The sequence below is a fragment of the Miniopterus schreibersii genome, assembly GCF_964146895.1.
Source record: "Miniopterus schreibersii genome assembly, chromosome: 1".
Lineage (NCBI taxonomy): Eukaryota > Metazoa > Chordata > Mammalia > Chiroptera > Miniopteridae > Miniopterus > Miniopterus schreibersii.
This window is the reverse complement of record NC_138101.1, coordinates 113784670-113856758: the sequence shown is the minus strand read 5'-3', so window position 1 is coordinate 113856758 and position 72089 is coordinate 113784670. Positions and strand designations below refer to the sequence as shown.

Genomic DNA, 72089 nt, shown 5'->3' with positions numbered 1-72089 from the left:
AAATTATTCAAGTGCCAATGCTCTTGCAGTCATGATGAGAAATAAAATCAATTTCTATAATCAGAAAGTCTATTTATAAATCATAATATAAAATCTAAAAATTGACCATTTTTCAGCCTCAAAAACATGTCAGGGAAAAAAGTCATGTATACATATAAAAACAGATTTTGTTTATATAAGATTTGTTTTTTAAAAAAAATCTCATTGTATAAGACACTTCTGGAACAGAAATATGTAATTCAATTCTATTGATTATGCCTAAGGCATAAGAAAATGAGCTGAGCTAAGTGAGATTGTGGATAGTGGGAAATAAAATAGAGTAATAAATTAACAAGATAATTTTTGTCATGGAACTTACAAACTAGTAAAAATATAAAATTCTCGCCCGGCCGGGCTTGGCTCAGTGGTTGAGCGTCGACCTTGGATCCAGGCAATTGAGGTTCGATTCCCGGTCAGGGCACATGCCCGGGTTGCGGGCTAGCCGATCAGTGACTCTCATCATTGATGTTTCTATCTCTGTCTCTCCCTCTCCTATCCTCTCTCTGAAATCAATAAAGATATATTTAAAAATATATATATATATATAAAATTCTCAGATTAAACAGTTCCAGTGGTAGGAAGAGAAGCTTCCATGACTTCTGGCTGTAAAAACCAGCAGGGATTGTAGCTGAGTGAGATGGAAGGCTGCTGGAGTTCCAGGCAGTTCCTCTTAAAGGGTCATGCAAGGACTTAGAGGGACTCACTGAGGAAGCAGCTCAAAAGGCACCAGGGACATACGGAGAGGTGAACTGTGTGGCTTCAAGGCAAGTGCTGGAGGGGCAGCTTTCTCCCAGACAGAAGTTTTGTAGAGGCCATTGTTCCCTTGCTGAGCCCTCTCCACACAGAGCCACGAGGAAGGAGCTATATCTGAGTCTCCATCATCCTGGCTAATATTGTTTACCCTGATGATTCCCTGAGATCCCTCCCTACCCAAGTTGTGGGCCTAACCAAGCCCTTTTCAGTGGCTTTCTCATACAAATGGCTTCTCTTGGCTCATGCTGCTCACTTTCCTACAATTTCCCACATAAGCATAAGCAGGCTCAGCGTGCCCTGTACTTCTTGCTCAGTGGCACTGAACCAGGCACTAGCAGTATCCAGCTTTGGTTCACATCTTGGCCTTTACCTGATGTGTTCAATCCCAGTACAAGTAATGGCCATCTGCAAATCACTTTGTTGTCCCAGGAAGATTACTGGTGGTGGCTGACCTTGGCCTGCACCTTGCAAAAGGCCCCAGAGCCAGTGCACCCAATGGACAACTTCAGACCACACCAAATCACCAGGCAACCACATCCACAAGTGACACTCAAGGAATGGACTCAGAAAGTACCTAACCACCAATGAAGCAAGTCCTGCTCTGTGGGGTTGGCCCCTTCACAGCTGACCCTCCAAGATGTTTTTCATGGCCAATCCTCACAGCCAATGGGGGCAAAACCCTACCATTGACATGCCAAAGGAAATTAAGGCTCAACTACAATAGGAGAGTATACACAGCCCACATAGCCTGGGATTAGGTGGTGATAGAGTGGAGGAAGGTGGGTGGGGTGGGAAAGAGCACCTGAAATGCCCAGCTCAGGTGACCCGGAGGCTTCGCCACTGGGCCCTACAAGGCACCTCTTCATAAAGTTATGATACCAAGACTGGGAGATGTAGCAGCTCTACATATACACAGAAACAAACACAGGGAAACACCCAGAATGAGGATACAAAGAAAGAAACACGACCAAAATAAAAGAACAAAACAAAGCTCCAGATAAGGAACTCAACAAAATGGAGACAAAAAATCTACCAGATGGAGAGTTCAAAACACTGGTTACAAGGATGTTCAATAAAATTATGGAAGAGTAGAGGAACTTAGGGAAAACTTCAGAAAAGTGATAAGAAACATAAAAATGGAGATAGAAAACATTTTAAAAAGTAACAAATGAATACAATAACTGAAATGAAGATTACAGGGAATCAACAGTAGAGTATGTGAAGCAGAGGATCAGATCAGTGATTTGGAAGACAAGGAAGCAGAAAACAGCCAATCAACAGCAAAAGGAAAACAGAATCCAAAAAAAATGAGGATAGTGTAAGGAGCCTCTGGGACAACTTCAAGGGTACCAACATGTGCATTATGAGAGTGCTGGAAGGAAACGAGATAGAGCAAAAATTGAAAACCTCTTTGAAAAAATGACAAGAAACTTCTCTAACCTGATTAGGAAATAGACTTACAAGTCCAGGAAGAGCAGAGAGACCAAAACAAGATGAACCCAAAGAAGCCACACCAAGAAACATCATAATTAAAGTGGCAAAGTTTAAAGACAAAGAGACTCTTAAAAGCAGTAAGAGAAATACAGTTAGTTACCTACAATGGAGCTCCCATAAGACTGTCAGCTTATTTCTTAAAAGAACCTTTACTGGCTATAAGAGCTTGGTATGAAATACTCCAAGTGCTGAAAAGTAAGGACCTACAACCAAGATTACTCTATCCAGCAAATCTTTCCTTTAGAATCAAAGGAGAGATAAAGAGCTTCCCAGACAAGAAAAACACCAAATAATAAATCAATACCAAAACAGTATTACTAGAAATGTTAGTCTTCTTTAAGAAGAAGAAAAAAAAAAAGATAAAACGTATGAATAATAAAATGGCAATAAATACATATTTATCAACAATTACTTTAAATGCAAATGGATTATGTGCTCCAATCAAAGATATATAGTGGTTGAATGGATAACAAGACCCTTACATATGTGACCAATAACAGACTCACTTTAGATCAAAAGACACACACAGAATAAAAGACATGGAAAAAATACTTCATGAAAATGGTAATAAAAAAAAGTAATAGCGAAGATGGTGGCACTGTGAGAAGTAGAGCACCCTTGCTCCCAGACACAGGCTCGATTTACTGATAAAATACTACGTAATCAGCTTGGAAAAACTAGAGAAATATACCTGAGTGGACATATTTTGAATAGAGAGCACTGGAGAAATATGAGTCTGGCAAGAAGGGGGGCAAAGAAAGGGGAAGTCCCCACTAAAGCCTGTGCTGGGCTCCAAGCCCCGAGGCTTAGAGGCTGCAAAGCTCCCTCCCCTTGAAAGTGTGGAATGGCATTCAAAAGCTGGGATCTCAAACCTGGAGCAGAGGAGAAAGGAAGGAGTGCCCCACCATGGAGGGCATAGAAACCCAGGGGAACAGTGTGACTGCAAGGAGGGAACCGCACCTTCTTAGAGAAACAAAGCTTCTAATGGAGGCTGCAATAGGCATCTTACACACAGGGTCCTAACCATAACAAAAGCAGTCCCACAGTGTGGGTCCCCCGAATAGAAAGGGATCAGAGGTCTCCACTGATCAGCCACATACAGGGACAATTATCTTCTTGTAAGGCATTGTGTAGAACCCCAGAAAGCATTTGATCTGAGTGGTGTGGGAAAGGGAAAAGAGCCCTCCTATCAACAGAGACTGGAGCTACCTGTGGGGCAGATTTTCTTCCAGCCCTCTGAGAGAACAGCTCATTGGAGGACATTCTGGAATTTTTGACTCACCCTGAGGGGAGCCAGGATAATGGGCAAGGAGCTGCCCAAGCTTTGCTGAGACCAGCAGTGCAGGGGAGCTGCATGGGGCTTTGTGACCCCTCCTAATTGCTTCTGAGGCATGGGGATGGTGGGACATTGCAGGGCGGGTTCTCTGCTTGTGTATTGCTTTGTGGTTTTTTGAGCTTTTCATTGCTGAACTGGCTCCCACCTTCCTGGCTTGCACTGGGCAAACAGACCAGTGAAAACTGGAATTTGTCTGCAGTGTGGAGAGTTTGAAATTTGCACACTCCATGGAAACAGCCAACCAGATCTGGGAAGGGGCAGAGCATGCCTACCTCTCCAGCAGGCTAGGAGCACCACCCCCAAAAGGAAAGGGGCTGGTTCAGCTCACTGAAGCCCAAGATATCTCCTACAGAGCACAGTCCTAAGGGGGCTGGGAGAACAGCTCATCGGAGGACATTACAATAATAAGATTCTCAGAGACTATTTTTGGGAACTGGAGGAAAAAATTTAAAACCCCTGCTGGGGGCTGAGCAAGCAAAGTGCTCACTGGAATGTTGTTGTTTTTTCTAGGTATAGTATATTTATTCTTTAGGAAAAACTTTTTAAAAATGTGTAAAACACAGTTTGTAGAATTTAACAAATCTTGTCTGTAGACATAAGCCATGTAACCATATTGTATAGCAAAATAAGCACAAATGAGATCCAGAAGCCACACTACTGCACTAGAATGGTCCCTTGAGCTTATCATCACTAATATCTCCGAGAGGTATACATCAATTAAAAAATAATGGAATGTTTTTTTAATTGAACCCACTGAGCCCAGGCTACTGAAACTGCCCATACAGAAAGGGCAACAGACTGAAGTCAGTCTGAAACTCCAGCAGGCCACTGTATGGGGAACTAGAATCAGAGGATGGGGCAGAGACTGAGGAGCTGGCTGTGAAGCAGACTAACTTCCTCACAGTCAGTGCCTGACAGTGAAACCTCTAAGTAAGGGGAGCGATATCATGAGCTACACTAGCCATCCTGCACCCTAAAGACTCTTCAGAAGACTCTGAGTAAGACTAGGCAACCACAAGGGTGAGGAAAAATAGCTGACAAGTGGAGGTGATACACAGACAGCCTCAGATCAACTAACTACCTAAGGACAACAAAGTCAAACGTAGATAGTTCCTGAAATCAGCACACAACACAGTGAGCTGCAGATAACATGAGCTTCCCAGATGAACTCACCTGATGGACCATTTTTCCTTAGGAAAAAGAAAGAAAAAACTTTTTTCCTTTAAAATTTTTAAATTTCTTTTAACTTTAATTATTTTAATAATTTTTTTAAAAGTTTTGTTTTACTTTGTTTTTTTTTTTGTTTCAGTTTATCTTTTGTTCTACTATAAAGATATTCTTGATATTCTCTGTTTAATTGGTGGGATATCATTATAACCAATGTTTATTGCTTTTCTCTAGTTTCCCCCATATCTCTTAATGGACTCCCTCCCTGTCGTTGCTTTAACTCTCTCTCTCTCTTCTCGTTCCATTGGTGTACCTTTTTTCCCCCTTTTTTCTCCCTTTTGTCTTCCAGTCTTTTATTTTAGTTTATTATTATTTTTTAAATTTCATTAGTATTAGCAATAATATCATTTTCTTGTCTTTTTCCGTTTTTGTTTGTTTGTTTTTTGCTTAGCATTTGTGTTCTCACTTCACTCTCCCAGTTCTATCTTTACTTGGGTCATTTTCACTGTGACAGTCAAGATATTTTGGAAGATACTGCTTATTTCTGGGGAGTTTAATTGTGTATTGTCTTGCCTTGCCAGCACCCTACAACAGCTCACATGACATGGTTGGGGCTGAGACACACAGCCAACCTGAAAGGAGAGTCCTCCCAAGTCAACAACAATCTAGACCCAATGACAACAGGAGAGACCAAAGAACACACAAAAGGGACACCCACAAAAGGGACACGCCTAGAGCAAAGAGCTCAGAAGTATAAGGAAAAAACACCTCTGGGCTCCACTGGACATATACTACAAAATCCCACCCCACAAGCCTAGGATACAGCAAGTATATCTAATATATAGATACAAACACTGAAAGCCACGAAAATGGGGAGAGAAAGAAACAAACCCCAAAGAAAAGGAAAAATTGCCAGAAAAAGACCTTGATGAGATGAAGTTAAGGAAGTTGTCAGAAATAGAGTTCAGAATAATGGTTATAAAGATGCTCAAGGAAATTAATAACAAGACACTTAATGGAAAGGTTAAGGAACTTAGTGAAAGCATGAAAAAAGAGCTAAATATCGTAAATAAAAATCAGGCAGAAAGGAAGAATACTATATCTGATATCAAGAATACGCTGGAAGGAATTAAAAGCAGGCTCAATGAATAAGGAAATTAGAAGGTAGGGGGGAAAAATCAGAGCAGCAAAAAGAAAAAACACTTAAAAATCATGAGGACAGTCTAAGGGAGCTTTGGGACAACATGAAGCGAAAAAACATTAGAATCAAAGGGGTCCAGAGGGGGAGGAAAGAGAGGAAAGGATAGAGAATTTAGTGGAGGAAATAATGACAGAAAACTTTCTTACACTGTCAAGGGAGAAAGCCACACACGTTCAGGAAGCACAGAGGGTTCCAAACAAGAGAGACCCCAAAAGACCCATGCCAAGACAAATCATAATTAAAATGGCAAATGGCAAGGACAAAGAGAATAAATACTGAGAGCTGCAAGAAAGAGACAAGCAGTGACCTACAAGGAAACCCCCATAAGGCTGACATCAAACCTCTCAAAAGAAACTCTTCAGGCCAGAAGAGTGGCATGAAGTTCACAAAGAAATGAAAGGCAACAACATGCAAACAAGATTGCTTTATCCAGGCAAGGCTATCATTTAAATATGAAGGTGAAATAAAGAGCTTCCCTGACAAAGAAAGGCTAAAGGAGTTCAGTAGCATGAAACCAGCAGTGCAAAAAATGCTAAAAGGACTGCTCTAAAAAAAGGGAGAAATAGTGAAAGGTACATCAGCATAAAGGAGGAAAATGGCATTAAGCATGTATCAATAGTAACCTTAAATGTAAATGGAATAAATGGACCAATCAAAAGATACAGGGTAGCTGAATGGATAAGAAAACAGGACCCAAATATATGCTGTCTATAAGAGACCCAACTGAGAGCAAAAGACTCACACAGGCTGAAAGTGAAGGGATGGAATATTCCATGCAAATGGAAAGGGAAAGAAAGCTGGAGTAGCAATTCTTATTTCTGACAAAACAGACTTCAAAATAAAGACCATAACAAGAGACAAAGATGGTCACTACAGAATACTACAGGGATCAATCCATCAGAAGGATATAACCCTTATAAATATATATGCACCTAATATAGGAGCACCTAAATACATAAAAAATTTCCTGGTGGACTTTAAGGGGGAGATTGACAGCAACACAGTCATAGTGGAGGACTTTAATACCTCATTATCATCATTAGACAGATCAAGATAAAAAATCAACAGGGAAACAGATATCTTAAATGACACCCTAAATCTAATGGATTTAACTGATATTTACAGAACATTTCATCCCAAAGCATCAGAATACACATTCTTCTCAAGTGCACATGTAATGCTCGAAAAATAGACATGTTAGGAAACAAGGCAAGTCTCTACAAACTCAGGAAGACTGAAATCATATCAAGCATTTTCTCAGATCACAATGCCACAAAACTAGAAATCAACCACTATAACACTCAAAAATATTCAGACACATGAAGGCTAAATAGCATGTTATTGAACAATGAACAGGTTCCAATGAGATCAAGGAAGACATCAAACACTTCTTGGAAAAAAACAAAAATGAATAGACAACAACACAAAACGTATGGGACACAGTAAAAGCAGTCCTGAGAGGAAAATTCATAGCATTACAGGAGTACCTCAAAAACAAGAAAAAGTTCAACTAAACCATCTAACACAACTACTAAAAGAACTAGAACAAAAGCAGCAAGAAAAGCCCTGAGGAAGTAGAAGGAAGGAAATTATAATAAAGATCAGAGCAGAAATTAATCACATAGAGACTAAAAAAAAAAATAAGAAAAATGAATGAAACCAAGAGCTGGTTCTTTGAAAAGATAAATAAGATTGATGAACCTTTAGCCAGGCTTACCAAGAAACAAAGAGAGAGGAACCAATTAAATAAAATCAGACATGAAAGAGGTGATATAAAAACCAACCCAACAGAAATACAAACAATCATAAGAAAATATTATGAACAAATATATGCAAACAAACTGGACAACATGGGTGAAATGGACAAATTCCTAGGAGCATACATCCTTCCAAAGCTGAATCAGGAAGAGGCAGAAAACCTAAATAGGCTAGTAACAACTGATGAAAGTGAAGCAGTAATCAAAAAACTCCCAGCAACAAAAGTCCTGGACCAGATGGATTTACAGGCGAGTTTTACCAAACATTCAAAGAAGAATTAACACCTATTCCCCTCAAACTACTCCAGAAAATTCAAGAGGAGGTAAAACTCCCAAGATCTTTTTATGAGGCCAGCATAATCCTAATCCCAAAACCAGATAAAGACACTACAAAGAAAGAGAACTACAGGCCAATATTCCAGATGAACATACATGCTCAAATCCTCAACAAAATACTAGCAAACCAGATCCAGCAATACATTAAAAAGATCATACACCATGACCAAGTGGGATTTATTCCAGGGATGCAAGGCTGGTATAACATCCAAAAATCAGTAAATGTGATACATCATAATAACAAAATAAAGGATAAAAATCATGTCACATCAACAGATGCAGAAAAAGCATTCAGCAAAATCCGGCACCCATTTCTGATAAAAACTCTCAGCAAAGTGGAAATAGAGGTATCACACCTCAATATAATAAAGGCCATATATGACAAGCCTACAGCCATCATGCTCAGTGGGCAAAAACTAAAACCATTCCCCTTAAAAACAAGAAAAAGACAGGGTTGTCCACTTTCACCACTCTTATTCAACATAGTATTGGAAGTACTTGCCACAGCCATCAGACAGGAAGAAAACATAAAAGGTATCCAAATTGCAAAAGAGAAAGTAAAACTGTCATTATTTGCAGATGACATTATATGATACATAGAATACCCTAGACTCCATCAAAGTACTACTAGATTTGGTATATGAATTTGGCAAGTTAGCTGGATATACAATTAACATCTGGAAATTGATGGCATTTTTATACAGTAACAGTGAACTCTCGGAAAGAGAAACTACAAAAAAACAATACTACTTACCATTGCAACTAAAAAAATAAGATATCTAGGTATAACTTAACCAAGGGTGTAAAAATCTATACTTGGAAAACTACAGGTCTCTGAAAAAAGAAATATAGGAAGACATAAAGAGTGGAAGAATATATCATGCTCATAGATTGGAAGAATGAGTATCATTAAAATGTCCATGCTACCCAAAGCAATTTATAGATTCAATGCAATTCCTATTAAAACACCAACAGCATATTTCACAGAGCTAGAACAAATATTCCAAAAATTTATATGGAACCCAAAAAGTCCCCAAATAGCCACAGCCATCTTGAGAAAGATAAGAGTGGGAGGGATCACTTTACCGGAAATCAAACTATAGTACAAAGCCATTGTAATCAAAACAGCCTGGTATTGGTACAACGCCAGACATATAGATCAATTGAACAGCACAGAGACCCAAGAAACAGACCCATGCCATTATGGTCAGTTAATATTAGACAAAGGAGGCAAGAGCATGCAATGGAGTGAAGACAGTCTTTTCAATAAATGGTGCTGGGAAAATTGGACCGCTACATGAAGGAAAAATGAAACTAGACCACCAACTTTCAACATAGACAAAAATAAACTCAAAATGGATAAAAGAGTTGCTCGGCCGGGCGTGGCTCAGCTGTTGAGCATCGACCTAGGATCCAGGAAATCAGGGTTCGATTCCTGGTCACCTCACATGCCCGGGTTGTGGGCTCAATCTCCAGTCAGGGGCATGCTGGAGGCAGCCCATCAATGACTCATCACTGATGTTTCTGTCTCTCTTTCTACCTCGCCTTTCCTCTTTCTGAAATCAATAAAGATATATATATATTTAAAAATGGATAAAAGACTTAAATGTAAGCTTACAAACTATAAGAATCCTGGAAGAAAACAGGCAGTAAAGTCACAGACATCTCATGTAGTGGAATTTTCACTGGTACATCTCCTAGGGCAAGGAAACAAAAGGAAAAAATAAACCTATGGGATTACATCAAACTAAAAGCTTCTGCACAGCAAAAGAAAACTGCCTCAAAATACAAAGGAACCCCACGGTTTGGGAGAACATATTTGCCAAGGATGGATCTGATAAGGGGCTAATTTCCTAAATGTACAAAGAACTCATATAACTAAACAAGAGGAAGACAATCCAATTAAAAAATGGGCAAAGGACCTGAATAGACACTTCTCCAAAGAGGACATACAGATAGCCAAGAGATATATGAAAAAATGCTTAAGGTCACTTATTATGAGAGATGAAAATTCAAACCACAATGAGGTATCACTTCACACCTGTCACAATGGCTACCATCAACAAATCAACAAATGACATGTGCTGGCAAGAATGTGGAGAAAGGGGAACCCCAGTACACTGCTGGTGGTAATGCAGACTGGGGCAGCCACTATGGAAAACAGTATGGAAGTTTCTCAGAAAATTAAAAATGGAGCTGCCTTTTTACTCAGTGATCCCACTTCTAGGACTATATCCTAAGAATCCTGAAACACTAATCAGAAAGGATATACGTACCCCTATGTTCATAGCAGCACACGTTTACAATAGCTAAGATCTGGAAACAGCCTAAGTGCCCATCTGTAGATGAGTGGATAAAAAAAGCTCTGGGACATTTATACCATGGAATACTATGCAGCTGTTAAGAAGAAAGATCTTGCACCATTTGGGACAGTATAGATGGAGATGGAGAGTATTATGCTAAGTGAAATAAGCCAGGAAGAGAAAGACAAACATCACATGATCTCACTTATATATAGAATCTAAGAAACTTAAACTTATGGACAGAAATGATTCAATGACATGGAAGCACAGATCAGATTGACGAATCTCAGAGGGATGGAGGGGGGCAGGTGGGTGGAGGAGAAGAGATTAATCAAAGAACTTATATGGATATATGCATAACCCAAGGACACAGACAATGGTGTGGTGAGGGACTGGGGAGGGGAGTGGGGCGGGGTGGAATGGGTGAAAGGGAAGAAAAAGGGACATCTGTAATATTTTGAAAAAAAATTAAATTGTAATAACAAAAAATATACAAAAAAAACAACACACTGAATCAAAAAGACACATGTATCTATATATTCAGAGTGGTATTACTTACAATAGCCAAGACATGGAAGTAACCTAAGTGTCCATCAATAGATAAATGGATAAATAAATTATAAATATATACAATGGAATAGATTGAGCCATAAAAGAAAAAGAAATCTTGTAATCTGCAAAAAATGGATGAATCTACAGGGCACTGTGCTGAGTGAAATAAGCATATTATTTCAGTTATATGTGGAATCTGAAAAACAAATGAACAAATAGAACAGAAACAGATGCAAACTCATGGAGACAGAGAACATTTTGAAGATTGTTAAATGGGAGGGGAGTGAGGGGATGGGCGAAAAGGAAGGGATTAATAATTACAAATTGGTAGTTACAGAATAGACATGGGGATGTAAAGTATAGCATAGGGACTATAGTCAATAATATTGTAATAAATATATGTGATGTCAGATGGGTAATCTATCTGAGTGATCACTTCATAAATTCTATCTAATCATATGGTTGTAAACAAAAAACTAATATATTGCACATCAACTGTAATTAAAAAAGAATTTTTTTAAAAAAAAGAAAAACTAAAAGAAGTTAATTCTGTTTAATGTAGGGATGAAAGCTATCTCCTAGTATACAACTGTAGATAAGGAAGAGGAAGAGATGAAGATTTATCCAATATTATTTAGAGGGCTCAAAGATAGCCTTAAAATCCATTTTACCATATTACTTATTGATTCTGTTATAATAATCTGGTTATTATTTAACAGGAAAGGAGTAAAGTGGAAAACTAGATAATATACACATGCCATTCATACAATTTTGCTAATTGAACACTCTTCAAGTCTTTTCCACTGACTGCTAAGGAAAGGGACTGGACAGAGGCAGTATGGATGCATTCCCAAGAAGGTCTGAGTGACTGAGTGATGTGGAAGGGTGCTTATCTGTGTGTCACTCACACCCGAGAACACGTAATCAACCAGAAAATGAGTGGCCACTGCAAGTCTGAAACCTGAATATTTAAACTTCTGAACAAAGGAAGTTCACTGTTTTGGCTCTCTTGGCTCTTGCTTCTGCTTGCAGGCGCTCCTGTGACTCCTGTTGCAGGGCGCACACTGCCCTGCATTCTCCAACATGGCTCACGGCTATGTGGGACCCACAAAATGGACTGATTCTCGACTGAATGTACTAGACCCAGCTCCAACATGGAAAAGGCACTTTGGACACTGACCCTCCTTTTGTCTCTACTGGATGGGACTGGTTTAAGAGGCATGGGACTTTACAACCCGAGAAATATAATTCCACTCCAATAAAAACCATTCATTCTCCCATGTGATTAGAAAAAAAATTATTTTTAAATTTATCTTTATTGTTGAAAGTATTACAGATTTACCTCCTTTTTTTCCCCATTGATTCCCCTCTACCCCGCATCTGCCCCCCCCCCCAGGCCTTCACCACAGTATTGTCTATGTCCATGGGTTATGCATTTATGCATAAAGGTTCTTTAATATCTCCCCACTCACTCCCCCACCCCCACCTTCCCTCTGAGATCCCTCAGTCTGTACCATGCTTCTATGTCTCTGAATCTATTTTGTTCATGTTTATTTTGTTCATTACATTCCACATATGACTGAGATGATGAGGTACTTGTCTTTCACTGACTGGCTTATTTCAGTTAGCATAATACTCTACAGTTCCATCCATTCTGTCCCAAAGGGGAAGGGATTCTTTTTCACAGCTGCCTAGTATTCCACAGTGTAAATGTGCCACAGCTCTTACCTAGATCTTATCTATTGTAAATTGCGCTGCTATGAACATAGGGGTGGACGAGTTCTTTGTGATTGGTGTTTCAGGATTATTAAGATATGTTCATAGAGGTGGAATCACTGGGTCAAATGGCAGTTCCATTTTTAATTTTATGACTAAAGTCCAAACTGTCCTCTACAGTGGCTGCACAATTCTGCATTCCCACGAGCAGTGTACTAGGGTTCCCTTTTCTCCACATTTTCGCCAGCGCGCGTCATTTGTTGATTTGATGGTAACCATTTTGACAACTGCGAGGTGATATTTCATTGTCGTTTTAATTTGCATCTCTCTGACGATTAGTGAATTTGAGCATTTTTTCATGTCTCTTGGCCATCTGTATGTCCTCTTTGGAGAACTATTTAGGTCCTTTGCCCATTTTTAATTGGATTGTCTTCCTTTTAAGTTGTATGAGTTCCATATATATTTTGGATATTAACCCTTTATCAGATGTGTCACTGGAAAATATGTTCTCCCGAACAGTGGGCTCACTTTTGTTGATTTTTGTTTTTGTTTTACAGAAGCTTTTTATTTTGGTGTAGTCCCATTTATTTACTCATTAGTTTCTCTTGCTCCAGGAGATGTATCGGCAAACGTATTGTTACCAGGGATGTCTGGGAATTTACTGCCGTTTTCTTCTAGGATTTTTATGCATTCCCATCTTATATTTAAGCCTTTTATCCATTTTGAGTTTATTTTTGTGTATGGTATAAGTTTGTGGTCGTTTCATTTTTTGCATGTACCTGTCCAATTTCCCCAACACCTTCTTTACTCCATTGTAGGTTCTTGCCTCCTTTGTGAAAAATTAATTGCATGTAATGCCTGGGGTTGAATCTAGGTTCTCTTTTTTGTTCCATTGATCTCTATGTGTTTTTGCGCCAGTACCAGGCTGTTTTGATCATAGTGGCTTTGTAGTATAGCTTGGTATCTGGTATTCTGAACCCCTCCCAACTTTGTCTTTTTCTCAAAGTTCCTGTGGCTATTCGGGGTCTCTTTTGGTTGGATATGGATTTTTGAAGTGTCTGTTCTAGATTTGTGAAATATGCTGTTGGTATTTTAATAGGGGAAACATTGAATCCATAGATTGCTTTCGGTAATATGGACATTTTAAGGATGTTAATTCTTCCAATCCATAAATTCAGTATATTCTTCCACTTGTTTATACCTTCCTCCATCTCTTTTTGAAACATTGTGTAGCTTTCCTAATACAGGTCTTTTACCTCCTTGGTTAAGTTTATTCCAAAGTATATTATTTTTTTGTTGCAATGGTAAATGCAATTTTTTTTTTTAGTTTCTCATTCGGAGAGCTCATTATTGGTATGTAAAAATGCCATCAATTTCTGCGTATTTTGTATGCTGCTACCTTGCAGGATTCATTTATTAAATCTAGTAGTTTTTTGGTGGAGTCTTTAGGATTTTTCTATGTACAATATCACGTCACCTGCAAAGAGTGACAGTTTTATTTCCCCCTTTCCAATTTGGATGCCTTTTAAGTTTTCATCTTGTCTGATCGCTGTGGCTAGGACTTCTAGTGCTATGTTGAATGAGAGTGGTGAATGTGGACACCTCTGTCTTGTTCCTATTCTTAGGGGAAATTCTTTGTTTTTGCCCATTGAGTATGATGTTGGCTGTTTGTCATATATGGTCTGTATTATGTTGAGATATGATCTCTCTATTCCCACTTTGGGGAGTTTTTATCAAAAATGGGTGTTAGATTTTGCTGAATGCTTTTTCTCCATCTATTGATATGATCATATGATTCCTGTCTTTCAATTTATGTATCAAATTTATTGATTTTCAAATATTGTACCAGCCTTGAATCCCTGAAATAAGTCCCACTTGGTCATGATGTATGAACTTTTTAATATATTGCTGGATCTGACTTGCTAATATTTTGATGAGGATTTTAGCATCTATATTCATCAGGGATATTGGCCTATAATTCTATTTTTTTGTCATTTCCTTATCTGGTTTTGAATTAAGCTAAGGCTGGCCTCACAAAAAGATCTTGGGAAGTGTTCCCTCCTCTTGGATTTTCTGGAATAGTTTGATGAAAATTTATGTTAGTTCTTTGAATGTTTGGTTATACTCCCCTGTGAAGCCATCCGAACCAGGGCTTTTGTGTACTGGGAGTTTTTTGATTACTGCTTCAACTTCAGTAGTTATTGGCCTATTCAGGATTTCTAACTCTTCCTGATTGAGTTTTGGAAGGTTGTATTTTTCTAGGAATTTGTCTAAAGTTATCCAGCTTGGTTGCATATAGTTGTTCACAGTATTTTCTTACAATCCTTTGTATTTCTATTGGGTCAGTTGTTACTTCAACTTTTTCATTTCTGATTTTACCTGGGTCCTGTTTCTTGATTCTGGCTAAAGGTTCATCAATCTTAATTATCTTTTCAAAGAACCAGCTCTTGGTCTCATTGATCTTCTGTGTTATTATTATTTTTTACTCTGTCATTTAGTTCTGCTCTGATCTTTATTACTTTCTTCTACTTTGGGCTTTTTTTGTTTTCTCCTTCTAATTCTTTAAGTTGTAGGGGTAGATAGTTCATTAGAAGTTTTTCTTGTTTTTTTGAAGTAGGCCTGTAGTACTATGAACTTCCCTCTCAAGACTGCTTTCATTGTGTCCTACAGATTTTGGGTTTTTGTGTGTTCATTTTCATTTGCTTCCAGGAAGTTTTTTATTTCTTCCTTGATCTCTTTGGTAACTCATTCATTGTTTAGTAACATGCTATTTAGCCTCCATGTGTTTGAATGTTTTTTTAGTGGTTCTTATAGTTGATTTCTAATTTCATGCCATTGTTATCCGAGAAGATGCTTTTAATCTTGAACTTGTACAGACTTGTTTAGCATCCCAACAGGTGGTCTACATTTGAGACTGCCCCGAATGCACTTGAGAGGAATGCATATTCTGCAGATTTTGTGTGGCATGTTCTGTAAATGCCTATTAAGCCCATCTGATCTAGTGTGTCATTTAGGGTCACTGTTTCCTTGTTGATTTTTTGTCTGGAAGTCAGTAGGGTGTTAAAGTTCCCTACTATGACTGTATTGCTGTCGCTACTTCCCTTAAAGTCCTCTAGAATTTTAAAAATAAATTTAGGTTCTCCTACATTGGGTGCATATATGTATATGCTGTTGTTGGATTAATCCCTTAAGTATCATATAGTAACCTGTCTTGTCTCTAGTTATGGCCTGGATTTTGAAGTCTATTTTATCAGCTATATGTAACGTTAACCCAGCATTTAAAAATTTTCAATTGCATGAAAAATAATTTCTCATTACTTTACTCTCATCCTGTGTGTCTTCTGTTCTGAGGTGGTTCTCCTGTAAACATATATTTGGGTCATGTTTTCTTACCCACTCTGCTACCCTATGTCTTTTAATTGGAGCACTTAATCCATTTACATTTAAAGTTATTGATAGGTGCTTATCTATTGCTGCTTTAATTATTTATGCCTATGTTTCTCCATTTCTATTTCTTACTACAGAAGTCCCTTTAACATTTCTTGCAATGTTGGTTTGGTGGTGACAAACTCCTTTAGCCTTTTTGTTGTCTGGGAAGCTGTTTATTTCTCACCATCTATTTTGAATGATAGCCTTGCTGGAAAGAGTAGTCTTGGTTTCAGATCCTTTCTTTCATTACCTTGAGAACTGCATCTCTCTTCTAGCCTGTAGTGTTTCTGTTGAGAAATCAGCTGACATCCTTATGGGAGCTCCTTTGTAGGTTACTGAATTTTTTAATTTTTATTTTTGTTTAAAATATTACAGATGTCCCTTTTTCTCCCCAATTACCCGTTCCACCCCGTCCCTTCCCCCTCCCTAGTCCCTCTCCCCACCATTGTCCGTGTCCTTGGGTTGTGCATATATGCATATAAATTCTTTGGTTACTCTCTCCCCCTCCACCCTCCCGCCCTTCTCCACCCCTCTGACATTCGTCAGTCTCATCTATGCTTCCATGTCATTGAATCTATTCTGTTCATCAGTTTATTAAGTTCTTTAGATTCCACGTATAAGCGAGATCATGTGATATTTGTCTTTCCCTGCCTGGCTTATTTCACTTAGCATAATATTCTCCAGGTCCATCCATACTGTCCCAAAGGGTATCAGATTCTTCTTCTTTACAGTTGCGTAGTACTCGATGGTATAAATGTCCCACAGTTTTTTTATCCACTCATCTACTGATGGGCACTTGGGCTGTTTCCAGATCTTAGCTATTGTAAACTCTGCTGCTATGAACATCGGGGTGCATATATTCTTTCTGATGAATGTTTCAGGATTCTTAGGGTACATTCCTAGGAGTGGAATCACTGGGTCAAAAGGCAGCTCCATTTCTAATTTTTTGAGGAACCTCCATACTGTTTTCCACAGTGGTTGCACCAGTCTGCATTCCCACCAGCAGTGTACTAGGGTTCCCCTTTCTCCACACCCTCGCCAGCACATGTTGTTTGTTGATTTGTTGATGGCAGCCATTCTGACAGGTGTGAAGTGATACCTCATTGTGGTTTTAATTTGCATCTCTCTGATGATTAGCGACGTTGAGCATTTTTCTCATGTGTCTCTTGGCCATCCCTATGTCCTCTTTGGAAAAGTGTCTATTTAAGTCCTTTGCCCATTTCTTAATTGGGTTGCTTGTCTTCCTCTTGCTGAGTAGTAGGAGTTCTTTGTACACTTTGGAAATTAGCCCCTTATCAGATACATCCTTGGCAAATATGTTTTCCCACACCATGGGGTTCCTTTGTATTTTGAGGCAGTTTTCTTTTGCTGTGCAGATGCTTTTTAGTTTGATGTAGTCCCACGTTTTTTCTTTTGTTTCTCTTGCCCTAGGAGATGTATCAGTGAAAAGTCCACTACGTGGGATGTCTGTGACTTTACTGCCTATGTTTTCTTCCAGGATTTTTATGGTTTCGTGACTTACATTTAAGTCTTTTAACCATTTTGAGTTTTTGTGTATGGTGAAAGTTGGTGGTCTAGTTTCATTTTTTTTCCATGTATCTGTCCAATTTTCCCAGCACCACTTATTGAAGAGACTGACTTTACTCCATTGGATACTCTTGCCTCCTTTGTCAAATATTAACTGACCATAATGGCGTGGGTCTATTTCTGGGGTCTCTGTTCTGTTCCATTGATCTATAAGCCTGTTGTTGTACCAATACCAGGTCGTTTTGATTAGGTTACTGTCTTTCTATTGAGGTCCTTAGGTGCTTGGATGGTGGTCTGCCTGAGAAAGATGTCTTCTGCAGTATGAGGGAATCACTCAGCACAGGAATCCAGATGGCTGCCCTCTGAGCTCTATCTCCAGAGCTCACAACTCCATTCTCACACCACTGTAGTCCACTCTGCCCTCCCTCTGTTGGAGCCCAAGTTGAGTGACTGTTCACAAAACTTTGTGAGTTGGCCCTTTAAGAGGGTGTCTACATTTCCAGCTGTCTCTCCTTGGTAAAGAGAAACTGCTGCTTTACACAGCCAGGTGATATGTGTGGGCACCTTTCTCAGTTCTGGTGCTTAGCTGGGGAGTTTAGGCCCCAGTGTTCTCAATGGGAACTTCCCACAGTTGAGATATCCCTCCAGACCTTCAGTTGCTGCCTGTGGGACCCTAGCCAGCCCTTTTGCATCTCTGCAGTTCCTACTCCTTTCTATGTGGTCTCTACTTTATGTCCTTGGTTATGAGGGTGCTCTCCAGCCAGTCTTCAGTTGATCATTCAGAATGGTTTTTCTATATTCTAGCTGTAATTCCAGTATGATCTTGGAAGAGTCAGTTTAGCTTCCACTTAATCTGCCCCCATCTTGGAACCACTCAGAAAATTATTTTTCTAAAGGTATCGTTAGAACACCACTCCCACCAGTAAGGAAGGATTTGATTCTCTGGAAACACTTATGTCCCTAGCACATCTTTTATTTATTTTTTCTTTTAAAGAATACTGTGTTTTAGCTTTTCTTTTTACCCTGCCTCAGGATATTTTTTATTGATTTTTAAAGAGAGGGGAAGGGAAACATCAATGTGAGAAACATCCATCGGTTGCCTCCCGTACACGCCCCAACCAAAAATCAAACCAGCAACCTAGGTATATGCCCTGAACAGGAACTGAACCCATAATCTTTTGGCGGATGGGATGACATTCCAACTAACTGAGCCACCCGGCCAGGGCTGTTTTAGCTTCTTATGTGAAATACCCATCAACATGAAATCTTTTACATCAACCTTCTTAAGCTATTAAAATGTCATGCAAAGAGAGAAAATATATCCAATAAATATCCAATTTGGATATAGAATAAAAATATCCAATTTAAGTTATTTTAGGCATTTTTATTTAATAAATAACTTCAGTAAACAGCATTGTAAAAAGTAAACTGTTAAAATTAAAAGGCACTTAAAATAAGAATGTGACTAGTATGAAACACAAACTGCAACTCAAATAGTGGGGAGTAAATATACAGTGGTCTGTTATTTAGCACTAACTGAAAGTATGACTGGGATAGTGATAGCTGTTCCTTAAGACACAGAACTTCACATGTTCATTAAAAAGGCAAATTTACAGCTAAAACGTCAAAGAAAAAGTACTGATTTAAAAAACTCTTACCTCAAAATTGTAAATACATTAAATGATTACAAGTGGTGATAAAAAGCACCAGGCTTTAAATAAAACAAAATAAACTCACCCAAAAGTCCCCAATTCAAAAAATACTATGCAAATTAAGGCCTTTCGGTAAATAATGCTAAATTAAGGACTTTTTGCAGACAATTTTTCCAATACTTTTATCCAAGGCTTGAATTTATAAAGAGAAAGCATAAATGTTCCAAGTTAAGTACTTCTTAAAGTGGCACTCGGATTTTAAAGCTGTTTTGCCCTTCCTAATTATGACATTTTCCCATGGCCTTTGTAGATAAAATATTTCAAAACTATTTTATACAACTAACTCCTAAAATACTCATCTCATCAATCATGTCTAATAGGAAAATAGTAAAATAAATTTAAAACAATTCTAAGCTAGCTAGTAAGACGTTTACTTTGAATTTTTTAAAACTGAAAACTGACATATTTGAAAAGCTAAAAATCAGTTTGAATACTTGATTAACAGAAACTTTCATCATACTTTCACTACTGTCTTTTCAATCATTCTAGAAATATCATTTAATCCAATAAGAACTTGATTTCAATAGTCCAGGAAGAAAAGATCAAAAAGGCACAACAAGACCTTAGGTGACAAGGATAACACATCCTGTCTCAAGTATTATGTCAGTCCCTGGCATTGATTATAACATTATTTTCAAAATAATTAAAACATTTTTAGATTATACATATAGTACATTTTCAAAACCTACACAAGTAAAATCCATGGTGATATTGCCCTAAAGCTACCTTACTCTGTGACTATGAAATTCACTACTTTGTATTGAGTGTTGTAAAATTGGTATAGGTAATGCTCATTTTCCCTCATACTTCGGATTGACAACAGTTGTCACGGCACTCTTATAAATAGGATTTTCACCCTAAAAAAAGAAAAGTGAGAAAAATTATCAGTTACTGTACTAAAATCATGTAACATTATTTTATAAAACAATATTAAAAGCTATGGTCATTTTCAGAAATCGTTTCCATTTTACTGGTCAAGATATCACACTCAATTTTTTGAAAAGATAGTAATAAAAGTTTATGTAAATATGGAAAGTGAAAGCTTTGCTCTACAGGTCTAAAAGTGGCCCTGGTATCTGGCGATTATTTCATCCTTGAGTCCTTCCTCTACTGCAGAGAATGTCCTCCATAGCAGAGAATGTGCTGTCACGGTTTCTCTCTTTTAGCTAGTTTTGAATACGTGTCTTAAGAAAGAATTAACTCTTTTGAAATCAACTGCCTAATTCTTAACTCTTTATTGTGCATAGAAGGTGCTTGATAATTAATGGGAATCCTTGTCTTAATTTCTGTGAGGGAGGGAGGTGTTCTCCTGAGGTTCTTTCACAAAAGTTACTGATTTAGAGAATTCTGGGTAAGGTTGTCAGTGTCATTGAGGGTACTATGCCTCCAAGTCACCACACTGCCAAATTTGCTTAGAATGTTAAAAAATAATTACCATTCTTTACAAAATAATTATTATTATTCAACACTGTACTGGTGAAGTGTTTTACTTTTATTGCAATACTATATTTTAATAAAGAGTACTGAAATTAAGTCCAGTAAACAAGTTCAAGCCATAAACACAAAAGATCTTTCAAGATACACAAATATATGCATAACCTATGGACGCAGACATTGGTACAGGGAAGGCCTTAGAGGTGGGGTGGATGCAGGGTGGAGGAGATCAATGGGGGGAAAAGGGGGACATTGGTAATACTTTCAACAATAAAGATATATAAGTAAAAAATAATAATAATAAGATCCAAAAATATATTGAGTGATATTTTAAGCAGAAAAATAACTAAGAAAAAAATGTTAAAAAAAAAAAAAAAGGAAAGAAAACAAGAGAGAAAAAAAAATTCAAGATGAGCAGCTCAGGTTAATAAAAGCTTTAAATAAAAAAGGAAAATAATATTGTACAACCTAACACTTCCATTTTCTTTAAAAAGTCTCATGCTAACTGATATATTCAAAATATCTGCTACAGCATTCTTTTTTCTCCTGTTCTTATAAATGGAAGTAGGCTTGACAGCCAAGTGAGAAATACAGCCAAATAATTATCAGAGAAAATTACTGCAGACATTTCACAATGAAGACAGAAAACTGGATCACAGCAACTATATTCTTAATAAGTTATATAGTATGAGCAAGTTATACTTTTTATTTATATCTTCTTATCTGCATATGATAGTACTGCCCATTCTTTCAAATATGCTGGAAAATAAATTACTATTTACTTAAGTTTATTTAAAATAAATACATTAGGTAAATCTAATATTTAATACTTAAGAATTGTAAAGGAGCCCGGCCAGGCGTGGCTCAGCGGTTGAGCATCGACCTAGGATCCAGGAGATTGGGGTTCGATTCCCGGTCAGGGCACATGCCCAGTTTTTGGGCTAGGCAGCAGATCAATGACTCTCTCATCATTGATGTTTCTATCTCTCTCTCTCCCCCTCCTTTCCTCTCTCTGAAATTAATAAAGATATGTTTAAAAAAAAGAAAAAAAAAAAAGAATTGTAAAGGAGGTATCAAAAAAACACCCAGGAAACAAAAAACAAAGGAGGAAAAACACTTACTATTAATGAGCCCAAAATATAACTTATATGGCAGAACTTACCTTTGGAGAAAAGTTTGCCTTTTCATATAGACAAACATTTATATTTATTATTTCAAAGTCCATTCAAACAAAAATCCAACATGCAAGGTTAGAGGTAAAATCAAATTATCTGCATTAGGAACCATTTTAAATTGGAGGTAAACTAAATTAATTCAAGATTAGTTTTCATTGTTCATAATGCAACCCCACCTCTACCCCAACAAAAATGCAAAGTCTATTTTAATCAAAAGGGTTATATTCAGAAATGAAATCCTCTGTATTCAGTAAAATTTCATCTTTGTGCTCACTCTGGAATGGCTGACAGGGGCAGCTACAGAATCGCCCCTATAAAATATATTAGATCATCCACAACTGTGGAAGATTAGGAATCCATTTATTTTCACATTAACAGTAGAGGAGGACAGACTAGACAATTTTTCAATCCACTGTAACAATTATGAAGTTGATAATTTGATTTTTCTAATGTCCCTACATAAGAGTCTTATGTACTGAAATAATTACAGTGGCTGCCCATTATACAAAATATGTTAAAACAACTGATTGGCAAACTTTGGTCCCATATCAGAAAGGTGCTTTACAAGTCAGGATTTATTTTAATCTCTTGATGCTCATTAATTTCTACTTTTTATTTTTACTCTAATTTTTCTTGAGAAAACAACTCAAAATAATCCATAGCTGTCAGTTTGTTGGGATTTCACTAATGAATAAAAGACATTGTTACTTTTGCTTCTAGAATTATCCCAAATGCTTATTTTGGCTGAAAAGGTAACATTTTAGCCAAAAATTAAGTTAGCAATACAGACATTAAGTTCACTATTATTAATAATTTCCTTCAAAGTACAATTTAACATACAGCAAAGCTGAAAATTTCACCTTTCAGTAGGGCATATAGAATTTTTTCTTTTATGAGAAGTAACCATATTGAAATTGTCAATATTTGACTGTTTTTGACTACCAACGAAGGAGGGGAGGGGAGGGGAGGGGAGGGGAGGGGAGGGGAGGGGAGGGGAGGGGAGGGGAGGGGAGGGGAGGGGAGGGGAGGGGAGGGGAGGGGAGGGGAGGGGAGGGGAGGGGAGGGGAGGGGAGGGGAGGGGAGGGGAGGGGAGGGGAGGGGAGGGGAGGGGAGGGGAGGGGAGGGGAGGGGGGAGGAATCCAAGCAACAGTTTCCTTCTAAAAATGACTTTCTGGAAAGTATTAGATAAGAAAAAGAATGTGACAAGTCTCAGACTAACATGAAAATGGAACAACCTGGCCATATATGCATCTGACTATAATTTCCCGCCATCAAACTTAATTTTGCCATTTCAAAAGTCTTAAAATTAGCTTAGAAATAAAAGAAAAATCAAATCAGCAATGGCTTTTAATTTTATTGATACTTCCTATATGTCTGAAAATATTAAACATTTCTGTATTAGGATACTGTTAATTACTTTATAAGCAAAACTAGTGTTGGTTTCTATGTAATAAAGTGATTTCCCCATTACTGTTTGCCCAACAGAGTAGTGTTACTCTAAGTTACAACAAATGTCAAAAAGCTATAATTCTCTACAAAGAGTGATCTACATCTACCTCTTCCTAATTGGGTAACAGTCTCCTGAAGAATATGTGATTGATACCAGTACAATGTAGAGATACCATGACCTGGAGCCCAAATGCCTGGGTTTGAATCTCAGCTCTTCCACTAACCAGGCATGAACCTAGGTCAAGTTACCTAATCCTTCATTTGCCTCCATTTTCTCGTGTGTGAAATAAGAAAATAGCTGGAAAAGGGAAAAAGAACTTTGGATCACCAGTCAGAAGAATTTGTTCTAATCACAATGTTTTCATTACAGAGTTTTAGGAGCTTATAGTAAAATATGCTAGAAGCATTTCATGAAAATTCAGATATAAGAATTGTGTCCACTACTGATAAGAGACAATGATAAATTCGTCATCCAGGGAAAACATAGACTCATCAAAATAGCTTAAAGAGTGATCAGCCAGTGTTATTATAACTATGAAATTTTCTAAGTTTTCGTTTAAAACTGTAATAGGACTTTTATTTTTTAATATATCTTTATTGATTTCAGAGAGAGGAGAGGGAGAAAGAGAGATAGAGAGAGAAACATCAATGATGAGAGTGATTAATCGGCTGCCTCCTGCACGTCCCCGACTGGGGATCGAGCCCGCAACCCGGGCATGTGCCCTAACTGGGAATCGAGCCCAGGCTGCCTGGATCCTAGGTCGACACTCAACTGCTGAGCCACACCCAGCTGGGCTGTAATAAAACTTTTAAAGTCTTTGTTAGCTTTTTCAAAAAGGTTGTTAGATTTGAGTATTACACTCATTCAAAAATTAACAAGAAATATATGTGTATATATAAACCAAAGGTCTTCTGCTTTTTAATAGAATATCAAGGTACAATCAAGAATAAAGAATCTCAAAATAGTTCTAGAAACAATAAATGTTATGCGAGGTTACATTTATATATTTTTTATTTTGCTAAAAATTTAGACTTCACATTCATTTTTCAATATTTCACCCTAAAACTTACATATAATTTGTTCTATAAAGATAATACCATCTAAAGTATTGGTCTGGCCCAGCAGGCATGGCTCAGTGGTTGAGCATCAACCTATGACCCAGAAGATCACGGTTCGACTCCAGATTAGGGCACATTCTAGGGTGGCAGGCTCAATTCCCAGTAGGGGGGGCGTGCAAGAGGCAGCACATCATATCAATGATTTTCTCTCATCATTGATGTTTCTCTCTCTCTCCCTCTCCCTTACCTCTCTCTGAAATCAATAAAGGTGTATTCTTTTAAAAAAACAAAACAAAACAAAAACTATTGGTCTGTAGTCAGGATTATAACTGACATGCTGGTATCCTGTCAGCCAAAAACCACCACATCACACAGAAGACATTATTACTGACTCCTTGTTAAAGATATGAAAAACTCAAGTTCTGTAAAGTGAGCGACTCACCACTATCCTACTTACTCAGTGGAAGAGCTGGGATTTCACCCTAGTCAGTCTGACCACAAAGCACATTCTCTTTTCACTACAACACAGATGCTGCTTCTAGGCCATTATGCTTTAAAGCCCTTTTAAACACTAACTCTAAAATAATACACAAAAAGAAAAGCCATAATATAGTCATATAAATAAAGCCAGACTTTTAAAAAATAGCAATAGTGATAAAGGACACACAGTGCAATGAAAAAGAATAAAAGTTCACATGCAAAGACAGAAAATGAAAGAAAATACGAACGGTAACTTAGAGACCAGCTTTATGTCCATAGTTTGGATTCTTGAAATTATTAATAGGACTCTTGTAAATCGGATTTTCTTGCTAAAGTAAAAAAAATAGTTTCTAATGATTTCATCAGAAAATTGACATAGTGTTTAAACACTATAAAAAAATTTTTACTATTTTGCTAACTTTACTATTGTTATACTTCTTAAAATTCATTATTTTTTTAAAAACCCAAGCAAACTGTACTAGAATGCAAATGACTAAAATTCATTTATAACTTAAAAATACTGAAAACTGTCACAGACTTCCTATTTCAAAATATACACAAGGGCCAACATCTGGCCCACCTCCGACTCCAAATTTCAAAGCCCTAAATGCTAGCACCAACTTTCAGAGACTAACAGCTTTTAAAATTTTTTTATAAAGCAAGGTTTACTGAGTTATAATTTGCAGAGGATAAATATATCCTTTTAAAGTACAGTTCCATAAATTCTCAGATGCATAAATACACCCACAATCAAGGTCATCCCAAGAAGATCCCTCATGACCCCTTACCCCCATTCCAGCCCTGGGAAACCACAGATCTGATCTCTGCCCCTATAGCTTTGCCTTTTCCAGAATGTCACATAAATGGAATCATACAGTAGTAGCCTTTTAGGTCTGGCTGCTTTCCACTTAAGGTTATTTGTTGGGGGAAAAAAGAAAAAGAAAAATTTTTCCATTGAATAGGATTCTACTTTACATGAAGCAGAAAGGCAGAATAGTAGATTTAAGACCAAAATTACTAAGAAAATAAAAATATTGACTACAGTAACCAGGAAATACATTCTATAGTATTTTGTTTTAATGAAATATATTTAAGATGTTTTGTTTTTCACTAGATGTGAGTTGTCTGAATAACGAACTTATGGAGGAATAAAACACTTAATGAGGACTTTAATAATCAGTTTTAGAGTTAATAAACAAATCTCAGAAGTGTTACATTTACTTTATGACTGACCTTGCTCTTTAGATGTTTTGCAACTTACCGTGTCCCACTTGGCATTCATTTTTTCCTTTTCGAATTTGGCAAATTCCCTTCTGTCATGAATTATCATTAAAAGCTTCCAAATCAGCAGCAATGCAAGGCCAATGAGAACAATTCCAGCAACCACACCAGCTACAATTGGAATGATGTCTGGACCAGTGGGGCACTCTGTAAAGTATGAACAAGTATGAACAAAAGACTGAGCACACCAGGGATTAATGTGTACAGAGTACAGCCAAAACTACAAAGACCGAGCAGTCTCTTATAGAAAAATAAGTGAATATAGACTATCCCAAAGAATCTATAAAAAAGACACTAGAACTAATGAGTTTACAAGGCCACAGGATACATGATTGATAAAAAATCACTATGTATTTCTATATAAGGAAATTTATTTTTACATATTGGAAACTGAATTTTAGAATAGTATCTTCTACAATAGCTTCAAAAGTCATAAAATAGCTATGTATAAATCCAACAAAATGTGTGCAACATTTGCATTTGCTAAAAATTACTAAACACTGATGAAAGAAATTATTCTATGTTGTGGGACTGGAAGACACATATTATTATTATTTTTAAATTTTGTTTAAAATATTACAGATGTCCTTTTTTCTCCCCAATGACCCACTTCACTCCGTACCACCTCCTCCCCAGTCCCTCTTCCCACCACTGTCCATGAAAAGACACAATATTATTAAAGTATCAATTCTCCTCTAATTTGATCATGCAATCCCAATCAAAATCCTGGCAGGATTTTTGTAGATATCAGCATGTTAACTCTAAAATATATAAGAAAGGCAGAGAACTAGGAAAGCACTACAAAAACACTTTTGGAAAAGAACGAAGTTGGACAACTCACAATACCAGACTTCAAGAGTAGTATAGAACGACAATAACTGAGACAGTGTAATATTAGCTAAAAGACAGTTGCATAGATTAATGGAATAGAATATAGTCATAAATAGGCCAACACACATAAGGTTATCTCATTTTCAACAAAGGTTAAGAAAGGTCAGTCTTTTCTACAAATGGTGCTAGAACTACTAGATATTCATATGCAAAAACTAAACCTCACTCCATATACTAAGATTAAGCCAAAAGGAGTACAGACTTAAATAAATAAACCAAAGCTATAAAGCTTCTAGAAGAAAACACAGGAGAAAAATCCGTATGAACTTGAGTTAAGCAAAGAGTTCTCAGATAAAATAACAAAAGCAAGATACATAAAAAAAAAAATTTGGTGAACTGTAAATGTGTAGTTCAATTAAAATTAGAGGTCTGCCCAGCCGGGCATGGCTCAGCGGTTGAGCGTCGGCCCAGGATCCAGGCGATCTGGGTTCGATTTCTGGTCAGGGCACATGCCCAGGTTGCGGGCTCGATCCCCAGTTGGGGACGTGCAGGAGGCAGCCGATCAATGGCTTTCTCATCATTGATGTTTCTATCTCTATCTCTCTTTCTCTCTCCCTTTCCTCTCTCTGAAATCAATAAAGATATATTTAAAAAAAAAAAAAAAAAAAAATTAGAGGTCTGGTCTTCAAAAAACCCTGTCAAGAAAATGAAAAGACAAGGAGGAAAAAACTGGAAGACACTACTGCAAAACACAAATCTGAAGAGGCAAAGCAGTACAGAGACTTTAAAAACCAGTTTTGCTCTTCCTTATATAAATAACATATGCTCCCCAAATCCATTCCTAATATTTATCCAAGAGAAAACTTATAGTCCCACAAAAAATCAAAGCTATATTAAAAAAATGCACAGAAACACCAAAAAATGTTTTATCTCCTGAGAAGCTGAACAAATTCACACTTTATAGTATTCTTTAACAAATTATCTTTTCCAGTGTCCCAGCCTATTTCAAGCTCAAAGTTAGATATCATCAATAATGATATAACTCTTACTGAGTACCTACTAAGTGTTGGGCATTGTGCCAAGTGCTTTGTGTGGATTATTGCACTTAATCTTCAAACTCCTCACTCATAAACTTAAAACTTGTATTCTCTTTTCCTCATTTCTTATATAGTTAATTAAATACTATTTTAAACTTTGAGATTAAACCTGTCCCAACTTGAACCTAAAATCACCAAGGTGGAAGCCATTCCTGGTTATTAAAGGAACTGCCAATAGGCCTAAGTAGTAGAATCAAGACATAAAAGAAAAATAATAAGCATTTTGAAATGATCAGATTTCTACCTGGAGTTTCTACAACATGTACAATGGCCTCATTGTTCCCATTCACTGAATATGTGAAATAGAACCAGCAATCGTCAACATCCTTCTCCTTACAGTGGGACAGGGGATTGACCTGGCCTGGCTGGGGTAATTTGTCCCGACTTTCAACCTTGGTAATGTTAAAATGGGAACATTCCAACGCGCACGTGTCTTTCTTTTCTCCTTTATTGAAGGCTCTGCACTGAACACATTCTCTGTTAAAACACAAATTATTACATTTAAAATTTATTACTTAAAATAAATATTTGCTTAAAGATTATTTTATGGTCTAGACTCAAAATCTAACCAAATTAAACCAAGAGCTATGAAAGATTTGAATAAATGAAGAGGCATCTGACATTTCTCAAATGAGAAACGAAATATAAAGATGCTAGTTTCCCAAGTGTAACTATAATTTATTACAGGTCAAACTAAAATCCTGAAAAAGAAAATAGTAAAATAAAACTTGCCCTATCGGATATTAAATATATAACATAAAACCAAAGTAATTTAAACAGTGTGTTACTGATACAACAGTTCTTCAAGGGGCAAAACCTTCAATGCTAACTAACAAAGGTTATCACACAGGTTGAATTATATAACAAATTCAGATCAAAATAACAGTATCATCCTCATTATGACACATTTCAACATCATTGAACACTAGCTATTGAGAAAAAAATTTTAAGATTTAAAGAATGGTTTCTGTGTGGCAGACAGCTTATTTACAGTATAAGCTACTGTAGGTACAGTTCTAGATCTAGTGATGATAGGGCAACAAACAGTAAATACCAACTATTTCAAGCAACTAGGAATACTTACTTATGCTCAGCACAAACGCCAAGGCAGGTCTGACACATCTCACAAGTTGGCCCTTGAAACTTGGGATCCGTGCACTTACAGGCACCGCACTCACAGATGCCCCGGCCATTGCAGATCTGTCCATTTGAGGCCATGCAAAAAGTCGTGTCCAGAGAGCAGTCACACGCACTGCCTGTGTAGTTGGGGTTGCATTCACATACACGACACTTGCAAACACCTTGTCCTGCAATAAAAAATATCATTTCTCATAACAGTGGTAAAACATAAAAATCAGGTAATTGATTTAAAAGTAAAAATAAGCAGTAATGCGAAAGAAAGTGTATCTAAGGGATGAATTGACCCTCAGTGATGTCCATTTTCTATATATTCACCAAGCACATTGAACAGTTTTATTGTATTACATGGGAATCACATTTTCTGACCCCTTTCTCACCTCCACAAATTAAGCCGTTGGATCTATCACAGTTGAAATTATCACACTCGCAGAATTTGCCAGAATAAATTTCATTTGTATTATCCCTCTTCCTACAAACACACTGTCCACAGACACATTCTCCATTGTTACTACAGATTTCTGAACTGTTTTCTTTCCTGCAGTAGGCATCCATATCTTCACTGTTAACTTCATCTGTGCTACATTCACAATGTCTGCCAACACGACCCTCATTGCACCTAAAGAAAGAGTCCAAAATTTCAATCACATAAAAGAACAGCAAGTTAAGCTGTGAGAAACAATGGGAGAGGAAATAAGACTGTGAACAATGTCTTTAAAGCTACAATTATATTACATGGGAGTGTTCATATACACAAAAGTGTACATATGCACACACATACCAGCCATTCAAGTTCATATGGAATAGATGCAAGGGTCTAGGGAAAGAAACTTTCTTCAGAAGAGTAACCATTTTAACTAAAATGAAAATATAATCCAGCAATAAACAAGTGAATAATACATTTGGAAATAGGATAAACTTAAAGAGTATGTTATGTTTACAAATGATACCCTATTACATTTGCTATTCTAAAGGTGAAGTATTCTCTAAATTTAAAGCCATGGTCCAATTATTAATCTCAAAAAGTACAGTAAAGTACAATAAACACATCCCAAAAGTGCATGGAAGTTGAAGAAAAACACTGAGCATATCACTTGAAAATAGAAGTAACATACTGTTTAAAAATAAATGCATCTTATGGGTCCAGACTTTTTAGACACACTGTATATTTTTAAAACACCTAATGCTTATAGACAGTGAATACAATAATTCTGTATCTGGTAAATATATAAACGGAAGGGAGGCAAAACATTTTCAAGATAATCTTTTTAGTTAAATGATATTTTCCTAAAAATGGATCTATATGAATCAGGATATGTACATGAAAAATAAAAATGTAACATTTTAATTGCTATTTAGAATAGTAGTTAATAGCTGATGATGAAATAATGCCATTTATTTTTCTCATGATTAACATCCTTAAGAGCCCAGTCATTTGGGGCTGACATTTAATCAAAATACTCTCCCCGTTTCCTATTACTCTTTTAAGGAGAAAGCTGTATTCAGAGTATTTTTAATTTTAATTTTTAATTAAAAAGTAGCCACAGTGTAAAAATAAATTTTAAAATAATTTGATTAAAGTTAATTTGATTCTAAGTTCTGAAATACAGTTTTCTTTTTAATTTTACAAAATGTATTCATTTTTAAAAATCATTACAACAGTGCAGAAGTATATGTAATGAAAGGTGAACATCCTTTACTGCCTCTTAATTCAATTTCCCAGATAAAATCACCATTATAAATTTGATCTATTTTTCCAAAGCATTTTTTTATAAACGTATTTATATAAGCTTATTTAGCTCTAGAAAACTCAGATTGCTATTATATGAGAGAAAAATCCAAATGCTACCTTAACAGTTTGTTAAAAGTACATCTTGGATGGCTATAAAAGCTTTTATTTTAAAGAGCAGTCTTAAGAAAAAAAGGCAAGGAAGAACTTTCTATAAATACCACACACACAATCATAAAACTGATCCTGTGGTAAGCAACAGTGATTGGAACAAAACATTTATTTGTTCCATATACAGAGATTTTCTCTGGATGTCCCAAAACACAGCCTGCCTGTATCTTTCCAAAGCAATCAATACCTCTCTGTATCCTTCTCCAACCACCTCCATCTTACCTGCAAGCTCCACACTCAAAGGTTCCATTCCCTTCGTGACACTTTGGACTACCAGGGATGCCTTCACTTTGGCACTCACACTCACAGATGAACTGAAGAATAATCTCTACTTCTTCAGTGAAACCCAGGGGCTTAATTTTAACAGTTTCAGAATTCTTATTTGGACATTTATTTGAAGTAATGCTAATTTCAAATTGAACCTTAAAGGAAAAAACAAGATAAAGTTTTAAGTTAACTAAGTGATTTAAATCTACTAAAAAATATTTCAAAAAGCTCCTCATTTCTTTTATTCTCAAATTATAAACTAGACCGTTTACATAAAAAAGCAATTTTTTCTTTTCTTCAGAAAATGTTTATGCAACCTACCTCATCTCCAATAGAAATATTGGAGCATTTTCTCCCATTTTCCCCTGTTCCATTCACCCCGTTCTTGCAGTAAGATTTATAATTTATTGTTACTCCTTCTGGCAATTTGCTGTTTTCCAAAATTACTTCTGAGGAAAGGGACTAAAACAAGACTAATTATACAAAGGAGAGGCAAACAAAATCCTGCTATAAAATAAGTTGAATGCATAAAACCAATGGGTACAATAAACCATTAAGAAAACAGTATTATTTAAATAAAATATTTGAAGCCAAATCCTGAGTGTCTAGAAAACACAGAACCTAAAGAAACAGGCTCTAATTAATAAGGACTAATTCTTCAAAATAATGTACATGATTGAAAAGTTGTAATATATGTATTTTAATATCTGAGTTAAAATATTAATACTCATATAGCACAGAATCCTGGTATCAATTATGAGGAGTCCCAAGAACTCCAATCAACTATACAGTCTGGGAACAGACATGCTTAGAAACTGGTAGTCCTGGCCAAAAAAAAACCCAATAGCTCCAAGTAAGAAGGATTCAAACCAGTGCTTTTTTAGAATATCAGACTGCTCCGAAAATGCAAAAGGCTGCAGCAGCAAGCTATCACTTGTACATACCCCTACATGGATGGGAATGTATGCTGTTAAGATGGAGAACAACAATGAGGAAGACATGAAACAACTGGAATCTTGAAAATCTTTGTAAAAACCTCTCTCTCTTTCTGGGTAGGGTCTTCCTAAAATATTTTGGGAACCCCTGACGTGAATTTTAACAAATATCTAAAATTCAACCTGTCAAGGGAAGAGAAGCAGAGGTGGTACATATAACACATAATGGTTACCATAATGTTATGAATGCCTTCAGATTACTTAAAATGATTATCAATCAATATTTAATGAGTACTATTAAAGGTAGTCTGAATTAAACTTTAGACGAAACAAACAATTCCTCTTTAATTTCAATTCAACTTCCTTCCATGTGTAGGGGAAAAAAACCTTATAAATCTTTTTAAAATAGGTAAAGGCATACATAACTTTACATTTGTATATATATTTTATGGTACTTGTCCTTCTTGAGAATAGAAAAATATATGGCAAGAAAAGAATTGGCAAAAAAACTTTTCTAGTACAATTCATCAAAACAGATGAGTCTATAAAGGAGATTTGGAGAGGAAAAAGAAGATTGAGGCAATCTTATAAATCTAAATGTGAGTTATGCTTCCCAATTGCTTTCCAACAAGGAGACTTATTACTTAATGACATTCGAATAGATACTTAGAAGTTCTCCCATACGCCTTTCCCATATTTTTGCTTTGTTTAGACTACATAAATAATTACACTTTTTAAAGAAAATATGAGATTTTCCTCCAGATATATAGAATTTAAATTTTATGTTGTCTTCTGGGTTTTGCTGTATTGTATATGAAGAGAGTTTTATTTTCTTTGAGCACAGTGTTCTCAACAGGGTATTGTCCAAACAGATCTTATTTAAAATGTAGTACTCACATTGTATGCATCAATAATCAACTGAATTACATTGCTGGAATTTGCAGATAACGTTCCTACTGCTGACTTAGGGATCAAATTTTTCAGTTCCTGCAGTTAAAAAACAGATACAATACAAATCATTCAACCAGTAAGCCCCTACTGAGTACCTACTACTTATTTTTAATTACCAGTTCCCTATACAATTTTCTAAATAACATAAGTCAGACCTGAAAAAAAACATAAAAACTAGCTTTACAATATGTATTAAAAATTAATATAAACCACTTTTGTAATACCCAGTCCGTCTAGCTGGTGACATTTTTCCACACCTGAATTCAGACATGATTTTGCCTCTAATGAGCTAAAAAAAGGGTCTAGAAGTTTGTTCTTCTTATCTCACCTTGTAAACGGGCTGAAATTCTTCAGTAACTGCAAAAATCGTCTGAATGTTATTTTCACTTAATTTCTGGACAAGGTGAGCAATAGAAGGATAATCCTAAGAAATTAAGTAATAAAATTTAGTATGTAATTACATCCAATAAATACATTTTCAGTTCCTTTTGAAAATCATAATGAATTGCATATATAACTGGATCATTTACACAAGACCACTTGAAGTAACACAAATAATTGCTGAAGTGGTGTTACGTGTGGGTTTCTAATCCTCTTTTCTCTTTATGTATGTATAAAAATTTTCATAATAAAAAGATTTTATAAAGGAAGATTATCTATGTATATTAAATGGAAAGAACTGCCAGTAATTAAAGGTTGTATTTATCTATTACTTAAGCAAAAGACCAAGATTCACCAAGGTTTAAATTTCTTCCAGACCTAAATAATTTGCCAATCTTTATTTTTAGTAGAGGCACAGTGCCTATTTATAAAACTCACATGTAAACAAGATAAGGACTGTTAAGACTTTATAAATTATTTGTTTATAAATAATAACAAATTTGCTAACAAATGATGCATGCAAGTGAAAGGAGAAGCAGCTATGGGTTCAGGCATGGAGTAAATGTGTCAAAGTAGCTCCTTTCACCTTACTGAGGCCCTTGTCTCTAAGTGCACGGAAGAGCAAGCACAAAGCCACTTCTATAGAAACAATACCAGCTTTCCTGCATGTTAGGTTAGGGCACATACTTACCAAAATAATAAAACCCCAAACCCTTGTGGGCAAAAAGGGGCCATATACTAACCCTGACAAGCTCAGCGGAGGCCTGTGTGGTGGCCTTACAAACTCAAGAGACCTAAAGTAACCATATCAGATGGTCTGAAATTAAAAATTTTTAACTAAAAGCAGTCTATGGTGAATAGTCCTGTCCTAGGCTGGTATCTTCTCTGACAAAAGTCAATCTTTACCTTAACTGAGCCTATCTATTGTCTTTTTGCATCTATGATGACATTTCTTTGGAATGTCAAAGTAACTTTCCTTTTTCCAGACCCCTCAAAGCACACGCATTGCTCTGCAGAGACTACAAATCCCCTCACTGTTAGTGAGTTAATTGTTGACTGTTAACTATCCTATATCCACCTATGTAAAAGAAGTATGTGTCTATCATTTTACTTTTTATCCAATCCCAGGTTTCCCCGCTTTGCTTTCACCCACTTCCCTAATCTAATCACCAATGGATTTCATGTTACCCACTTACATCTCCTCTTTTGATTGTAATGCATCAAAAAAGTGCAAAACTGACATTCTCCGGAGCATTATCTCAATCCATTGAGATTTTGCTTCCCGGCAATTGTAGACAGTTTGGCTCAAATAAACTCACAAAAATTCTTCATAGGTTTGAATGTTTCTTACATTGACATCCTGAAAAACCCACAAGCCTGTCATCCACAATACTCTGAGCATTAAACACTAAAATAAACATGAATCCATTCAAGGTGTAAAGAATTAAGCACTTACATAATAATGGCTCATTGTGTATACGTTATTTTCCAGGTGACACTGTCCATCATTTGGTAAAACAATGCCACCAAGTTTCCCATCTCCAGCAAAGTGAAACCCAGCATCCGTAGAAAACACCAGCAGCCGTGTAACATTCCTCCAGCCAATCAATGACTTAAAATGAAAAGGATTATAATTTTAAACTACCACTCACAATAACTCATATACACTACCACTGTACTTTTAACTTTATCCTGTATCTTCTCTTTACCTTCTCTTTTCACAATTCTAATACTATTCTTGTTGATAAAACACACAGAGCCCACTGAATAAACTATAAACCATCCTACTGTAAAACTGTATCTTGCCTGGCTGTCCATTTCTCAGTTTTAAAAAACTGTTTGTTTTTTTAAAAATCAATGTCTCTCGCCCGGCCGGGCGTGGCTCAGAGGTTGAGCGTCAGCCTAGGATCCAAGCGATCAGGGTTCGATTCCCGGTCAGGGCACATGCCTGGGTTGTGGGCTCGATCAATGACTCTCTCATCATTGATGTTTCTGTCTCTCTCTCTTCCTCTCTCTGAAATCAATAAAGATATAAAAAAAATATTTAAAATAAATAAATAAATAAAATAAAATCAATGTCTCTCCCCCTACCAGAAGGTAAGCTAACTAACTCCATGTGAGGTAGGGACCACATCTGGTTTTGCTTATCTTCGTATATGCATCAGCTAGCACAGTGCTTAGCACACAGTAGGTGCTTCACATGTATTTGCTAGGTAAATAAAAATATCTCAGCCCATGCTTTACTTTACCCTCCTGCTGCTGTCTTGCTGTCTTGTTCCCTTCCATCCTCCATCCTTGCTCTATCTTCTATAGCAGGGGTGGGGAACATCTGGCCCGTGGGCAAAATCATTTGGTATGGCCCTGCCAAGGCAACTTCAGGCAGGACTAGAAATTCAATAAATCTAGGAGCTTTTTTCATAGCTAATTTTTAAGTTGATAATTTGTATGGTCTGAGAATAATGTTATAACTATCCAAAAGGCCGCTGGCAAAAAAAAGGTTCCCCGCTGGTTTTATAGCATATACATCCTTTATGACCCTTCATATTAGGCCTTCCTTTTTTAACTACAGAAGAATAATAATCTTCTCCAAAGAATTGTTCTGCTTAATTCCACTATTCTAACACATCAGTACTATTTATTTGTTCGTTTATTTTATTCTCCATCTTATTCAACAAAGAATTTAATGTAGCCGTAAAATCTCCTTTCTCTCTTGGTAATTTTGTAATTATATTTGTCTAAATTTACTCAATACATCTGTTTATATCCTCATAAGACTGCAAATTCCTTGAAGGCAGAAATTAAGTTTATGAATGCTGGCAACTCAGTGGAACGTGTATCTCTTTTGCATCTAGAGAAGTAGGTAGAATAGTTACTCTCAGCATAATTATCAGAAAGATAGTGTCTATGGATGCTAAGGCATGTTTTAATCCTACAGGCTGAATGAAGCATAGTTAGAGAGAGCCCAGAGAATGCTCTCTCACCAGTGAGCTAACAGGATCACAAATGAACAGCTCCTACAATATTATTCTTTCTTTCCCTTTAAAAGCAGGCTATCCTTAAATTGCAACTACCCAGAGAGAAGTCAAAAGTAATAATAATGTATTAGTTAATATCTACTGAGTGCTTAGTAGCACTTTATATGGATTACTATATTTAGATTTCATAATAGCCCTAATGAGGTCTATCTATTATTACCCCTTCTTAAAAAGAAGGAAAGAGACCTCTAGAATGGCTAAGTCAATTGCCTAAGATCAGTAGTGATGGAAAAATCTGAAGCCATGTCTTAATAGTCTAAAGACTGTTTTCTTAGCCACTATACCATAATGTTATACCATATTAGTACCTTGCATATCAGTCAGCACCCTAGCAAAAAACTGGTTGAAAAGTAACCATTAAGAAACATCTGGAATCAAGGAAGGACGTCTAAGGAATAGGGGTATTACAAGGGGAAAAAACGGCAGGGAGGAAATGATACAGTAGTAGGTACTTAGGGAAAACTTTACGCAAGTGCCCATCAATAGACGAGTGGATAAAAAAGTTGTGGTGCATATACACGATGGAATACTACTCAGCCATAAACAAGAATGAAATCTTAACATTTGGGACAGCATGGATGGACCTAGAGGGTATTATACTAAGTGAAAAAAGTCAGAGAAAGACAAATGCCATATGATTTTGCTAACAGGTGGAATCTAAAGAACAAAATATACAAATAAAAGAAACAGACTCATAGATATAAAGAACAGACTGATGGTTGACAGAGAAGGTTGGGGAACGGGGTTAAAAAGGTGAAGAGATTAAGAAGTACAAATTGGTAGTTACAGAACAGCCATGGGGATGTAAAGTACAGCATAGGGAATATAGTTAATAATATCCTAATAACTATATATGGGGCCAGGTGGGTCGGGGGACCACTCTATTAAGTACATGACTGTCTAACCACTATGCTGTACATCTGCAACTAATACAAAATAATACTGAATGTAAACTGTAATTAAAAAAAAAAAAAAGAGAGACAAACTTTATCTACCTCACAATATTTTTTAATTCCAGCTTCAGCTACCTCGTTATAAGGTCATCTCAAAATCTTAATCTGGTAAATGGATTCTAATCACCAGTCCAATGAAGATGAGCTTGCTACTACTGAAAATCTTATAATTAAAATTACAAATATTATGTCTTCTCAAAATACACGTTCTTGGCTTACAAATTAGGAGAAACATCGATGAGAGAAACATCAATTGGTTGCCTTTGATACATGACCTGACCAAGGATCGAACCTGCAAGCTGTGTATGTGCCCTGACAGGGAATCGAACCTCGACCCTTTGGCACGTAAGATGACTCTCTAACCAACTGAGCCACACTGGCCAGGGCTAGGGAAAGGCATATTTTAAATATGATAAGCAGAAGAAAACTGAGCAAAGGAAAATAACGCCTGAGAAACTGCTCCATTTGAGCACTTTCAATGCTCTTGTGATACCTCAAATGACCTCAATTCCATCTCTGGCACAAAGCCAGAAAGTCAGGACACCTGGGTCTCTTCTAAAAACCTTGAACACCAGCTAAAGTGTCCCACTGTTTCAAATGGTGCACTCTGGATTTTTAAAACCCTGTATAAATGAACTAAGTGCCTGGTTCAAATAGGGACATAATGATTACATATGCTTTTCTAAAGCACTTGTAGTTGGGGGGAATTTAAGGGACTAAAATCTGTACTTCTCTGGAATAACTGAGTGTGGTATGGTAATAAAGGTAATTTTTTTTCTATTAACTGATAGTAAAATCACACTTAAAATTCATACAAGTAATATTTCTTTGTAGAAAATGAATGTACTTACCCCACAAACTGCAACTTGCATAATTGCGTCAAAACCACCTTCTGGAGAATCCAAATTTCCAGATATGCGCTGTTTACCAACAAGTTCATTAAATACTTCCCCTTTATCAGTAAGACTGAGCACATTTTTATAGCTAAATGGGCTGGTACAGTTTTGTTCACTTGTGCAAGGGTTCCTGAGCTTAGCTGGTGTTGTACTAATGTAAGGCATCACAGTTTTCTCCACAAATGAGCCAAACCCTGTGCATGAAAAATACATAGAGAAACGGATGGATGGATGGATGGATGGATAAACTTGCATTTACAAAAAAGAAATCAAGAATGTTACCACATGTAAGTCAATCTTTTTCCTTAATAAGAAATAATAAGGTTTTAATAGTAAAGTTTGGGAAGGAGATCATTATAATATGAAATATCCAGGTCTGAAGTGAGAGTAAGCTGTATTGGCTGGTGCAATCATATTAATTAGTAATGAAACAGAATCTAAATACGCAACATATTTGCAAAATAAATCGACAAATGAAAGAGTAAGTTCCTGTGAACACAAGCAAGCATTTCATTATCCATTTGGTAGACTGTCAGTCCTCCACATCCATGGCTTTTGCATCCACAGATTCAACCAACTGCAGATCAAATATATTTTTAAAAATCTCGGAACATTCTAAAAAGCAAAATTTGAATTTGTCATGCACCAAGCACTAGGATGAATCCATGTGAATAAAGTGACCCTGCACTGTTGCCTAAATGCAAATATCATTCTTTATATAAGGGACTTAAGCACCCTTGGATTTTGGTTATCTGCAGGGGGTCCTGGAACCAATACCCTGTGACTATGAAGGACATCTATAATCTGTATCAAAAAACATGGTAGTATACGTAATGAAAGAATAAGGAAACAAAATTTATTAGATGTGTGACAAGAATTACCAGTCCACTTTGAAAGCAAAGACTAAAACCTGGCATTATCTCACAAGTATGTGATGAACAACAAAACTGCCAAGATTTATACAAATGCAAATTATTTTCTCAATATTCCCACCTATTCGGAAGTCTGAAGTAATCCTCCTCATTTCATTCATCAGATCTGTTCCAAGACTTTTTACATTCTCCAAGTCATCTTTCATAGAATAAGAGAGGTCCATTAGGTAGTAGAGATCAATGGGATAGTCTTCAGCTCTCTTGAATTTTAATGCAAATGTCTGTGGCTCCCCTAATTAAACAGGTATTAGAAAATAAATTTAGCTTACAGTAATAAAAAGCAATGAGAAAAACCAAATAAATTGTATTTACAAGGTAAAACCATAAAATGAAATGTATTATTACCATAGTATTTATAAAAACTATGGGAATCCTATAGGTAATGCAACTGATGTGTATTCAATTTCATTCACAAATACTTAAAATGCTAGGCCCTGGGGAAACAAGATGAAAAAGACATCCCCAATCCACAATGGATAAGACAGACAAAAATGGTTGATTTATAAATAGCACAAAGGAAAACAGGTAGATGAAACAACATAAATAAGAGTGGGGTGGTTGGGGAGGACACATTATAGAGTACATCTGACTTTTTAGGGTTTGAAGTTCTAAGTCAAGACTGTTCTCTGTTGAATGGGATCCTACTATATGCAAATAACATAATCTGATTTTTCCTTTAGAAAACCTGGTAAAAAATTTTAAAAATGACTTATATAGAGACAAAGAGACTTGTTAAGAAACAATAGCAAAAATCTAAGAATACAATGAAGGTCTCAATAGAAACAATGAGAAAGGACAGGAGAGATGTGTAAAAGGTGTTCGTATATGTATAATTCACTTAGGAAATACACAAGAAAGAGAAGGTTTGGGTGAAAAAAATCATTAAATTTTTAACTTGTAGATTATCTCTATGTAAATTTCTAGTATGCAGTTCGACAAATGTGTTTGAAGCTTAAGAGAAAACTGTGTGCCAGTATACAAATGGTTTTAAAGCCATGAGATGAAAGCCTACAACTAAGTGGACTACAAAGAGAAAGGAAGAAAAAAAGACACAGATTAGAAAAGCAATGTTAAGAAAAACTAGGAGTGATACCATAGAAACGAAGAGAAAGAGCATTTCAAGAGGCTCGAAGGCATTACTTGGCACAGAAAGGTTAAAAGAAATAGAGTTCCCTGACAAAGGTACACTAAGCATGGTGGTGCAAGGTGATGGTAGAACTGTGCCTGAACAGGTTTAGAAGCAGAAGTCTGACTGCATCAGGCGGAAGAGTAAATGGGAGTGGAAGTCACAGACACAATCAATGTGTACCATTGTTTTGAGAAAAAGGGGATGGAAACTGGAAGGAGTAGGAAGAGGGCTTGTTTTCTTTTTTGTTATTGTTTTTTAGATAGGAGACTGCTACAGATTCTTATGAAAATCTTAATATTTTAATACTAAACTTATATATACAAAGGAAAAATACAGGTTAAAATGTTGTCTTTTATTACGTAATTATACCAGAGGATGAACACTTTTAATTTTAAAACTCATTAAATCTAATATTTTCTTAATCTTTAACAGAATTTACTTTGAACATTAGGCAATATTTATTATTATTATTTCAAGTATATGTCTCACAAATTGTTATGTCTGAAAAAATTTCTAAAATTTAATGTATTCCACATTTCTACTTGAGAGCCAGTCCACATATGAAAATGAACCCTCAACAGAAACTGGTAAGAGGCTTACATAAAGCTGTCAAAAAGCTCAAGAAGAAACAAAGGTATTCCAGAATTAGATTTCTGTACCTGATCGTAATTGCAAAACCAACTGCTGTGGCTGGATCTGAGTGATATCTTCTGGTTGGAGCTTCTCTGCTGTTCCTTTGCTACGGTTGGTTACGTTTTTATTTTTCTTTATGTCTTTGGAACCTCTGGGATTTTCTATGTCATCTGGATGACAACCCTTCTTTTTTAAGGCTTCTAAATCATCACATCGTGCAGAAGTAGGCATTCCTTCTTGTAAAAATGTCTAAATGACATATAAAATATAGGTATAAATAAAAAGCTACTGGTCAAATCTTGTAAATACACAATTAAATTGCAAAAATCAAGTGACATATCAAATGCACTTAATTTCTGGTTTTTAAACAAAATGTTTCCTTCATCCAAACCGTAAGTGCTTTTGTTTATAAATAAAATATTTTCCTTGAAAGTAATACCTTTTTTACTAATATATTACTAATAATTTACTATTTTAATAATACTTAGGACTGATTTAAGTATACATTTTAACTGTCCCACCTTCAAATTCAGAGTATCTAATCAAAAAATTTCTTCAGTGAAATCACTTATTCAGCATGGTTAACAGCCACTAGTAATGTATATATATATACAACCAAATATCAAATATTTTCCCCTAAGTAAAATCCTTAAAAGTCTCTCATATTATGTAGCATTCTCTCCCACAATATCTTGAACAATAATGTTTATGGAAAACACGTTATCCTAAAAGTATTTTGATTAAATGATGTTATTTCAAAAGAGAAGACTAAGAAATCTAGCACAAATTTAGTATTCCTGGAAGTTTGAAAAATGTTCAAGTACTGGTTGTTACTGTAAAAGTTTTTTAAAGTTTATTTTTAAAACAATACAGTAAGTGATTATATGACAAGGTTTATGAATATATTTCCATAGGGTGAATTTAAAAAATAAAAAAGGTCCTAATGGATGTAAATGGTACTTGTGGTTTGGGGTAAAATTTCCAGTACTGACATGATTTCAAACTGTGTTCTACGGCCCGGCCGGGCGTGGCTCAGCAGTTGAGCTTCGACCTAGGATCCAGACGATCAGGGTTCAATCCCGGGTCAGGGCACATGCCCAGGTCGTGGGCTCGATCAATGACTCTCTCATCATTGATGTTTCTGTCTCTCTCTCTCCCTCTCCTTTCCTCTCTCTGAAATCAATAAAGATATATTTTTAAAAAATAAAAAAAGCAAAATGTGTTCTACCGCAAACAGCTTAGATGGAAATAAAAATTTCATCAGATGACCAAAGAAGTACCTTAGTAAAAACAAAAACACTGCTTTTAAGAAGTAAATAAAGATTGTGAATAAAAGTTTTTCATAAAATGTGAGAGGAAAAAAACAATGACAGTATATGTGAGTGTATCATTTTAAAATGTGTACATATAACTAAATCAATTATTATAACAGACATTTGACATATATCCCTAAGAATTTTATATCTAGTAGGCCAAAAATTTTTTCAACCTTAAAATTGGGAAAATGAGAGAATGCCTTTTATTTGGGGTCACTTACGTTCACTGATATGATATTTTATTATCAACCAACTTGATGATGCTGTACATAGTAAGTGAGAACACTTAAATATGAAAAATACACAGTGGTTTTGATCAGTTATTTTTAAAGGAAAACATAACCCTAAATGAGAGCATTTATACAATTAGAGAAACAAATGGAAAGACATGCCATGGATCATATGGTTCAAAGCTGCACTGCTTTCATGTATTATCACACCTAAAATACTACCAAAGCCCAAATAATACTACCTGGCACATTATTACTTTCCAAACAATAGCCAATCCAGGAAACTTTAAAATCATAACATTCCAGTAAAATTTCACTAAACATATTCCAAAACAGCCTTTAATAATTTAAGAATTATGCCACAAAGATCAAAAACTAAACTACTTAAATAGTTTGGGTATGATAACCTTCAATTCCAGATAAACTATAACCCTAATAGAATGGATATTGTTGATGATAGCAGGTACCACTCATTTAGAACCTTCTAAATGAAACTGCATTAAGTTCAATCAATCATAACTCTTATAACAACACTAAGCAGGTATTATTATGCTCATTTTCCAGATCAGAAAACTAAGAGTTTTAGTTAAGTAAGCCGAGTCTGAGACACACACAGCACTCCCTATTTCCTCCATTATCTCTAATTTAATTCCAGAATACCATTTTTAGGAGAACAGAAAGCACCATTAGAAAAATTTTGAAATAACAAAACAAAAACCTCTCATTTTTCTTTCATATGGTCAAACCATATTTGACCAGTTATGCCTACAAAACCAGTACTTGAAATGTGGGGGTCAAATGCCTGAATAAAAACAAATAATAAGCTTTGACCTGATAAGATTCATTCAGTGAATAAATTATGTATTTTCAAAATTACCTTCCTTCACCTCCTGTTCTAACTCATTCATTCATTCGTTGGTTTGCTTGTTCCTTTACTCATTCAACATTCAGTAAGCTTCGTGGAATATACCATGTTAGGCAATGTATAAAGATGACAAAAGTGAATAAAATAAAATTTAAACCTTAGCCTCAATGGGTTGCAAATTAATTAGGATGCAAATCAATTCCATATTAGCTTAACTCAAATATAATTAGAAAGGTTAATTTATACCTCTCCCATCAATAAAAGGGAAAAACCTAAAATAGTGAAATTAAATGGCTAGTTTTGGGGAAAGCTGTCCAAAGGAAATATAATACATTCCACAAAGGTGAGCTACATATGTATTCTTAAATTGTCTAGTAATTATATTAAAAGAAATGAGAAATTAATTTTAACAATATATATAAAATATTAGCATTTCAATATATTTTTTTTTAAATCATTAAGTCTTTGAACTTTGGTATTTATTTGAGGCTTACAGTAATTCTCAATTTGGACTACCCATACTTCAAGTGCTCAAGCCACATGTGCTCAGAGGCTACTGTGTTGAACAGCACAGCTTTAGACCATCACACTATACTGTACACAGAGTTGACTCTTATTCAACAAACATTGATTTAAGTGAAAATTCCTATCTAGCTCTTCCCAAGGATACAGGTTTGTGCAACACTAAATGACTAGAGAATAGATGGAAAGAACTTGTGCAATCTTACTTACTGAATTTGTACACCATCCACAATTTGGCCCTGCTTGTATACATTCTCCACATGATTTGGCGTTTGCTTTTAAACATCTATTTTCATCTGTCAGGAAAAAAAAAAAAATAGAGCAGGATCACAATGACAAATAATGCCAATATATATGAACGTTAAATACGAATACTAAGATCTAGACATGCCCCAAAGAAGCCCCAAAGAGAGAAGACTCTGGATTACCCTGACACAGAACCATAAAAAGACAGTTATCTTTCTTGTCTTCTATAACAAAGACTAGGTACCATTAGTAATGTACATTTATCCTTTTTGTCAAAGACATAGTTTCAGATCTATAAAGTTGGTTATAACTGTCACTTTTCTTACAACTGGGCAAAGTATTATTTCTTTTAAGTCACACTACCAAAACCATACCCTGTAAGCATCCTAAGCAGTTTTCCCCTCATTTTTATTAAGTTAAATATTTGAAAAGTCCATATTTACCCAAGCCACAATCCCATGATTTTTAAGCTCTGTGTTCAAAGTATGTCTTACAATTCTTTGAATCTGCCTAAGTATCAGGGTGCCTTTCATGTGGTAAGCGCTGATATGGACTGTCTCCAATGTGTCTTTTCTGATTATGTTCATTATAGAAAATTTGAAAAATACATAAAAATATAAAGAAAAAACTAAAATTCACCCACCATCTGCTTGTAAGAGGTAACTACTATTAATAATTTGTATATTTCTTTCCAGTATTTCTTTTATACAGATAGATAAAAAAAATAGCAAGGAAGCATGAATATACAGACATTATTTTAAAAAAATTGAAGATATACATTTTGTATACTACTTTTTACACTTTACCCTGTGTTTCATTATAAATTCTTCAAAACTATGGTTTTTAATAATTGCATATTTCATTATATCACATCCTATTTAGTGTTAAACAAACTGTGTTCAATTGCATGTGTGCAGTATACACATGCTTGCTCAAATACACACACAAATCCCCAAAACACACATATACACATACATACACATAAATGCACCCACTTAGATGACCATTCCTATAACGTAAAATTCTATTTCTTTATCATAGATTTAAAAAATGAGTTGAAGATTAATGTTTTTAAAATTCTCAATACACATCAGTTTCTACCCAGAATTATTATTCCCATAGGCAATATACAAATACCATTTCATCACACCTTCAACAGCACTAAGTACTTTTTTAATATAAATATTTACTCATTAAACAAGTATAAATTGGACTATCAATTCAATTTTCAATTATTTAAGGTTTCGTTTTCCCGTATTTTTACTGAGCATATCATCTGTATATTTTGTTTTGTCTTTTGCAAATTTTTCTATTATGTTCATCTGTTTTAATTGGATCTCTATACATGATAAGAAAATTAAACCCTTGTTTAGTTTCTTACTGTTGATGTTGTTACAACATATAGATATTTGGGGATTTTTATGTTGTTGTTGGTTTTATGCAATTCCAATTTATCAATATTTCCTTTATGATTTCTTTCTTCATTTTTGTGTGTTGTGTAAGTCCTTCCTATCATGAGATCAAATAATTGCCCTGTGCAGTGCATTTTTTTAGATTTGGAGAATAGAACTGGGCATTCTATTACCTCAGATATGAATGTACCAAGGTTCATAAAAGGATGAAATACATTTTTTACTTGATTTTTCATTCCTCTTCTAACGATGCCAACATTTTTGCAAGACTTTTTTTTTTCTTTAATTTCTCTTTATTCTGAAACTCCTGAACACAAACAGCAGTGTGGTGGTTGCCACAAGGAAGAGGGTGGGGAGTGGGGGTGAAGGGGGTCTTAATATACGGTGACGAGAAAAGATATGACTTTGGGTGGTAGGAACACAGAGCAATATATAGATCTTATAACATAGAAATGCACACCTGAAACCTGTATGTTCATATTAACCACTGTCACCCCAAAACATTTAATAAAGTGTTAAAAATTTTTTAAATAAAAATTATCTTTATTGTTTAAAGTATTACAAAGGTCCTTTTTCCCCCATTGATCCCTTCCCCCTTCACCACACTATTGTCTGTGTCCATGGCTGTGTGTGTGTGTTTGTGCATATATATATATATATGCACAAACACACACACACACACACATATATATACATAGGTTCTTAGGTTAATCTCTTCCCATTCATCCACCCATCCCCACTTTCCCTCTGAGATCCCTCCTGTGCTTCTATGTCTCTGGATTTATTTTGTTCATTAGATTCCACATATGAATGAGTCTTTCTCTAACTGGCTTACTTCGCTTAGCATAACATTCTCCAGGTCCCCACCATGCTGTCTCAAAGAGTAAGGATTCCTTCGTTTTTACAGCTGCATAGTATTCCATACCAAGTATCTTTGGTATGATTTCAATTCTTCTTGAACTTGTAGAGACTTGTTTTGTGTCCTAACATGGGGTCTATCTTTGAGAATGTCCCATGTGCACTTGAGGAGAATGCCTAATCCGCAGGTTTGGGGTGGAATGTTCTGTAAATGACAAATCCATCTGATTTAGTGTGTCATTTAGAATCACTGTTTCCTTGTTGATTTTTTGCCTGGAATATCTATCCAGTAGTCAGTGGTGTGTTTAAGTCCCCTACTGTGATTATATTGTTGTCCATCTCTCCTTTAAAGTCCTCCAGAAGTTTTTTGGTTTTTTTCTCAGGTTGTATGATTCTTTTGTTCTGAGGCGGGTTGTTGGGAGCCAGTGACATGTCTGGACATGGTCCACGCCACCTGAGGGTCTGGAGTCAGGGACTCGACCCTCCCCACAATGACCCTTGATATTGAGAGCCCGCTACGTGTCTGGACATGGTCCACATAGCCTGAGGCTCTGGAGCCAAGGACTCAACCCTCCCCACAAGTTCCCGTTAGGAGCCGAAATAAAGATAATTACCAAGGTCTGGGCTCATGCAGAAGGCAGGGTGTTTACTCTGAAAGAGCGTTCATGCAGCCTTGAAGGAACTACTTTGTATCACCCTCACCTCATTATTAATTGTTTGTTACTCACTATATAATAAAGGCTTTGCAGACATTTGGTGCTACACTTCATTGGAGGGCAGCCCTCCTGATCCCATAACTGTGTTTGTCCCTTTAATTCCCACCGCTCGAACTCAGGTTTGTTCGTCTTTCAGGCTGGTTCCTGACAGTGGGTCTCTTGTAGACAGAATATATTTGGGTCTTATCTTCTTATCCATTCAGGTACCCTATGCCCTCTGACTGGAGCATTTAATCCATTTACATTTAAGGTTATTATTGACGGGTACTTATTTATTGCCATTTTATTTCTTTATGCCTATGTTTTTGTTCTATTTCAACTTATTACAGCAGTCCTTTTAATATTTCTTGCAATGCTTTTTTGGTGGTGAGAAACTTCTTTAGCCTTTTATCAGGGAAGCTCTTTATTTCACCATCTATTTTGAATGATAGCCTTGCTGGATAGAGTATTCTTGGTTTCAGATCCTTGTTTTGCATTACCTTGAATACTTCATGCCATTCCCTTCTGGCCTGTAGAGTATCCAATGAGAAATCAGCTGACAGACTTTTGGGAGCTCCTTTGTAGGTAACAGATTGCTTTTCTCTTGCTGCCTTTACAATTCTTTGTCTTGAATTTTTGGCATTTTAATTATGATGTGTCTGGGTGTGGACCTCTTTGGGTTTTTCTTGCTTGGGACTCTGTGCCTCCTAAACTTGTGTGACTTTTTCCTTGACCAGGTTAGGGAAGTGTTCTGCCATTTTTCCTTCAAACAGGTTATCTCTGTTGCTTACTTTCTAGATCTTGTGGCACTCCTATGATATGAATATTGTTACATTTCATGTTGTCCTACAGTTCCCTTAGACTGTCCTCCTGTTTTTTGTTTTTTTTTTTGGTTCTCTGATTGAGTGATTTTTTTTCTACCCTGTCTTCTAATTCACTGATCTGATCCTCAGCTTCCTCTAATCTGCTGTTTATTCCTTTCAACTTTTTTTTATTTCTACTATGTCATTCTTAATTTACTTCATAGTTTCCATTTCTTTTCTTATGCTATTAAGCATCCCTATGATCAGTATTCTGAACTCTGTATCTGATAAACTGCTTATCTCCATTACATCTAGCTCTTCTGGAGAATTCTTTTGCTCTTTCATTTGGGGCTTGTATTTTGTCTCCTCCCCATTTTAGCTGCCTGTTTGGATTTATTTCTATGTATTAGATAGATCTGCTAGGACTCCCAGTCTTTTGGACAGTCTCTAGTGGAGGCCAATATCAGACACTGCTTGTGACTAGCCTTGAGTACCCTGTTTGAAGCTTTCTGCACTCCACAGCCTGTGGTTCCCTCTGGTGGGGCTGGGTGCGTTTGGACACTTCCAAGATGCGCACCAAGGTCTGCTTTTCCAAGCCCTGGGTCCAGAAGCAGATTAGGCAAAGATTCAAAACACCCAGAGGCTGTTATCTTGTAAGACTTTTTGATCAAAGAGCAGGAACATGTTCTAGAGAGTCAATTGTTCCTGATTTCATTTTTTAGATCATAATGGGACAGTTTATAATCCACCATTCTACACTTTTACTTTCTTTTCTTCTAAATATATTACATGCCTTTACTTGGAAAGGTCTTTCAGCACTGTATTGTATCCTATCATTTTAACATTTCATTGGCCCACATGCATATCATCATTATGGGTGCCGGAGATGAGGGGCACCTGCTGAAGAGCCTTGCAGGCCATTGTAAGGATCTTGTCTTTACTCTGAGTGAGGTTATTGCAGGGCTTTCAGATGGATCAGCATGATCTGATTTAGGTTTTCCTGGAACCTAACTGGTCAAAAAGCAATACAAGATATTGAAATGAAAAGGCAAATAGGAATTTTTTTTTACCTGCTTGGCCAAACACATAGCAAACTGAACTGATCAGTCCAATCCAGAAAATCAGGTGTAAATTCATCTGAAATACAAAATGTACATTATATTAAAAAAATAACAAAATACATAAAACATTGCCTCCCACCTTATCTTCTGTTGATTTTATAAACATAATATCAAACCATTTTTTCTCCGACCTTTCTCCACACCCCAATACCCACCTTTCCTCTCCAAGTATCTCATCTTTCACCTACATTAACTAAAGTAACTTTCGTACCAGATCCCCAGAATCCATTCTTGCTGTTCTCCAAATCAAACACATTTTAACACTTAACTAACAGTGCTTCAAAGAAGGATAACAGTGTCAGGCATTCCCTAACACCACAAAAGGTATTAACAGTCTTTGTCCCATGAAATATCTATCTCTATTACTGCCAGTGGCTCCTAGGGAACCAAACAGGCATATCCAGATGCCTCAGATGGGTCAATATTGAATGTTGTTTGAGTGAACTTGTAAAAATCCTGATTGCAATGTCCTCTCACAATTTTCCAAAAGTTTTTATTTTTCCTCAGGCTAAGACCAATTCCCCCCATACAAGGCCCTAACTCAACTTTTGAGTTTGATCTTTTATAATTATTTCTCTCTTTTTCTTTTTTTAAGAAAATCAACTTTTATACATGGAATTGGCAAAATATTCAGTTTAATTCCCTACAATTTCTAGATCTAGAAACTAGACCCCCAAAAAGGGAGGTGGGGAAGGCCATAAGAAACCTAAAAGAGGCTTGAGTAAGTCTTCTAGAATTTCTAAAGAAGAATTAAGTAATATTCTGTATATTAAGCAGAATAGCTCAAACCATTATATATACATAACTGTTTTCTGTGAACTGAAGTTTTCACTATATTAATCTATAACTTTCCAGAGTTTGTCAAAGATGGCTATAGCCATGGGTCACTGACCCTATCCCTTAACTACTTTATGCTCTTAGACTAGCAGCCAGTCAAATAATTATACATAAATATCTGCCCCTCCCAAATATAAAACAAAAACAAACCTAGACCAAAAAAAGGAAAGCTTTACTAGTGATCCAATAAATAGAAATGAAAGCAATATAAAGTAAACTAGCAAGCAAAAAAAAAAAAAAAAGTGTTGTTTCTTTTAAAACCTAACAAAACTTACTGCAGAAGATTGAGAGTAACCAGATAGGGCTCTGTAAACTAGTAGAATTTGGTGGGAAATTATTTAACAACCTACATCAAAAACCATAAAAAAATGTTTCTACCCTCTGATTTAGCAATCTAGCTACTGGGAATTTATCCTAAGAAAATAATTAAAAATATAAAAGGTGATACACACACAGATACACAATCAGTACAGAACTGAGGGGTAGGAAAGGTTTACAGTTGTTTGTATGGAAAATAAAGCAATAATTAATAAATAACAATACAAGAATAAACTCTGTGTTTCCATACTCATAATTGTAAGTCTACTTTTACCCAACCCTGTATATTTACAATAGGTAAAAATGCAAACATCCTCTACCCAAAAATAGGGAAATGGAAAACTGCACCAACTTAATGGACCTATTAGAGTTGTAAGAATAATAAAATGAAGTAACATCAATGAAGGTTTATAGAATAATTTTGGATGCAAGGTACACATTAAGATGACAGGTATGCAAAAATAACAGTATAGAAAGTAACCAAAGAGATCTGGAAATGACAAAGTGTTGTAAGCAAAATATAGACAATGGGTTTATTTGTTTTTAAACTAGTATAGTCTTTTTGCTTTTTTAATAAAAAACAATTATGGAAGGGTAAATGTGTGGAATTGTTCACTTAGTAAATTTCCTTCGTTTGGCAAACATATTTCTTTTAAAAACCTCCATCTTCAAGAGCTTACATTCTAGGATGCAATTCCCATAGCTCCCAGATAGTGCTTCAAAGTTGTCTCACAGCACCCCAGATACTTGCATTTCCTCTGCTGTTAAATGCTGTTCCCCTTTTCTCTGTTGGCTTCCCAGGAAAAAAGCGATAACAACATGCATTGTCATCCACTTTGCAACTGTGCTCAGGTCAGCCAAGTTCTGTTATGCCAGGCGCTTCCAGTTTTGCTTATATATCCCTGTGGCTGCATTCAAAAGATCAAGAAAGCTGTCACAGAAGTGTAAAGTGCCTAACAGTTCACCTTTTAAGGCCTAAAAGGTGCAATATGTAATAAATCCACGAAGAGCATAATTCTAAGCAACTCAAATGTTATCAATTCCAAAGCTGTGACTAAAAGGAGCTGGAACATTAAGACTCCCAAGGAAATGCATGACTGTGACAAATGGAGCATCAAGGGCAGTTTCTGCACAAAGGCCATATATGGACTGATATGTGTTTCTTAGGGATACTTCACAGGCTATTTCAAGGACCACTAGACTACCTTGAGAAACCTCTTAAAATATTACATAATTCAGAGCATCACCATTAAGATAAAGTTATTAGGTAACAGAAAATGTTTCCTAACATTCTTAGGTTACGTAGTTTTAAAATGTTACTTCAAATGCCACTGTCCTTCTATGAACCTTGTCAAGCCAAAGATCAGCCTTCTGAAACCCTCAGGCCTCTGGAAGAGCTCCAAACCCAGAAGCAGACAAAGCAAGGCTTTAAGTGTTGAAGCACAGCTGAGAAGACAAGGACAACAGCCAGGAACAGCTCAAAGACAAATGTCAGCTCTCCTAGACTGGTGAGTCTACTGGCAAAAACAGAGGCACAGTCACTGGCTGGTGATGTAAACGACCAGGCTTTCTGTCAGGGAAACAGAAGCCACAGAAGATAGACAGCAATTAAGAATAAAGAAGAGCTATGAGAACAAGGTTTAGAAGAAAGCATGGTTAGAGTGGCCACCAGGAAAGTCAGCAGCAGAGAGCTGGATAGTGAAGAGGAAGTAGCAGAGAAGACTCAACATCCTCCTCACCCAATCCTGACAGTCTTTAAAGGTACCCGATACTTCTACACCTGTATGGGGAAGGACACACCAAGAGCTTCCTGTATTTCAAACCTCCTAAGACAGGACTTCTCAAAGTGTAGTCTAGGGAACAACTGCATCAGATTTACCTGGGTGCCCACTCCATGCCTAAAAACCATGATCTTGGGAACTGGGGCTTATACTATGCTTCCAGGAATTCTTACACTGAGAAAAGGTGCACTAAGGCGTTTCCTACCAAGAACATTCCACAGAGAACAGTTTATATTAGGGGCCAACCAGAAGAGATGCCTTCAGGTATTGTCCTGATCCTATCTTTTGCATTCTCTTCATAATCAAAGGTCTAGAAATGGTTTTCTACACTACCTCCATTTCATAATCTCCTACTCCCTCTGCTATAACTGGTGTCCACTTGGTACCATGCATGTACAACTGCTCTTACTTGAGGAGATACAGCAGCTTACCAACTACAAAAATTACACAAAGCAACATTTAATACATTTCACCATTGTTCCTTCAAACACACTATTCTCCTGGACTACTGGTTTCTATAAAAGTTCTTCCTCAGACAACTATGTACATTTTGTGCCCTATCTGGAGATACAAAGGTCACTATCTCAAGGAATTTTCAGTTCAAAGACAAAAATGCAAACAATCAACATGATGTTATGGTTTCTATAATGAAGATAAGAACAAAGTGCACTGAGGACCCAAAACCTGCCTGGGTAAATACAGAGGCTTCATGGAGATGGCAATGTTTCAGCCAGAATTACAGACATATAGGAAATGGGTTGGCAAATGGGGAAAAATCTTCCAGGCAAAAGGTTTGCACATGCACAGCCATGGATTCCTGAGAAGAATTATATTTCAATCTTATTTCTAAACATGTTTAGAAATAAGACTACCCATCCTCCCAAATGGAACTGCTTCACTATTTCTATTTCTAGAGGAAAAAGACCAGAAAAAAACATATTTATATGTTATCTGTAGTTAAATCTGGTTGGTGAAATGAGTGATTTTATCCTTGTAATTTTCTACAATAAGTATCAATTATGTTAAAATCTTAAAGTATCATAAAGGCCAAAAAGAACCTTAAAATAAAACTTAACTATTTCTGAAGCTTAAATTATAAGTGTGAAATAACAGAAACTGAGATCAGCAAGGCAGGAAGAGATAGGTTGCAGAAAGCCTTCAAAGCCATGCTAAAAGAGTTTAGATTCTATTCTATATATAGTAGGGAAATTTAAAAAATTGGGGCAGGGTAGTAACATGACAATATATATTTGGCAGAAAATTAGTGAGGTAGATGATGAATGACAAGAGAGGAGCCACAAGAAAAGTACAAAATTTACTGCCAAGAAAGAAATGATAAAGTCTGAATTCAGGTAGGAACAATGGACAAGAAAACAAATGAGTGATTAGGAGGTAGCAACAGCAGGATCTGATGGTTGTTGGGGGAAAAAAAAGGAATCATCACTTTCAAAGAAAGAAGTTAAGGGAGAAAATTATAACTTTTGTTTTAGAAATGTAGACTGTGAAATGCCTATGTGAATCTAGGGAAGATACTGGTAAATTTAGACACAGGGTTTTAGTCCTCAGGAGATACATCAGGGTTGGAGACATACTCGGAGCTCTCACTATATAGGTGGGAATTGAAATTAGGAAAGTGAATGAGATTGTGAAGATTCTTAGGAAGAGAAAAGAGCTGAAGGCAGACCTGAAGAAATGAAGACACAGGAAAGAGAGTGAAAGTAACTGACGGACCCAGGCCACTTTGGAGGAAAGAGGAAAGGCATCCAGAGCATTAGGGGGTGTACTACCCTAAAGAGAGGTGCAGCCTCTTTTCTCTAAGTCAGGGTAGGGGGTATGAAGCTGAGAGCATTCATGCATAACAGCCTATGGTTTTTCTGAAATAGGAAGTAAGGGCCACCCTGGGAGAAAAGGAGATGAGGCTGGGGAAAGTCCAATAGGATTATAGAGCAATGCTGAGGGGCCAGCAGGTAATGACATCCTAATTTATAAAGGCACAATTGTAACATCCACTTCACTTGAAACTACCTGTTAATATCTGTTAATACCTGTTCCCTGATGGGTTCTAGGCTCCAAGAAGACAGGGTCTTGGTGTGTCTTGTTCATTTACAGCACCTCGAAGTGCTTGGCACAAAGTAAATGCTCAAATATTGTATGGTATTTTTCTCTGACATTGTCAGAGGAAAGAAGAGTTTCTCAGATTAGTGAATGTGCAGATCCTCTTTTAATAGAAAACAGTTACTGTGGATACCCTACTGATAACAATTTTCAACTGAAAGCTAGATATAGGTTCTTATACACTATAAACCAAAATTAACTTACACATACAAGCACATACATAGACACTGAACTAGTAATCAGTATAATCCAGATGTTGGTTGACTACTATAATTATTGGCACAAAAGCACAAAATTGTTTTTTTAAATCTTGTAGAAATGCTCAAAATCACCCAGACTACCTCCCATGGGTTCTCAGATGCCAATTTGAAATCACTGAATTAACCCATTGGTTGGTTTACAGAGCAAGTGCAGAAGGGGTGGGGGTGCACCAAAAAGTGGGACTGACAAAAAATTAACAAAGAAGAGGACAAAATCCAAGGACTAGAGACTACACCAAGCAGGTGAGAGAAAAGGGGCTAAAGTAAACACAGGAGGGAGAAGAGCTGTGAAATACGCTAGCGGGCTTAAAATGTCACAGACCAGTATAGTCTTGGGTAAGAAGATCTAATGAGGCTATAGCTATGAGTATTTGTTGCAGCCAGGGTTGTTCCCCCAAGGGAAGCCTGAGACAAGAACAGGAGTCCAGGCAAGCAGTGTACTTGGCAGGTGACCCCAGGAAAGGGGTGCTGAGGAGAGTGAACCAAGAAAAAGAGAAAAGCCAACAGCAAAATACTTCATTTACTATAGTGGGTGTAGGGGGGGCTTGATCTTGCTGGGAAGTTTTGAGAAATGTATAAAAAGTCTTTCCAAAGGAGGGTCAACGCACAGAAGTGCATTTTATCAATTCCAGTCCCCAATGATAAATTTGTCCCAAGGGACATTAGCTCCCCCGCACTTCCAAGAACTACAGTCCATTTGCCTGGAATGCTGCTACCAAAGGCCACAGACAAGAGAGCTTGCTAGAGACTAGGCCCAGAGGTTGAAATAATGGAGGCTCTGGAAGGAAGTTGCAATCCCAGCGAGCAGTGAGTCACAGAACTGTTCCCAACAGCAGTGGCTGGAATCATAGGGGAGGCCAAGAGGATGTGAGGACAGATTAGGTTTCTAATACAGTACTCAAAGGCCACTGGAGTTGAATAGGTCAAGAAAACTGCTAGACTAGAGTATGAGAAGTATCATTCATATAAACTCTTGAGGCCCCTAATGATGAGAAGAATTGGGAAGTTGATTTAAACCATGTGATTCACACATAGAAACATATACATATATTAAAACAAATATAAACAATCTTTGCTTATCTAGCATGGTACCTTAATATTCAATAAATGAAGAAATTATAAAGATAACTGGAAATATTCTGAGGTCTCAAAAAACAACAGCAAAAAAAATCCCAGTAAGCTTAACAAGGGCAAGCAATGAGTTGTGCCCACAACTGTCATGGCAGAGTTAAAAGTATAGACCAGTGATTTCAACTGGCATGACACAAGAATTTTTAAAATATAACTGACAAGTCAGGAGCACTGACCTCTTTTCCCTTAGATTGTTAAATTAAAAAAATGAAAAACAGCCAACACAACAATAGCTGTCCAGTGTGAATCAATCAAAATTACATCTATTTTTTTGGTCAGATCGGCAAAAAATATATTTTTTGGTGTTCTGCAGAATTTTAGTAATTAGTTTATGTATGCCATGAGAAGAAAAAGGTTGAAAATCACTGGTGTAGACTGTGGAGCCAGATGCCTGAATTCAAACCCCTGATCAATGACTAACTAGGTAGGTGATACTGGCAAGTTATTTAATCTGTGCCTCACTTTCCTCTGGAGACAACATTCCTTAAGTTATAGGGTTATGTGAGGTTTAATTAAGTTAATAAATTTAAAACAACTTCTGGCATATTTTAAGTACTGCCTAAGTACTGCTTGTTATCATTATTAATACACATTATAGCTGGAGTTCAACAACAACTTAACTGAATAAAAAAGTAACTGTTTATCTTTTTTTAATATATCTTTATTGATTTCAGAGAGAGGAAAGGAGAGGGAGAGAGATAGAAACATCAATGATGAGAGAGAGTCACTGATCAAGCCCACAACTGGGGCATGTGCCCTGACAGGGAATCGAACCCCGATCGCCTGGATCCTAGGTCTATGTTCAACCGCTGAGCCATGCCCAGCTGGGCAGTAACTGTTTAAATGTTTAGCTTTTTTTCAATCATAATTATAAACAGACAATGTGGATTATTACTACCACTCATATAGTACTTATTTTGATACACTATCACAACCTTATTATAATACATAATAATGTTTAATCAAATGCTAATTATTGCATTAATTAGGCATGAATTTTAGGTTCCACACCTAAGTAGGATTATCCCCCTCTCCCTCTGGTAATCACCATATGTTGTCTGTCTATGCAGTATTTTTTCCCGTTTAATGCCTTCACCTTTTTCACCCAGTCTCTCAGCCACTTCCCTTCTGATATCTGTCAGTCTATTCTCTATCTATGAATTTGTTTCTATTTTGTTTATTTTGTTCATTAGATGCCACATATCAGGTGCAACTGTTAATTTCTCTTACTTTGTGGAAAATGCCTCTCTCATTAGTTATTTACTGTTACAAACTGCCCCTAAATTTAGCAGCTTACAACAACATCTGTTATATCTTGTAGTTCCTGAGAGTCAAGAATCTAGGAGTATCTCAGCTGGTGGTTCTGGCCCAGGGTCTCTTCTAGGCTGCAGTCAAGCCAGCAGTTGGGGCTACAGTCATCTGAAGGCGTGCCTGGGGCTGGAGGATCTGCTTTCATCCCACTTGCCCCCACACAGAAAGCAATGAGATGGGATACAGGGAACTCTGAGAAATCTTACTGATCTCTAACTATACCATCAAATGCGAGGGTGAGAGTTGAGGGCAAATTCATCCAGGGCAAGAGCACCTTTCCCTTTACAGGAAGAACAATTAAAACTCAAACTTTTTGCCCCCTGTCTGGCCGGAAAAGGTATGTGGTGGTGACCATGGAGGTGTTTACAGCCCAAATAACAGATTAGAATTAATGATTAACAAAAATTTAGCAGAAAGGATGAAGAAGGAGGGGGGGAAATAGAGAACAGAAAAGAGAAGATGTATTCCAAGGCAAAGATGCAACTAACACCTCATTTGAAGTACTTTTCCATCCACTGTGGATAAAAAGAACAGTACCCTGAACTAGAAAACCCTAAAACTCAATACTCCTACCCAGAAGAAAAAAGGCTTTTTATGAGCAGACCCCTTCTTACCCAATGGTAGTATCAGCCTGAGACTAATGAGCTCCAACAACAAAGGTTTTGCGACTCCAAAGCTACAGGTGCCCAAAATAATGTGAAACCTGAGAACAGCTCAAAACACCACCACACACTTTAATTATAGAATAACAGACTGAAGACAAAATACCCACCTTCTCCAGGAAAATGAGCATATGGAAGATCAATTATTACCACCCACTACCCAGACCACAAGTGCAAGGGAAAGATAAAGAATGGATATACTGCATACTGGCAAATAAAAAGCTTCAAAGATAACTGAAAGTGCAGGGAGGGAAGGGCATAAAACTTAACTAGGAAAAACTTTGACAGGACAAAAAATGAAAGTAAGTGAAGAATCTTCTACATAAATCCATTACGTTCTTCAAGGAATTTAGGAAATCTCAAGTAGATCTTATATGATCAAAACAGTAAGACCACAAAACTGGAGGAAAAGTATACAGAGCTAAGGAAGGAAATTTGCACAGAAATCCTCTGTAGAACTTACAAATACAGGGAACAGAATCAGTAAGACAAGAAGAGCAGGCTTAAGCCACACAGAATTCAAAATAATACAAAACAATTAGATACATTTGTATACAATCAATGATTATCTAATAAACAGACAACTGGTATACCACCACCACTCCCAGAAAAAGGACAGTCTTATGTAAAGGGGAAAAAAGCATTAAATTAAAAAAATTGGTGAAGGGGCACAAAATAAACTCCAAGACTGCAGAAAGGCAGACTTGAAATACAAGCAGAAAAATAAACACTTTAAACAAAGCTATAAAAGATTTTATTAAGGGCTGGTCCTCCTTCCACTCAAAAGTAAGACATTACCAAGCAATTGATATTCTTCAAACCAGCCTAGTGAGCTGTTCCTTCTTTATACTTTTGCTATGTCTATAGATGTTGCCTTTCCCTATGAGGGGAAAAGAAAAAGTCAGTAACTGTAAAGTTGGAAAATTTTACTTTGACGCAAGTTTACAAAAATAATTGTTAATGGGTCTAGCAAAAAAGGTTATCCATTCTGATTAGTGGTATCAGTAAGCACTTGAAAACAAGATTTCTTTCACATAATTTCAATTAAGGAGAACTATAGACTATGTTCCCAAATTATGTAATTTTATCCACCTTTTTTAGGTAGACCACTCCAAAATTCTTACTTGATCAAAACTTTAATAAATGGTGACCATCATTTGTCACTTCTCCTCTCTGCCCTGTAGTGGAGTAGAAAAAGCAGTGCTAGATGTGGTTTAAATGTATAATAAATGTTTTAAGACCAACTAAACATAGGGAGAAATCACTCTCTCATTTTACTCAGCACTAAGCTGGGCATAATATCTACCTTGGAACTGTTATAAGTATAAAATATGACCATGAATGTGAAAGCTCTGAGAAACACATATATTTATACTAATGTACAGATCACAATTTACTTGATTATTGAATTTCCTTCTTAGTTTCCTATTCACTCACTGGTCACAGGCTTCTAAACATAAGAACCTGAGTGACTACTTAATAAAAGACTGCTCAGTCTTTTAAAACCTACTGTGGGTTTTTTTTTGCTGTGTTTTCCTAATATAGCATAACATTAAGTGCACTTTTTCAAACTACAACCTCTTCCTCCAATAATCAAATATGACCCACCACTACCCCTCTTAAGCAGCACTGAAATCATATGAAATATATCATACATAAACTGAACAATATTTGAGAGCTAAAAAATTACTATTCCTAATTTCACAGAGTATGAAAGCTAAGTTATTTACATATTCATTCAATAAACATACCACTTGACATGTGACTAGCATACTTCAAACGGTGCATTCCTCCAAATTTTTTCATGTAAATACTTTCCTCATCACTTCACTGAAACTACATTCCCTACAACAAAATTAAATCCTAATTTTTCTTCTACCTTTCTGGCTTTATTTTGGCTCTTCATCTCTTCACCAACCACAATAAGCAGAATTAACTACTCCTTTCTTTGTGATCCCAAAACATCACCTTCCTAATGCCTAGCATAGTGAATGACAAACCTTTAGTAATGCTCAATAATAAAGTATTATTTTAATTCTATTATAGAACTTCTATTATAACTAATTGTATTTCTGTCTATGAACCTCACCAGACTAGAACTGGAAGGCAAGAATCCAGGTCTCCAATTTTTTTTTTTTTTTTGGCATTCTAATCCCAGATTTATTCAACACAATCCTTTTACTCTACACAAAAAGTATAAACGCATTATCTAAAATGCTACAAAGTTACAAAAAATCAATTTTAAAAGTATTCAGGTCTTCAATTTTAAAAGTAGTCAAACAATATTTGCTAAACCAGACTAGATTCTGCTTTACTACACTGTCTTTTGAATATAGCACCCATCTGTCATCCATATATTTGCTCATACCATTGCAAGCTCCTCTATAAAACCTTCCAAAACCACTTACTCCAGTGCTGATCTTTTTCTCAAAATCTATTAGAAAATATTATTTTGTATGGTGCACTGAGTAAAATATTATTTGGTATTTATTATGTTTGCCTAGACTGAACACAACTTCTCCCAAATCCACAATATGCTCAACAGCAAGGTCCATGTCAACTTCTTGCTCTATACCCACTCAGCACAGCATTTTTCAGGAAACTTGGCACTCAATATACAGATTAAAATGTAATGGACAACAGAGCTACAGATTTGGCTGGTCAGCAGTAGCAGGCTTGTTTTTGTTTATTTGTTTGTTAACTATTTTAGAGAGAGGAAGAGAGAGAGAGACAAGGATGTGAGAAACATCATGCAACTGGACTGGGGGTGGAACCCACAACCTGGGTATGTGCCCTGACAGGGATTTGAACCCGCCACCTTTTGGTGTACAGGACAATGCTCAACCAACTGAGACACACTGCCCAAGGTGGCAGGCTTCCTTTAAATGATAACTTGGCACAGCACTTCCCCCCTCTATGGCGATGATACAAAAAACTGGTTGTTCATGGGAGAAAGAGAAGAGCTGCACTCTGCAGGACTCAGTCAAGCAGCAGCTACCCTCAACTCACAGAATGAGGGAAAGTAGAGACTACTACTTGCTGGTGTAAATGCAGAAACTGAAGCCTTAGAAGGTGAAGTATTTCCACTAAGGTTACAGAGAAAGTCAATGGCAGAGCTTGCACTGAAACCCATGTTTCCCCCTTCACAATCGAGAAACTTTGATTGCATCAAACTGCTTCTCTAATTGTCTCAAAAGACTAATAAGTCTGTCTTTCCCTCATACATGCCAATCAAAGGGAAAACTCACAAATACCCAAGTCACTCGCTAAACTGCCACACAAAGGAATTAGAACCTGGGGAAAGAAAACGCTTTTCTAAACTCCTTTGCACCTACCCAGACCTCAACTGCTAAGTGTTCCCAGGTTCTTCTTGGCCCCTTTCCATTCTATGGTGTCCACTGGTATTTTAACCTGCAGCCTATTGCTTCATCTAGCACTTATAGACTAAGAATTCCCAAATCTATATATCCCAGCTAGACTTTTTTTTTCTTTAGCTACCATTCTACACTCTAAACATTTCTACCTAGGTATGTCACATGCTCACCTTAAAAAAAACCTCAGCATTATAAATTTATCACTTCCCCTCCCTCAGTCAACCAGCACCCACCCCCTTGTGGTCATATTGCCTATCTTGGCCAATGGCACCATCTAACCAGAAACCTGTGTCACTTGGATTTCTCTCATCTCTCTTACCTCAGATACCAAATTTTATCAATTCTCCCTCCTAAATACAGTAGTTCTTGTACTCCAAAAAGCCATAGCCACACACATATTTCATGATGAGATGATATACACATGCTCTGACATACTGCTCAATACTGTATAGTTAACCTTATCTTCTAAAGCCACAAACAAAAAGTAAAGTTTAAAGGCAGCTGACTTCTAAAAACCTCCATTTTATTATTCTATTATTAAAACTTAACTCTATAAAAGTCTTAGAATTAGCTACCTTCAAAAAGATGAGAAATTTATCAGTTTGGCTCCTTTTGCACACAGCTCCTGAAAGAGATACCACATTTTTTTCACTACCTACTGAAATATTCTAAGGCTGCTAATGTTCTGGGTTTTATGGGCTGCATCTTCTTTAATGGAGGTACATACTGTAATATTTTTCAGTTTTCTACATCTATAGATCCTGTTACTATTTCAGGACCCTTTACTCTTCCCTACCCTTATCCCTGTCAAGGCATCCTCCCTACCCAAGACTCCCACCTCTGCAATAACACAAAAGACAAAAATCCCACAATATACAACCAAAGTCAGGACAAACCTACTAATACAAGGAGATACTTACATGTTTGCACAATATAATCCTCTAGGATGTTACCCACAAGACAGATCCTAACTTCCCATCAACAGTCCATGTGAATCCTCTCAGGTAAGTTCAGCTTGTTACCCATTCAGAAATTTAAATTCTCAGGCCACAAAGTGGTGAAACTTTTAGCAGTTACATGTTTAAATTAGTCCCATCACTACAGGAGTCTAGTTAAGAGTAAACCAGTGCACTTATAGGACATTAAAGTTTTCCTCAAATAGAATATTATACTACTTCCCCCGGCTAAGAGCCACATTTTATTTGGCAAGAAGCCAAATAATAAAGATATTAAGTGGCAAGCATTCCATGAAAACCAGCAGGATATTAAACTATTTGATTAATTTTCATTTTATAAAGTGACCAGATCTCCATCCCCAGAGTCACTACAAGAATTAGGAATTTATTGACACCAATATAGAACTAAGTATTCATTCAGTGAGGGTAAATGAGGGCAGATTTTGATTAGTGACCAGAAAGTTAAGAAGCTTTTAAAAATTACTAAATCCAGTGATTTTCAATATTCTTGATTCTATACTTTTCATGTGCAGAAAGCTGAGGGAGATTACAAAATAAACTTAACATACAACTTACTCTTTTTAAAAGAATCAACATTATAAAAAGTTAAAAACTGAGGTCTGTGAAGTCAACATAGATGACTTAAGTCAGAATTTATTTGCTTTCTATTTACAGAAGTATTAACCACATCCCGTCTTTAAAACTACTATTCTAATAACATCTTCCATTTTAAACTGAACTTTAGAATAAGTAAAATGACGTTCTCCTCAAATGCCTGTAATCAAAATACCACTTTATTTCATCTCTTTTCTCTCTATCACATCATCTTCAGTCACTCATTTAATATTGATCAATGAACCAACATTATTTGAAAATATGAACATTATAGTGGGACTCTTAGATGAGTCCTTGTCCCCTCTGGACCTCGATGTCCACAAATGTAGACCAGGTAACTTCCAATTAAAATTTCTTAATCATTCCTAAAAGTAGTCAATTGTGCAATCTATTATAAAGGCTATATGCAGTTCAAGAAAGATGTCTAATCAAAATTCACTTAGCACGTTATTTCTGTGCCATCAAAACAGTCAAAAACAGCCAAGCAATTCTATGCACCTAAATAGCTATGTGGTATGCAGACTCAAAGAAACCTTACTCCTAAGGTTATAAATTACATTCTGAGAGTTTTAAAAATCTTTTTAATATACCAAGAAGGGATGAAAGGGAGTCAACTTTTGAGCATCTACTCAACGTGTTTAACATTTTACATCTGATTTTTCACAACTATACTGTAACCTGTGATTCAAACAAGGGCTCTGGAACTAGGCCCCATTGTTTCTCCACTCTAGCTGGAAGACCACATGCAAATTACTCATGCTCCCTGTGCCTCAGTCCATTTGTAAAATGCGGATAAAACAGCACCTACCTCATTAGATGGGTTCCAGGATTAAATAAGAAAAGACATATATTATGTACACTGAGCTAAGCATGGCCCTCACTGTCGTTATTATCGTAATTATTACTTTTATTATTAGTGTAGGTATTTTTGTTCCCATTTTAGAGATGAGGAAACCGAAGCTGAAAAGTGTCCTTTACCAGTGATCAAACCAATTAGTGCTAGGTTTTGACTCAAAAGCACAAACTGGATAAAATAAAAACTGCTTGGGCATAATATACTTGTACTGTTTAAAACACCACTTATCATTACGAAGCACAAGAAACGAGACGTAGTATACTGGGTTAGGGCCGCCTCAGGCATTAAATCACGAGGAGAGCCGGGGGCCGCCCAGCAAGAACGCGCTCGGTCGGGCTCGGCCGGCGCCCGCCACCGGCGCCCGAGGCATTCGACAGACAATCCAGCGCGGCTTTCACACATACTCAGCGAAAAACGGGAAGCCCGTGCGCCCACACTGCGCCTTCCCCCGCGGCCCTCCCGGGCCCTCTCCGGCCGGACCCAGCCCACTCACCGGGTCCCAAGCGGAGGGCTGCCACAGGCGCTGCACCCAGAAAGGCTGAACAATTCCCCTATCGTGGAAGCTAACCACTGAACTAAGGCTGCTCAAAGGAAAAGCAGTCGACCACAGACCGGAGCAAAGACGGGGTCCGGACGGGTCAGAGTGCCAGCAACCCAGTGAGCGCTGAAGCGGCCTCCAACTCGCTCCCTCACCAGCACACGCCCAGTCGGCCGATGAAAAGCACTCCGCCCGAGGCCCCTAGTTCACCGGAGCCCGGGCCACGCGTCCCGCGACGACCGCTCGGAATGGCAGGAGTCAGAGTGGCCGGTGTGGCGTCCGGGTACTCCGCAAGCAACCCCCAAAGGCCCGAAGTGACCGTGTCCGTACCGCTGACCCTCCCCTCGGATGGCGGCGGGACGGGCTCAGCGCTCTCGCGCGGCCGGGAAGTGGGGGCGGCGGAGAAAGTCCGAGAGGACGCGGGAGGCCCGCACTTCCGCTCCGGTCGCGGTAACCACCCGGCCCCGCCGTCCATCACAAAGGCCACTGCTGGGCCTCCGCAGGACACCCGAGGTGCGCCGGCGCACCGGAGCCGGAGGCCGCCGCCCACCCCAGGCCCCTACCTTCTCCGGGCGGCGTCCAGCCCCGCGCGCTCGGCTCGGGCCTGCTTCTCCGCGGCTCCCGCTCAGCCTCTCCCACAGTCTGGCGCTGCCTCTGGGTCTCGGCCGCGGAGGGCGGCGGCTCCTGCTGCTCCTCTTCCTCCTCCTCCTCCTTCGCCTCCTCCTCCTCGGGGGCGGGAGGCGGAGACTCGCGGCCCAAGCCGCTCCGGGGCCAGAAACGACCCCCTCGGCCCTGCCTCCCCAGCGCCCCGCCCGCTCGTCCGGCCGCCGCCGCGTCCCCTCCCTCCGGAAACGCATTCCTCGCGGCCGCGTCAGCCGCGCCCCGGGCGGGAGGCGGCGCGCGGAGGAGGCGGCAGGAAGCGCGAGGTCCAGGAAAAGGCCCCGCGCTGGTCGGGAGCGGCCCTCGGGCGGGGAGCGGCCCGGACTCCGCCGCAGCTTGCGCGGTCCCTCGGCTTCCTCGGCTGCCGGAGGAGCGGGGCGTTGGGGGTGCCCAAGGCTCTGGAGAGCCTTACTGCCCTCCCGGAGCGGAGAGGAGACGCAGCCCTCCCGCGGGTCTGTGCAGCCAACGGTCCCTTTTGCCTGGGGCTGTCCCGGGAGCGCCCTGAGTTCCAGGAACATCTAGGTGGTCCCCTATCCTGCAGTGCTAAGTGGAGCCCAAGGGTTTCCCTTTTGGAAGGAAATTAGCTAAGCCAATATGGTTTTTCCAGAGTGATCGTTTTATTGATTTGTGTCTGTGAGAACGGAATGCTTGGAAAGGAGATGGGTGCCAAGAAAGATGCAGACGAGGAAATTCGTTTTAGAGAAAAACTGCTAAGTTGGGCAGCAGCTGCTCTTTTTAGATTAATCTGGCAGCCCATTTATGGGAAACAGGGTTGAGAAGGAAGTTTCATCCTTAAGAATAGAGTTTGTGTTTATCCTCACTTTCTTTAGTAGTGGATGTAGGGGCTGGAGAAGGAACATTTAAAAGGGAAGGGTAACATTCTTTATGAGAATGGCTGGGCACATTTTGATAAGAGGAGTGAAACCTGTACCAACCACCATCATACCGAAACCTAGTTAATTCAGAATATGCTGCTGGCAAGCTGCAGCACACTGTTGGGAACAGAGCTCAAATTATGAGGTCTGTGAAACTGAAAAGTAGTGGTTCAAATGCCCAAGAGTAGAAGCTGGGATCCCCATTTGGCTGCCAATCTTAGACACAAGAAAATAAACTAATCCCACCTGTGGAACATTTGCACATTGCTCACTAGTGAAATCAAATCTGTTGGTTAGATAATCTCTGAACACCTCTAAGAAATGAGCATGATTTTCCCCACTTCCTTCATGGATGACCAAGCTTAAGAGGCTACATAATGTCATCATATTAATATCCCAATGGTAAAGCTGCCACCAGACCTCAACATTGTTGATTTTAAAAGTCATTTCTGGTAGCAATATTCTTTTCTGATATATCTCCTCCATCAAGGGAAACAAAAGAAAAACAAACGGGATTAGGTCGAACTTTCCTTTGTTTGCACAGCAAAGGAAACCATCAACAATATGAAAAGACAGCCCACTGAATGGGAGAACATATTAGTCAATACATCTGATAAGGGAATAATATCCAAAATTTATAAGGAACTTAAAAAACTCAACACCAGAAGAACCCAAACCAATTAAGAAATGGGCAAAAGACCTGAATAGAAACTTCTCCAAATTGGGCAGACATATGGCCAATAGACATATGAAAAGATGCTCAATGTCACTAATCATCAAAGAAATGCAAATTAAAACCACAGTGAGATATTGCCTCACACCTTTCAGAATAGCTATCATCGCCCGGCCAGGCGTGGCTCAGCGGTTGAGCATGGACCTGGGTTCCAGGCCATCGGGGTTCAATTCCCAGTCAGGGCACATGCCCGCGTTGCAGGCTAGCTGATCAATGACTCTCTCATCATTGATGTTTCTATCTCTCTCTCTCCTTTTCCTTTCCTCTCTCTGAAATCAATAAAGATATATTTAAAAAAAAAAACAAACAAACAAAACAGAATAGCTATCATCAATAAATCAATAAACAAGTGGTGTAGGGAATGTGGGGAAAAGGGACCCCTCAGACACTGTTGGTGGGAATGCAGACTAGTGCAGCCATTGTGGGAAAAAAGTATGCAGTTACCTCAAAAAAATTAAAACTGGAACTCCCTCATGACCCAGTAAAGTATAGCACTCCCATTTCAGCCTTGACAACCGCTACTTTAAGATAGATAAGAGCAACAAATTTATTATGTAGAAACAATGACCTCTTCTCCTTTACTGGTGCTGTGTAAAAGATTGCAGCACACAAAATTCCAGAGAATAGCTAACCAAAGAAGGTTGATTAATGCTTATCTTAGCTTCTGTATACTGCTTCACTAGCTTGCACCTGCATACCCCCTCCCAACCAAGAATGTGGTTTATGCCTTTATAGTCTCCCTGCAAAGACTGTTCGGGACTGCAAGTTTGTTTAGGGCATGAGCCCGCTCGTAGCTGCCGGCTAAATAAATCTCCAAACGCTCAATTTGGTCTCTGTATGAATTAGTCTCGTGTAACCTGGGTATAACACCAGAAATTACACTTCTGGGAATATATCCAAAGAAACCCAAAACAATAATTTGAAAAATACATGCACCCCTATGTTCATTGCGGTGTTATTTACAATAGACAAAATTTGGAAGCTGCCCAAGTGCCCATCAGTAGATGAGTGGATAAAAAAACTGTGGTACATTTACACAATGGAATACTACTATAAGCTGTGAAAAATAAAGAAATCTTACATTTTGCAACAGCATGTGTGGACCTGGAGAGTATCGTGCTAAGTGAAGTAAGCCAGTCAGAGAAAGACAAATACCACATGAATTCACTTATATGTGGAATCTAATGAACGAAATGAACTAACAAAGTGAAGACAGACTCATAGATAGAGAGAACAGACTCACAGTGGTCGGAGGGAAGGGGGTTGGGGGCTGCCTGAGAAGGGTAAAGGGATTAAGAAAAAAAAAAAAAAAAAAGACTTATGGTCATAGACAACACTGTGGTGATTGCCAGAGGGAAGAGGGCATAAAAGGAAGTAGAAGAATGTAAAGAGAGGATAAATGGCGACGGAGGGAGACTTGACTTGGGATGGTAAACACAAGTCAATACAACATACAGATGATGTATTATAGAATTGTATACCAAAAACCTGTATAATTTTATTAACCAATGTCACCCCAATAAATTCAATTTAAAGAAAGTAAAAAAATTTTAAAAAGACAAAATATTAGGTGATATGTTCAAACAAATTGTTAAATTCTGTCTAAATAAATAAAGATATTGGCTATACCACTATTCAAAATTAATCAGGATTGACCTGATCTCAGCGTAGGAGATCAGTTAAAACAAAACAAAACACATAATTGATCCATGGTTGATTTGCACTACATTTCCCAGAATTTTCTTCCCTGTAGGAGATTTGAGGAGACAATCTGCCACAAGAATTTTATGAAGTTTACATTTGCACAACCCTAAACAAAATTTGTTGAAGGAGAGTTTAATCATCTTTTTAATTTAGAGTCAAACACTGTTCCAGGACACATAATAGGGGCTCTGCTAATATTTGATTAATGAATAAATGAATCCTTTTGCTCCCCTTGAACCAGGCCAGAACATTGGGCTAAACTGAAGTGTAAGCAATTTGTGTACAGAAGTCATGAGCTTTTGGAAAAAGAGAAATTAAAGAAACATGTTCTCTAAGAAAAGTAGTGATTGGTCAGGAGTATGACTCTACTTGTGATTAAATATTAATCGATGGACAATTGTCTAACTATAAAATTTATGAACACTCTCAACAAGGATGGTCAGGCTTACCAGACTAAAGAGGGAATCCTAGGAAGTAGAAAAGTGCAAGTCTCATTGCTAAATCAAATCATAATAAAACATCTGTTAGTACCTTGAATTTAAGACAAATCATGCTTTACCTATACTGTCTCCCAATTATTATAAAGTTTTTTCTGCCACCCAGCCGGTGTGGCTCAGTGGTTGAGCATTGTCCCATGCACCAAGAGGTGACCAGTTTGATTCCTGGTCAGGGGACATGCCCAGGTTGTGGGCTCAGTTCCCAGTAGGGGGTGTGCAGGAGGCAGTTGATCAATGTTTCTCTCTCATCAATGTTTCTACTTCTTCTTCCCTCTCCCTCACTCTCTAAAATCAATAAAAAAATATTTTTTAAAAAAGTTTCTTCTGCGATCCCATAAGTCATTATGTTAAATATTTAAAAGTTTACCTTTCTATTAGTTTTAGCACAATACCACTATGCGCTTTTCAAAATCTATCTTTAATTCATCTACTGTTTTCCAAAGTAAAGTTTCAAAGTTGCTCACCAGCAAATACTTTTTGAATGCTCAGGTTCATTTCAATCAGTATTTAATTCCTATTTCTATTTATAATTAAAGTATAAGCTTACATAAATGAAAGGAACTACTAATATTTAGTCACGTACGAAATGGCTAAAGGCTTCACTAGAACCCTGATTATCCCTTTTGAACAGTGGGAGTGAGAATAAGCCAGTGTTAGCTTCAGGAGTGGATAGCTGTCCTTCTCTTGTGGTTTTACCACTCTTGGCACTGAGCCTTTAAAATATTACCTCATTCAGTTACACCTGTATTGTGAGAATAGAAGTGTACACCCAAGACCAAATTCTTCTTGGTGTTGGCCATAGACTGGCACATTCTGGCACAATCCACACCAGATCATTTTTAAATAAATGGTGACTTTGTGTCCCACTATGCCCAAGCTAGCCCCAGTTTGTCTGTTGTCCAAACATAATTATTAATAGCACTCCTTTTCATTTTCAAAAATACATCCTCATATGGAGGATAGATTATATAGTCACCCTATAAATAAGAGTCTCCAGACAATGAAGAATAAGAAGAGTAATTTTAGAAACTCGAAGGGGATGCACAGGGAAACATTGCAAACTAGGTTCCAGGTATATAGGTAAAGACCAATTCCAACACTGATAAAGAAAAAAGCTCTGTGGGGATTAGTGTGCTGAATTAGGCAGTCCCTATGCGAGGAAATTTTCCTACCAGGAGATTTAATTAGGGAAAATCTTGAAAATTGCTTGGCTGACTAACAAGGCTTGGTTTTAAATAATGTAAATGTATGTTATGGCTTCCAGGGCAAACTGATTGACAATAGCTAGATAAGTCTTCAGTACTTTCCTAAGAACTATTTCTACAGAGTGATCAGAAGTATTTTTCTCAACTGCCACCTCCAGCTGCTTTGAACACAACTCCTTTAAATATTAAAAAAAGAAAAAGATGAGTGGATGGAGATGGAAGGAATAGAAGTCTCTGGTAATGTCTTATCATGCTGATATGGAGGTGCTTCTAAACCATAAATAACCCATTCCTTTTTTTTAAAGAAACTAAACTTTCTCTATTAATGTGAATCTGTCCCTGGCCTGTGTGGCTCAGATGGTTGAGCATTGTCCTATGCCCCACGAGGTCACCAGTTCAATATCTGGTCAAGTGTTTCTCTCCTCTCCCTTCCTCTCACTCTAAAATCAATAAAAACATATTTTAAAAAAATTTCTTAAAAAAAAAATAAATGTGAATATGTGTGCTTTAGTTAAAAAAAAAAAAAAATGCAGCCTTGGGAATCACTGACATTTTTGAAGAACAAGAAAGTGTGAGACAAACCTTCCAGTTACTCCTCCTTCTGTCTCTAAATACATAAATAACATGCAAATAATCATAATGCGGAGAAACAGGAAGTTTATTTATTTTGCAACCTTTAATTTTTGGCTTGAGAGCTTTGATTTAGTAAACACTTCTCAACATCCTCATATAATTGACAGAGGAACCATAAAAAATTCAGTTTGCTACAAGGCAACCACCAACTCTGTATGTATGGTATGTGTCAGTGAGTTTGACTAGCCTGCCCTGAGGCTTTTTAAAAATAAGGTGGAAAATGTCAGAATAGTCTGGCTTGATTCGCAGTGTATCCCTTTTAGCTTAGGCTAGCCATTAACTCTTTTCCTTTTCTAGATCGTTAGTAGTTGCTGGATTATGGCTTTGAATATGGGTCACTTATGAAAGGCTGCCTCAACTGGTTCTGCTTTGTTTTCCATATATAGCAGCCCCCTTTTCTCCTGTCCAGTCATGGAGTATTGCCTCCACTGGGTGTGTGCACTCCCTGCCAACATTCAGATGCTGAACATTTTTAAAAGCCCAAAGGGAACAGTGTTTTTAGGCAGCTCTGTTCAGACACTGAGTTTCTTCGGCTGGAGGGGAGAGAGTGCCTTCCTAAATAAGAATGAAGACTATGCCAAATATAAACAGTTGAATAGCACTGGAGTTATTTTTAGGAACCAGGGTCACTCAGTACAGGAAATGATGGTGCTACCAAGAGGTTATGGCTAGTAACTATGAAACAACACTTTCTTTCCTCGTTTAACTACTTTTGAGTATGTTGAGAAAATTTAGTAATTTGAATTAGAAGAAGCTTGAGTTTAGGCCAGATTCATTAGGGAGTGAGAAGGCTAGGTTAGTTAACAGGTATGTTGATAAAAGCACCCTCCTCCCCCAAATTAACCCCCATAACATATCATATCATCTAAGATACGGTTTTTGCTGTGTAACTACGTATGGGAAACCATGAGTCCATGAACACTAAAATGGTAGACAAAGTTTTATTTATATATATAGATCTGTGTTTTTGCAGCTATTTCTGGTTTTAATGGGATCTTAATCCCAAAACATTAAGAATCACTATTTTTTTCTAATTAAATTTATTGCAGTGACATTGGTTAATAAAATTATATAGATTTCAAGTGTACAATTGTATCATACACCATCTATATATTGCATTGTGTGCCCACCGCCCAAAGTCAAGTCTCCTTCTGTCACCATACACTTTTATTTATAACCAGGAATCTAAACAATTTTTCTTGTTGTTTCCCTGGAATTTTGAGTTCTATATTGATTAGTTTTATCCAAAACAATCTTTTAAACATTAAACTTCCAAATATTTTTTTATAATGAGCTTTCACTGCAGTGTTATTAAATCAGTGTTACTTAACTGTAGGAGGTAGAACAGGAAAAGTAAATCTTTTGTGATCAAACCACACAACTAAAGAGTGTGCTGTTTCTGTTAACTTTTTAAGGTAAAATAAATTTCAAAGAGAAACTAGACTTTTTATTTCAAATTTCCAACTTACATACTAGGGCATAAATGCCTTCAAATTACATCTAAAAATCACCCTGGTTAAAAACTGCTGTAAAATTTTAATTAGCCTGAGAGCAATTTTGAATACAGTTTAATGATATTTCCTAACAATATTTTCCATGTCGCATTCAGAGAACAAGGCCCGTGACTCTGCTACTTTAGGATTTCTGCATTGTTGTTGACTGATGTCACAGGCTTTTAACTCT

The 72089-nt window shown here is 37.2% G+C and overlaps 1 protein-coding gene across 4 annotated transcripts; it reads right to left on the bottom strand.

Annotated features, from left to right (window-relative positions):
• Positions 1–18979: 18979 nt before the first annotated feature.
• ITGB1 (integrin subunit beta 1) lies at positions 18980–64940 on the bottom strand. Of its 4 annotated transcripts, XM_081154953.1 has the most exons (17): positions 64663–64940; positions 49295–49361; positions 44421–44506; positions 41304–41526; positions 39577–39747; positions 38539–38777; positions 35156–35311; positions 33647–33742; positions 33265–33354; positions 31754–31894; positions 31388–31587; positions 29646–29884; positions 29213–29435; positions 28373–28605; positions 26181–26347; positions 25168–25248; positions 18980–20179 (listed from the first exon to the last, which is right to left on the bottom strand). In XM_081154953.1, exons 2-16 carry the CDS (start codon positions 49359–49361, stop codon positions 25174–25176), a joined length of 2406 nt encoding a protein of 801 aa, XP_081011079.1. In that variant the 5' UTR covers positions 64663–64940; the 3' UTR covers positions 18980–20179; positions 25168–25173. The 4 variants fall into 4 exon arrangements, with proteins under 4 accessions (XP_081011079.1, XP_081011076.1, XP_081011077.1 ...); XM_081154950.1 differs by lacking the exon at positions 25168–25248; XM_081154951.1 differs by lacking the exons at positions 25168–25248; positions 64663–64940 and adding an exon at positions 64055–64619.
• Positions 64941–72089: the final 7149 nt, after the last annotated feature.

Bases quoted from the DNA above. Each gene is read 5' to 3' on its own strand.
- ITGB1 (XM_081154953.1), bottom strand. From the start codon at position 49,361: ATGAATTTACACCTGATTTTCTGGATTGGACTGATCAGTTCAGTTTGC. The intron at 39,748-41,303 runs GTACAGAAATCT...CTGTTTAATTAG, and splicing joins GGTTTTGCAATTACGATCAG to GGGAGCCACAGACATTTGCA. The intron at 33,743-35,155 runs GTAAGTGCTTAA...TTAATTTCTTAG, and splicing joins ACACAATGAGCCATTATTAT to GATTATCCTTCTATTGCTCA.